This window comes from Scardinius erythrophthalmus (genome assembly GCF_964197995.2).
Source record: "Scardinius erythrophthalmus genome assembly, chromosome: 10".
Classification (NCBI taxonomy): domain Eukaryota; kingdom Metazoa; phylum Chordata; class Actinopteri; order Cypriniformes; family Leuciscidae; genus Scardinius; species Scardinius erythrophthalmus.
In genome coordinates, this window is record NC_138230.1 from 26,396,251 (window position 1) to 26,457,198 (window position 60,948).

The 60,948-nt window shown below is 39.0% G+C and overlaps 2 protein-coding genes across 6 annotated transcripts; both read right to left on the reverse strand.

The window, feature by feature from the left end:
• Positions 1–4,772: 4,772 nt before the first annotated feature.
• Positions 4,773–34,818, reverse strand: foxo6b (forkhead box O6 b). Its single transcript, XM_081377620.1, has 2 exons — positions 34,195–34,818; positions 4,773–6,610 (listed from the first exon to the last, which is right to left on the reverse strand). Exons 1-2 carry the CDS (start codon positions 34,651–34,653, stop codon positions 4,913–4,915), a joined length of 2,157 nt encoding a protein of 718 aa, XP_081233746.1. The 5' UTR covers positions 34,654–34,818; the 3' UTR covers positions 4,773–4,912.
• A 16,463-nt stretch (positions 34,819–51,281) lies between these two features.
• ppp1r8a (protein phosphatase 1, regulatory subunit 8a) lies at positions 51,282–59,952 on the reverse strand (the record flags this gene model as incomplete). 5 transcript variants are annotated; one of them, XM_081377623.1, is made up of 8 exons in its annotated part: positions 51,295–52,982; positions 54,359–54,423; positions 56,293–56,437; positions 57,943–58,160; positions 58,248–58,401; positions 58,642–58,678; positions 59,262–59,322; positions 59,898–59,952. In XM_081377623.1, 4 exons carry the CDS (start codon positions 58,087–58,089, stop codon positions 52,617–52,619), a joined length of 723 nt encoding a protein of 240 aa, XP_081233749.1. In that variant the 3' UTR covers positions 51,295–52,616. The 5 variants fall into 5 exon arrangements, with proteins under 5 accessions (XP_081233748.1, XP_081233749.1, XP_081233750.1 ...); XM_081377622.1 differs by lacking the exon at positions 58,642–58,678 and having other exon boundaries at positions 51,282–52,982; positions 59,898–59,947; XM_081377624.1 differs by lacking the exons at positions 59,262–59,322; positions 59,898–59,952 and adding an exon at positions 58,845–58,916.
• Between the last annotated feature and the right edge of the window lie 996 nt (positions 59,953–60,948).

Here is a 60,948-nt window from a genome sequence, read left to right on the forward strand (position 1 = left end):
CTTTTCTCTCTGTTTCTCTCACGACTCAGCTGTCCGTTTCTCGCTCACGCACGGTCGCCTGTGGAGGCGAGGCAGAGCCAGAGATGAGCGGAGTCAATTAGACGAGCAGCAATGTGTGTGTGTGTGTGTGTGTGTGTGTGTGTGTGTGTGTGTGTGTGTGTGTGTGTGAATCTCAGAGAAAGATGTGGAACAGTATGGCACTGCAGATGCCGGCATTCCCTCAGTGAGAATGCTTCCATAGGGACAAGGACAGCTGTGGAATAGCATCAGGGGTGTTAACGAGCCTTATCACACACACACACACACACACACACACACACACACACACACACACACACACACACACACACACACACACACACACACACACACACACACACAGAGAGACACACACACATGCATACTAATTAATGCACTTTTACATTATGGCATACACATTCTGTTTCAAAACCTAGTGAACTGCCTACATCATAAATGTGCTTCCAATATGAAGGCTGTTCCAAAAGGTAGGCAGCATAATTAGGCCTATGTCATTTTAGCCAAATTCTAAGGAAACATTACATGTATCCTTTGTGGAAAGGCAGAGTGAGGGCCTTTCATGAGGGCAGAGTAAATGAACAATGTAAATTCTAAATAAATGTATATTTTATTCTGTACTGAAAAGTATCAATATAAACAATTATGTGTAATTAAATGTAATTAAGTGTATTTTTCTCCACAATATTTGTGTTTTATGCATTTTTATGGTAATTACAGAATTGTGCTGTTAGCTTAGCAACATACTAATGTCAAAACTTTTTGTGTTGTAACCGTATTCAATTCCCATGACACACATGGAAACACACAGAATGAGTATAATTCTCACTGACCTCCACTGCATCCCAGAGGAAAAATGTTATTGCTCTTATAGTTCATGAGACTTAATTGAATTCTCAGTTATGTTTTCTCTAATATCTACTTTGCCTCAGATGTCTCTCTAAAATTACTTTTTTCACCTAAATAATAATAATAATAATAAAATAATTATCCATGAGAAATTTGTTGACATACAGTAAGAGTACAGGGATAAAATAGAGATAATTGGATAATAAAGATAATAATTAGAGAGACATAAATTAATGTAGGTGCAAAACCCATATGGTTCATATTGAAATCGAAGACTTTCGAAGACTTGGCAAATCTAAGCACAGTGAGACTTTGTTCAGATCTCTTCTAAAACTTGAGAGGAAAAAAATCTCCATTTGATGTCCGCATGAAATCCTGTTTACTTTGTTAGCACATTACCCGTGGTGAAGTTTCTTTTGTCGTTGTAATTCTTAGTCAAAATCTAAAAATTAGCTTGGGCAGAACACCATTAACCACTCCTCTCCAATTGTCAGTCTGCTGTGAACCAGATTATGATGAGGAGGTACACTAAAATCAAGCCCCGCCCCATTTATTCTCATTCAATTTCACTCGAAAATGTCACACTAGTGAAAAGTCGGTCACAACTTCCGGTTCACAGACTTTAAGTGCATTGTTGTCTAAAATAAACAACTGAGACATTAAAAATTTCTCATTTGTGATTTTTCTTTTCTTACTCATGATTCTTTACGCATTCAGGCAGAAAAAGGCATTCAGGTTTTTCCAAGTTCTCTTTTGTTTTATTTTACAGGCCACAAGATGAGCAGATACATCATTTAAAAAAAGAAATAAAACTGATATTTGCTTGTCAAAAAATATTATACAATTTTCTCAATACAGATTTTTGTACAGCATGAAACAGAAATGAACTGTAATAGAATCATGATCTTGTAATATAGATAAATGAGATACAGGAGCTCCATACCGTCATCCACAAGCCCAACTTTATATCCAATAAATATAAACTGTGCATATTATATTATGAATAGCCAGGCATTGTAAATACCAGGGCACAATTTCAAATCATTTTCATATCATATCAGGTACGTCACTGTGCTCCACACACACACACACACACACACGCACACACACACACACACTCTCACACACATATGAAGCTGAGCACTGAAGCAGACGTGGGCCAGCAATCAAAATCACAGTTGGATAACAACAGATTCCTGGCCACCTCGAAAAGAACATAAAGATGGGAATGAAAGCGGATAAAGACAGGGCTCATTGTCCTTGGCAGAAAAGAGAGACAGTGAGAAAGACGGATGGCTATCTGATCGGGCTGTGTGAGAAGCACTGTAGAGAGCCACTTGACATTTGGCCTGATTCAAACAGCTCTGCTGAGGGAAGCTACTCTGACAGGCTCTCTCTCTCATACACACACACACCATCTCTATCTTTTTCTTTCAAGCAACCTAGTGCCGTCCTTTTCAACTCACTCTCTGTCAGCTTCCTTTATCTTTTTTAACCGCCCTCTCTATTTCTCTCTCCATGTATGTTTTTCCTCATCAAAATTTAAGCAGAACAAAAAGCTGCATCCAAGTCATGTATCTGTGGAGAAAGCACCTGGCAGTACGCAACATCAATAATGATAGACAAAAGCAAATAAAGAGACAAAGAGTGGACAAAATAACCTGAAACACTAAACACAATATAAATATCGAAGACATAATAAGAGTTCTTCCACAATTTCAGTACTTGTTGGAGTTCTAAAGGAAAAGACTTCTCCAATTCTTTAATAATGAAGGAGGTGGAATCTACTCTTTGTGCTCCAGAACTTTATAAATTCAAGAATGTTCCGATTTGGTGATTGGCCATGGAGAGGGACTTTATCCTAGCAGCCATGAAACCACTTTTGAATTTGTTTAGTAGTGTGCATGGAGCAATTATAATCCTGTAATTATGAAACACTGCAGTGTGAACAGTGCTTACAGTCTAATTCGAGAAAATGCCTATTGTGGAGACTTTGTCAGAGAGGTACTGTTTCATATAGCCTTCAATTTGTGATGCTGTACTTTGTACGTTTTCTATCCTCAGAGAGCTCTGACTTGCGACCTCTGTTTGTCTTTGCGAATGCAGTTTCACTATGTTTGGCATATGCTATCATTATTTTTGATCTTGACTCCCTTGACAAAACAAAATAATTTAGCAATTTTTGACATGGATGCATCAGCAATTTACGTACGGACTATTCAGCTTTGAAAGCCTGTTAGTTGTCTCACGTTGCTTCGAAATGTCTTATATCAAAGTGCAAACTGTCAGACCTCTTTTATACCTGACATATTTTGTAATTGGCAATCAAATTAATAGACTCTCCTTTGTAGCTATATTCATACTGGTCCTATTCCATGTGGTGTTTCCATTACTTTGTCCACCCCTACCTAGTGGCCATTATAGGATATTGGAACTTGGATCATCAATGTATGCATAAATGTGCCACATATGTTTCCTTCAACCTCACCAAGCCATGGTATAATTAGAGTCTTTCCTTATGAATCCTTGGTGTTACATTACATTCAGAATGAGAAAATACACACTTGCACTTAATTACTTGAGTCTGGAGATCACTGGATAAGGGCAATATGATAGAGGAAGTCTGCAAAGAGAAGATAGCACCCATTTTTTGCTTTGCTGACTGAATTAATCAGCATGCAGTTCACTAGTGTAGGACACAAAAGCTCTGGAAGATGGTGGAATTGTCATTCTGTAAAGTTATGACCTCAAACCAGATTCTTTCTGCAACCTTGAGGTAGCGCTACCATCAAATAGTACTTAGTCAAGTTAGGCAAGCTTTAATTCATTAAGGATAAATTTCCAAATTTCAGCTCTGTATTAAATTAACACAGTTAATGAGGGTTGACAAAGATTCAATTTTGATCAATCATCATTGATTACCAAGCACAACACTGCAGACAGATAATGAAGAATGCTATTGTAGCCAAAATAAACCCAATGTATTGGCCGAAGACAGAGAAAGGCTGCCACAGAGTAGCTAGGCCGAGGTAAACCAGGAAAGAGCTCTGCACAGGATGTGCGGTAGTGTTGGATCGTTCCTTATTTCATTACAGGGAAAGCTTTATAAATTCACAGAATGGAGAGGAAGGGGGCATAGTGATAATATTTGCATTTCTCCTTTTCCCCCTTTATCTCTCTATCTCTGCCCTCCCTACCTCTTTCTAATACCCCCTCCCCCGGCCCCCCACTTACTTCAGAGTGACTTTAATCATCACTTTCGCCAAAACACATTAAGCCGTTGTGTGTCCGGGGGAAAAACAGCCCTGCGCACTCCAAGCATCACATTCTATTTGCAACAATGATGCATAGCTGGTGCATTACTTTGGAGATTAAAAAGGATATGCTGAATATCAATAGAGTGTGTCTGATGGATGACTGTCCTGGCCCACAATAAAGGGACATCCAATAGACCTCCTTGGGAGGAGGTGCGTACATTTACCAATGAAAAGCTGCTCCACACTCAGACGCTCATACACCCGCACACATTGACAAATGCACAAATGACAGCACAGACACTCAGACAGCTATAGCAACTGCTCAATCCTGTACTCATGTTTAGTAAAACAACACCAACGCTTAATTATTTATTTACTTTTTTGTTCAGGAAGGATAACAAAGTCGTTTGCATACATTAAACCGGGGCCAGCGGACAATGTGATTCCTCCCAGGTCGCGGGGTGGTCGTTACAGCATTGGAATGGATGGCGATGTAAAGTGCTTCAAAGTGATAAATTGAGCACAAACTGAAGGACATGAACCACTGAAAGGACTGTTAGGGTGCTATGACATTATTCCACAGCAGGGTAAATGGAGTTGGGGCGGGGGCATTTTAAGAGGATGGGTAGGGGATAATTCCAGAATCTGACATCACCAAAAGGGAATCTTGGTCAATTTGTTCATTCGAGTTCCCAACTTGACCTGCTGCCCTTCAGAAGGCTGTATGGTTGAATGTTTGCCTATATGTAGGTTCTCAATGCCCCCACAGTTCACCCAGGCACCCAACTCTGGCTGTTGTGTGATTGTTGAGGTCCTGCAAAAACCCCCATTCCCATCCCCATTCCCAAACCCATTCCCATGCCAACACCCTGTGATAGCGACCCATCGAAGTTAAAGTCCATTCCTTCTGTTGAGTCCATGAAGTCATTCAGGAGGATGGATTCAACATCGCAATCAAGACTGCTCTGGTGCACATCCATTTCCAGCTCAGACTGCAACCGGTTGTGAGGATCCTGGTGATGGTTAGCTTGGTGGTTGCCATGGTAATTAGGATTCTGTGAAGTGTGGTGGTAATACCCCTGCCAGGGTTCTGTCATGCCCTGATGGAGGTGGGAACCTGGGTAGGACTGATGGCGAGGATGGGGGGCTGAAGCCAAGCGACAGGGGTCTTGGGGTACATCCAAGACACTGGCAGGGTTAGGAGGCAGGGCAGTGGAAGGGAGGTGAGCTCGTGACCCATAAAGGCTGGGTGATTTGTGGTTGTAGGGTTGCAACATGTCATTGTTCACCCTGGGAGAAAGGTCTGGTTGTCTGGAGTTGCTGTGTTGCAGGTGATTGTGCAATTGGTTGGGATTGGGACTAGCATTGAGTTTGTGGTCATGAGATTGAACATAGTCATGGCCACGGTGGTGTTTGTGGTGATTGTAGTCAAGACCTGGGTGATGCTTATTATGAGCTTGATTGGGATTATGATGATGGCTTGGGTTTTGCTCGTGAGTTACTCCATGGCCATTGTGTAGGCTTTGACTGGAATTGCGATTGTGGCCATGCTCTGGATTATGATTGTGATTCTGGCTGTGATTGTGGCTCTGATTGTGGCCGTGAGAGTGCACAGCGCTGTTAGATTGTGACATAAGTGAATGGGACGCTCCTCCTTGCCCCACAACCATGTCCTTACCACAGTATTGTGGCCCTCCAGCGAGTAGACTTTCAAGGGCATTGTTCTCTGAGTATGCCCTAAGGGCACGCTGGAAGCTGGTAGGCTTGTTTTCCTGAATCGTCTGCATAGGCGTATGATGCCTAAGCATGCCCATGGATGGTTGGCCATAGACTGTTCCACAGTAGGAGGTCTCTCCTTTGGGTCCAGGGCCATAGTGATAGCCATTGCGCTTTAGCGGTAGAGGCTGAGAGTAGCCCTCTTCCAAGCTGATGGCTCCAGTTAGATCAGCTAGGTGCGGGAGCTCGACAGATGGACAATGTCCACCTGTTCCCAGGGCTGGAGATCTTGTGCTGGTGGGGCTAGGGTAGAGTCGTGGGGAGGCAGAGCAGGATAGTCCTCCTTCCTCTGGTTCATCAGGTTCTGTCTCAGCCAGAATAGGAGACAAGCATCCACTTAATGTTGAAGCAGAGGAACTTGTTCTGGAGTGGAGGTCTGTCCAGGCATCAAACTCTTCACCCCCAACTCCCATTACTCCCTTACCCGCTGGGCTTCCATGTTCCGGCGATCCTTGTATTCCAGGTCCTCCAAGCTCTCTGCCCATTCCCATAGCTCCCGCTCTCTTCTTGCTGACTCGGCCTCGGCTCTTCAGGTACTTAGTTCCGTTGTCCATGGAAACAGCTCGTCTGCGGGGTCCTTTACCCATTTTTCCACCCTCTGGGTTAAGCATCCACCAGGAACTTTTTCCTGTTCCCTCATTTTGAACACGGATGAAGCGAGTATGTAGGGAGAGGTTGTGTCTGATGGAGTTCTGTAGATATAAAACAGGAAGAAATAAGATTGAGGCATTAGTGATTTTGAATTGAGGATTGTTAGCATTGTGTGTCTTAAACTTAGAAAATTACGATATTTAAACACCCTTTTTTTTAGGCTAATGCCCCCTGGTAGATAAGAGAGACTGAGCAGGGACCCTCTGTTATATATTGTATAAACTAATGAAATGTAGTGTTACATTTTAGGCCTGACCTTTAATAACATACTGCACCATATATTTACATTCTTTTTAATAGGAATGCACCCCGATACTGTGCTTGTGTACTAGTACTCATACTCATTCAAATGCCCTGATACCATGCAGCATATACAGTACAGTGCAGAAGCAAACAGAGAGCAGAATGGATATATCAGAGAAGGATGTCTATGAAATAAATGTATTGAATTAATAGAATGTTAAACAAATTAAATATTTACTCCTATAGCTGCTGTGCACGAGCTGATAAATGAAACACTGAGTGGATTGAGGGTGCAACGGCACAGACACACATGATTGCCGAGGGTACATCCCTTAGAATGTGAATGTAAACAGAAATATAAAACTCATATGTAACAGTATATTGGATCCATGCATTCAGTCATAAAGGGTTCATTCAGTGTTTTTAATGTTAATCAAACAACAAAGGACAAATAAATCACTCACTGCTCTAAATTACTTTTGTAACTTTAATAAAGATTTGTCTATATTTAATATAAACAGTGAAGACTATGCTGTGTTATTTTATATTTGATTACTTTTTAAAAAAAAATCTGTACCTGAAAACTGCTGTTAAACCTATACCTGAAAACCTGAAAAAGCACTGTTTATTTCATTTGTACCTGTTTTCTGATTATTTTATTTGTGCTAATTGTAATTGGATGATTTGTTCTTGTTTTGTCATTGACTGTTTACTTGTCTTTAATAATGTTTTAAATGAACAGTTCTACATTGATTAGAATTTTTTTTTCTGTAGTATCAAAATTGTAATAGAGAATTGTGATGTATCACTGGTATCTAAACATTTGAACCACTTACCCAATCAGGCCAGTAGAAAAAAAACACTTTTAGCATTAAGCCCTGCTGAAACAGCTCTAAATATGCGCTGTGCTATTAAATATGTGCTATGCTATCAGATAAAATATGATAGAGCAATTATAGAATGAACAGTGAAAGTAACAAAGGCTTGTACAATACATTTTAACATGCATAATTAGAAAATAACTGAAGGAAATATATTTTTGCTAAACAAATTAAATCAACAAATATAATTCATATTTTGCTGGTTTCTCTACTTAATATATTTAAAAATCACAAATGCAGTGAGCATAGCAAAAAAATGAAAGTATCGGTATCTACCTCGTTCTGGAAAAAGTGGTAGTGGTGCATCCCTATTTATTATGATACATACATTGCAGAGCCAAAGTAATCATTGACAATGTACAGTAATTGGACATCCCCACTGCTAAAGACCCCTGAACTATGGTGTATTAAAAATATAATAAGATAAGAAATCTTTAATGATAGGCTATAAGTTTTATTTTTATTTATTTTTAAAGGTGTATTCAAAAGCATTGTTCAAATCAACAGGTATTCTCACAAGAATTATGCAAGTTCCTATAAAAACTCATTGCAGGAAGAGGTGAAACCCCTCTTGGCTGCTCAGGCAAATCAATACTGTAAGCAGACCAGCTCCTGCATGGCACACGCTTTCTCTGACTCACGCTGCAGCTAGCCAAGCCAAGTCCACACGCACATCAAACCGTAGTCAAGGTTACCCAAATGAATCACACGTGGCAACCTGATCACAGACGCCTCTATCGATTGCAGTCTTGGGGAAATATGAGGGAAAGCCAGAGAGTGAGACGAGAAAGCGAGAACAAGGCGTGATTTTGGCACACTAGCGATCCTGGAGAAGCACCAGACAAAGGAAACAAAAACCAGAGAGAGAGAAAGACTTTAGTGATACAGATGCAGCAGAGAAATGCATCTTTTTATTTGGTGTTCAACAACAATGGAGTCAAGAATGTAAATGATAGTTACTGTCTCGGATGTGAATTGGTCAATACATTGTTCCAGCAGTGCAATATAGCAACTATGATGAAACACTTGTTCACATAGCTATTGTGTATATTACTGCACAGAACTTACAGAAGCCCTTTATTAATCTCAGTTATTTCACATGACTATGTCTTCTGGATTTAATAAATACAATTTTAATGAAATTATGTGGTCTTAATTTTAATATGCAGTTTAATAAACCAATAAGACGCTCAAGGCTGTGCAATATTGTAAACGAAGTCAGTCACATTTATAAAAAGTCACAGCAAATGCTTTTCTCAAAACATTCCGCCGTGCATCATGTCTATTCATGCATTTCATATATTCACAACATAGCAAGGTCTCCCATACCTTAAAGCTTCATTATTTCAGAGTAAAGATTGCACTGTATGTTATCCACTACCTTTACACATGAATAGCAGAATTCAAAGATATTTATCTTAGTTACAAAAAACTAGATAGTTACAAAATTCTGTTGCAATCAAACGTTTTTATTGATTATGTTTCTACTGAGGTTGGAATGGATTCCTTTGAAAATAGCTATTTTTTGATTAGCTGGAGAGAATGATGCACTAGGTTTACAGGACATCATAAAGTAAGAGAAAGACATACAAAAAGAATGAGGCCAACAACTCTGAGACAGTAAAGCATCAATACTCAGAAAAGACTGGAACAGCATGTTCCTACCCATCCCTGAAAAAAGCAACAGGGCCAAATCCCTCTTCTGCTTCTCCATGTTGCATGCTCTTGTCACAGCACCCTTGTGCTCACACCATGGTCATGCCTAAAATTCATGGGACCTGGGACAATATTTATGGTTGACCCCCTTTCCCCAGATGCAATAAATAGGCTAATGAATGGGTCCCAGGATAATCTTCCATCCCTGACAATGGGTCTGGAAAGCAGCATTCAAAGAACTCAGTTCTCAGTTTCTCTTCCTTAAGCAGGAAAACCATAATCTGTCCATCAAATTCTCAACATTACCAGCAATCCATGTAATGTGTTGACATGTGTACACACAACAGAAATGTAGTGCGAGCTTCACTCCTTACAAACACACACCATATATCCCTCTTAAAGCAACATAGCCTTTTCACACCCTACTTCACTCGAATTCCCTCGTTCTCACACTCATTCATCTCTTTCCCTGTGTCCCGCATCTGTTTATCACTCTCTTTTCACTCGCTCTCCATCCCGCAACAAATCACACCACTAATTTCATTCACCTGCTCTGACTGAAGAAAAAAAAATTCAAATAAGACAAAATAAATCTACTTCCTGTCCCTCAGTCATCCACAATACAATTACGCTTCAAGTGCGTCTATCAGCCCATCTATACTCCATAATCCCCCATCACACCCCTTACGGAAAGCAGCCTCTTGTTTTCCGTAGTGATTCTGAGAACCATTACCGCTCACATGAGTGGTCAGATATCAGTCGCTGAAAAGAGCCAATTACCTTGGCAAAATTTACACTACAGCTGGATATCGACTGTAAAGCAGTCTAATCTTGGAGAGCGTGCTGTTTCAGTGTCACCTCACACCTGAGGGGCTAATTCTTCTCTCAACACCAGTGGCAGATTTGCTGCTTTTTGCGCCGCTCCCTTTCAGAGCGGTGAGAAATTGGATAAGCAAGATGTATTTACGTCCCCTCACCCCCCAGGAAGGGGCTTTATTCTCCATCGGTTATTCTGCCAAATTACACGAGCCCCCGTGCTGGTGAAAGAGCCAGATGCTTCCTGGGCCGACTTAATCAAAGCCAAATTGAAGCACGGTGTCACGAGTGGGAACTGCGTGCCGAAACGACCTGTGCGAGGTGATCTGAGCGCGACGCCCCTGACAGCTCCGGCAAAGCACGCTCTGTTGCAGGGGTAACCATGACTACTGTGGAAACGGGAAGAGAGGAGCTATGTGCGAGAAGCAGGGGGAAGAGAGAGGCAGATGCCGTTTGATGCTGCAGGTAAACTGCAAACAGCCTTTCATCTCTGACAGTCAGACGACTCGCCCAACTCGCAAGAGAGCTTCAATCATAAGCAGTCACACCGTCGCTTGAGCTGTCTCAGAGGAACAGTGATTAGCAAGTCAACTATAAGCTGCATGACTTCACAGTAGCTACCAGCACCCCGCCACTCCACAGATCAGCTCACCAAACAGCCGTCTACACATGAGCTTGTTGTAGAAAGCTTGCATTTTTTAAACATGACAACTCTCAGGCTTGAAAGGCCAAGCGTTGTCGTTTAGTCTGTGAAACGATCCACTCTTTGCCCTTAGTGGCTCCATTAAAATTGGGGAAGAGGTAGAGCATCGGGTGTTTGATGAAAGCAGATTATTCATGAAGTCACAATTACTGTGGTGGTGTGGCCTGTGGTGAGCGTTATAAATAGCAGGTCTGTGGTTGGGAATTTGACCTGGACACCTTCAAGCTCTTCTGCCTCTGAGTCATTTGCTGGCCAGCCAAGTAGCCGTCTGCTTATGACCTGCTTTTTCTCTCTGAGACACACAAACACACTCTCTGCAACTATTCTGCACACTGTCACATCTGCAACAATTAACTTAGATGACACTTTCTTACCAAAGCTTAGAAAATGTCCCAGTGGTATGCTGCAGAAATGACGACCCCTCTACCCATACCTCTGTGAGGTGTAAGACAGTGTAAGCTGGTTAGTGATGCCTCAACATCATTGGTGTATTCTGGTTCACACTTACTGTCACAACAAGTCACTTGGTTTACAGAGACTTGTAGTGACAATAAAGCTTGGAAGTCATTCATTGTAAATGATAATTAGCAATATAAAGTGAGCAACTTTATCAACTTGTAACAACTACAAATGCAGACAGGGAAGCTCACTGCCACCTGATACAGTCAAGTAATGTCTACTAGTGGCCGACAGTGACCTCCACGATTTTAATCACAAGCATTATTAACTGGTCATATACACAAATGAAGGCTGAGCTTCCAAATAGAACTTAGTGGTGGAAATGTTCAAACACAAACTCACTATACATTCACACATAACATGATATACAGACACTTTCAAATATGCCCGGCAAACCGGAAACATCTGGCAATCAGGTTTAATCCCACTCCAGCCTGCATAATCCAGAGAAATCTAGGGCTAATCCTGGTTAAATCTGGCGGCCCCTTAGCTGACTATAACCCCTGGAACGCAACAAAGTAACAGGGATTGAAGGGATCATATGTTGGCCGGGCAGGAGGTGTGTAGAGAAAGAGTGGTGAAGGGTGTAATAATTGGCATTGAGATCAAATTGAAAGTTTCATTACATAATTTAGGGTACTCATGCTTCCTTAAAGAACTGGCTCATTCCACATGTAAAAAAACTAAACTGCCTGATTGAAATGTGTGATTTCCCCTTAAATTGTCACGAACCAACATCATTTCCTGTTCTGTCTCCTCCTCTTCCCTTTTTCTTTGTTAACTGCATTGAAGAGGTAGGTTTCTGATAATCTTATTTAATCTTTATTGTAATGATTGATTTTATGTCTATATTGTCAGTCCAATTCATGTGTGCTGTATAGTGTTATTTTACTACCTGTTTTTGTCATTTGACCCTTTTTGAGTTACATTTTTGTCTTTGGCCTAAATATGTGGAAGCGAAAGCACATGGTGATGATACATAATATATATATTTTTTATTGTGAGAACAAGGGCAATTTGTGTTAATTATCAGGTATGTTTTCTCTGTTGTATTTTCTTGTTTATTGTCATTTTTCTGTAGGCTTCTCAATTTAAGTTTCATGATCCTATTTTGCCCTTTTGCATTGTTAACTGCATTCAAGAGAGAGAACAAAGGCAATTCATTAAAAGAGGCTACTTTTATTTGTGTTAATTATCGGGATTAAAAGATCCAGCGAAACTGCTGCCTGCTGTCCCGTGTCTGATTTCCAACAACCACAAAGCTACACAACGCAGAGTCAAAGTTTCATAACTGGTGTCGCCGGCTGCACATCACACTGGGTGTCACGAGCCACCGGTTACACGCAGATAGGGTAAACTTTGGTTCATTAATAACAACAAACCAACATTGGGCTTAAAATAACTTCTTACTTGTAACTGTGTAACTCATTCTGGAATATTTATAACAGAAAATAAAACAACTGACTCATTTTTTTATAGTTTCAAGCATTACTTTGTACCCTATTTTTAGAAAGGGGCAACTATTTGACATTGTTCGCAATTTAAGAATCTTTTTTTTATGTTTTTTGTTAAATTGAGGTTTATGAGCCGAGATCATTACATATTTGACCGCCTGGCGCCATTGGTCGCCTCTGCCCTCTTGTTTTCGTGTTAGGCACATCTGCCCACGACAAGTCATAAAAAAAAATGCTGCTTTTACATGGAAAGTTTAGCCTTAACAATTGCCCTGACACACCAAAAACAAAATATCATACAGCGAGAAAGAGATGGTTTCAACACTTACATTAACACAGTGGTTTGTTAGTGGTTGGATTTACACACAAAGCCTTGGAAAAAATCTGAGAGAAATTGTGTTTGTATCCAGAGAGAAAAATTGAAGTAAATACAAGAGTAATATAAGTGTTAAAGCCAAAAATAAAAAGTTTTAAAAGAGGGTGAACAAAGATGTCATATAAACCAATCTGAAAAGTAAGATCCCTAGTCAGATAATCTCCGAAAAGCACTCACTGATGAATACCCACGGTATGATCCATTCAAAGTGGATCCGAAAAAGAGCTTTCATCAAATGATGCTATGATACTGTGTTTCAGTTCACTATTCATTGATGTATGCCTTGGATTAGGGCCCTAGGATCAACTTCACTATGGGCAATGAATAAGATTTAGAAGGATCACAGTTCATTTTTCAAGGTCCCATAAATCACTAAGTGCCTAAGATTTCACTCAATTTCTGAGCAGAACAAAAGGCCACAGTTATGGTAGTGCCTACATTTCAGTCAAAAGAAAAGACAATGCTTAAGATGCTATCTTCCTCAAAGTTTTAGCGAACTATTCCATGTAGCATTTGCCAAGCGATCTGTTTCTCATTTTAAGAAGCGTTCTAATTTACTGAGCAGACTCCTCCGAGTATTCAAGGCAGTGTTCTGTTTTACATTCTGCCCAGTGTTCTATTCGACGCGGTTCGGAACGCACGGCTCGTGTGTTGGGGGATTGTTCTGTCGAGCATTCTTGTGCGCTCGCAGGACTGGAAAAGCTGTTTTCAGCCGCGTTCACCCATTATTTATTAATCCATTTCACACAGCCAGCAGTCATTATGCATGCTACTGTCAATGGGTATCTCTCTGCCTCGCATTTATTTGATAATAAGCACAAGTGGGGTAGGAGATAAAAGCGCTGACTGCATTCATTGTGCGAGCGGGAGAGAGCGAGAGAGGACTCCTGCAGGCGAGGAGACTTAAAATGAGAGTTCTGTGTGGGAACAGGGCGCGTCTGCTAAGCCTGTCTGGAGGCAATCGATGGAAATTAGCCAACGCTAAAGATGCACTTCCTGTGAGTGATGTCACGGGCGGTGCTCGGCTGTTTGGGGGAAAAGAAAGAACTCACAGGCGATTAATGGAAATGGTGAAGAGCAGAGAAAGGTGTGCGTAATGAGACTAATAATGATGCTAACAACATTATTTCTGGTTAATACAGAATGTATTTTATGTTTTAATTTGAGAGTGCTTGTGCTGTTCTCTTAGTTCACCCAAAAATTTGAATCTTTATTTCAGTGCCCACATGTTGTTCCATTAACAGCTGTTAGAAAACACCATTAGAGGTCTCCATATGACTGACATGCAACATTTAGAATCTTTTGATATATATGATCAGGGTTTGAAATGAACTTTTTCACTCACTGGCCAATATGGCTACTAAATTTTTAAGTTACCGGCCATTCAGAACTTCTACAAGCCAAAAAAAAAAAAAAAAAAAAAGATAGCAATGTCTTTTCTGTTAACCAAATGCTTTTTAATCTTCGCTATTGCTTCAGTGAAAATGAACAAGCGTGCCGTCATTTATTGTGCAGTGACGTGTATGTTCAAGTAAGCCAGATATGCGCAGATTTTGTGCAATAGGCTACGCTTTATTTAATATAACATGATGAATAAATCTGTGCAGATTTGGCTTTCACGAACTTCCCCAGCAAAGAAAGTAAACATAATAAGTAAACCACCAAATTGGCTAGTGATTTGACAGTGTTACCTGCCACAGTAGATTTTAACCCGCGTTTGGCAGGTGTTAATTTCAAACCCTGTGGATGATATATATATATTTATTCCTAAAACCCCACTGGTTCTTTGCATGTCAAAACTGATAGCGATGAGTCAGTTTAAATATGTGGAAAGTTGCATGCTACTTGAAAGCTGCAGTAGAGATTTTCCGACATGATCACTGTTTTCTACACAATGTTCTGATATGGAAAAGAGCTTTGTGACAATCCTTCGAAAATCCTTCATTGGTGGTCCATGGAAAAACGGATAGCGTAAGTGTGAGGAAATAACAGAATTTTACTTTTTGGCTGAACATTTAATGTTTTGTCTTCAAAACAACAAATTACCTAAATTACCTAAAAAACAGAGCATTGTCATCATTACAGCCAACGCGACAGAAGGCCTCTCTCACCGCTTGCTTCCCTGTGGAATGCCCGCTCACCAGAGGGACCAGGGTGGGAGGGAGGGAGGGGCTGCGTCTGGAGCTTTAGCCTAACCTGAGAGAGGTAGACTGGGCACGGAAAATGAGCCGGGGCCCCTGGGGGCCTGTAGGTGGGAGCAGCCAGCTAGTGTGCTCCATCCCCTAGGACCGAGCTCTAATTGGAGCTGTTGGGCGAGCCGGGCCAAGTTCCCTGGGAACGGGGAGAGCCTGAGGGAGGGAGGGAGAGTAGGAGGAAGTGAAGGATGGACAGATAGAGCAAAAAGAGGGGAGGGAGGTTTAAAAATAGAGCAGGCAGATTAAGGAGCATCTGAGAGCTGTGCAGGGGATCGGAAAATCCGCCCTGCATGCCAGAGCTGACCAGACCTTCGGGGCACAAAAGCCAGTTCTTCGCCATTGCGTAGCATGGGCACGGCATAGCACAACCGCCCCCTGGCATACGTTTGCCCGGTCGTCGCGTGGCACACAGCCCAGACTGGGGCAGCGCTAAGAGCAGCGTCAGCCTGAAATGATGACGGTCCCTAGCTAAGCTTTCACACAACAGGTGGAGAGTACAGACACCTGTGGGAGATCGCACAGACTCAGAAGAAACGTCTTACACCTGGGTCTTATGCACAGATGCACACTTCTTGTTGTGGTATAAGCTTTGCTGAGATAAAAACAACATAAAATCATTTTCAATCATTTAGACACAATATACAGTTATTTTATTAGTTAGTATTTGTGTCTTGTTTTCCATTAAAATGATCAAAACATCCTTAAAGCAAGATAAATTCACATGAGAAGCAAAAATTGCGTAAGATTTGAAGACTTACTTTGCTTACCCCATTGGCAATGTTTTTTCTTCCTTGTTTTAAGCACAAATCTAACCAAATGTTTTTATATACTTAAACTTAAACTTAAAAAGTTTGAAAAATGTATTAATATTATAATCTAGATTATAGTAATTGTATTTAATTTTAAGATTTTTAAAATGTTTTACTGAAAATATAAGATAAAAATGCAGATTTTTACAGTGTTGGCCTTGATGCATAATTAAAAGAACTACATTAGAATAACACAAAAATTAAATAATTAGTTTTTTGACTCGACTAAAAAGGTAAATAACAGTGAGTTAATGTATGGGGGGAAAAAAGTAGGCTACTGATTCACATTTTTTGAAGTCTTTTGTGTTGTCGCTTTCTCCGCAAGCAAAAACACAAGCATGAACAACTATGACTGACAAAGTCATCCTCTGTTCCAGGCAGAGCATGCACAATTAATTAGTAAATCATTAATTAAGTCACGCATCGATTATTTCGGTTGCAGGGCGTGGAATGAGCTGATCGCTTTAATCAAACCCCAAACAGATTGGGAAGCACCTGGTCACATGATTGTTAATTAAAACCTGCTACATTAATGCGTTTAAGATGTATCCTTTAATACTCAATTTCGTGTCAAAGGACAAAAATACACAAAACATATTTGGTGATCAGTATTAACGCCCCAAAAACATCTTGGGGACATAGCACATAAATATGCGCTCGGTTATGTACATGCATGCGCACACACGCACACACACACACACACACACTTGTGCTCTGTTAGCCTGGCACATAGGGTCCGCTCATTACAACAATGCCAAGCTACCGGTTGCTAAGGAGACCTGTGGGAGAGGGAGTGATCCTGTTGCTATGGCAGCAAGCCTGCTTCCTGCCAACTGTCTTTCCCCATGAGACCTGACCATAGTAGGCAGAGAAAGAAAGAAAGGAAGACAGGGAATTGAATGTAGGAGAGTCGGAGTGCGTGTGAGGGTGTGTTGGGGGTGTAAAAGGGGTTATGGGTATGATGTTGAAAGAGAAAGACTTTATAAAGAGCACAGCAAGCTGGGTAGCAATGGAGGAGGGGTGGCAGACAAACCACAAAACCAGAGGAGAGAATGTGCTGGGAAAATTGATAGAGTTCGAAAGAGGGAAAATAAAAGGGGCGCTTGTAAAGAGACTGAGCGAGGACGCCTTCCGGAGCGCCATTTTCAGGCGCTCTTTCCCATGAAACGGCTCGGAGGCTTACCGCACCACGTCCTATTGTGCTAGTCCGCCGGCGACTGCACAAGATGGCCGCAAAACTACCTCTAATTGTTCAAAGCGAACACTCCAGCGTGCTGAACGCCACCTCCCAGCATGCACTGTGTCGTCAAGCGATCCGGCCTCGCTCGTTAAACTAACATAAAACTCGCCTGGCTTTTGGGAACTTTCTGAAACTGAATTCCGTGTTTCCTCATTAAACGCTACGGCACTTCACAGCTCCCATTTATCAAGTCACCTGATATAAGCGACGTGTCATAACAGGTGTGTCTGATAAAAGACTTGAAAGAATACAAATTAATTATGCTGCACTGCGCAAAAGATTCATTAAACAACATATTCAGGGGAGACGCAAGAAACAACATCGCAACAAATCAACACCCCTGTAAAACGCAGCGGTGCCGCTGTGGAGACAACATCCTGAAACGAGACAGTGACAGAAAACGTGGGAAGACGAAGAGAAAAGGAGATGATATATTGATCAAGCTTTGGAGAAGAGGGTCAAATGAGGAGAGAAAGCTGAATCTGAATTTTTTTTTGACTGCTTTTAGATCACAATTGGTTCCATACTTCCTTGCTCGTCTGCCTTTGTGGGGTTTTTTGGTTCGATTACGGCTCTCATAACAGCTCTGTTTAAATGAGAGACAGAGGAGCATTGGCACATTTTCTCCCACAGATAAAGTGGGAATAAAGTTGGTTTCGGAAGGAGGGGGCTCTCGGAATTCACTCAGAGACGGTCGAATCAGGCTGTTAAAGACATCTCTCTGACTCTCATCCCTCTGTCCGGGTCTGTTTCTCATTCACAAGGAATGTGGCGTCTGTCGAGAACGGGAGTCTGGCCTTCCACATGGACAAACACGCACATATTCGTTCATTTGTTTATGCACACATTTCGAGACACGGCCATTATTGACTTGTTCATGCATGCATTATTTCCAGAGCACAACGTGTCTGCCATGCCTGATCCCCTCTGTTCCCCCAACCTCTTTATAGGGGTCATAGGATTCACTTGGGATTCTCCCATATTAGCTGTCTCTCTAATTCTACATGAAGAGCACTCTGCTGTGTGTCTGCTTATTACTTCTTCCCATTAGCTTTCCATCATTCCATCTTCAATCATTCTACCGAATGCAAAAATAGCAATTGTTTTCAAATTCATTACCCTGTCTGCCATTTGTTGGACAGCAGATTGCCCAGTCCACGATAGGTGAGCCGGTGTTGCTGTGTCGAGGCTGCATTCCCAAAAACATCAAGCGACCACTCTACCAATGGTTTCTATGATCTATGATCAACTTTGGCTTGCAATGCTATGGCTTGGAAATGCAGCCCTGGTCAGGATTCTCAAATAAACAGAGCAATGTTTTGAATGCTCCACTGACCTATTTTGAGGAAAATCATCCACCTGTATGGATGGCTTGCTTAAAGTTAGTCAATGCTTATATACAACATCCATAAACACACTTCAGCTTTGATTTCTCAGATATCTTTAATTTACAAGTTCAAGTCTCATATACTAATAGACACAAATGAGAGATATTTTCTTACATTAACTAAAAATATAGAGCTATACAATGAATTTGAATAGAAGCTCAGATCATTTGATGAGTTCATATTGAGACTTTCAATTGCAGACTTTGGTATCTTGGAAAATATGAGAAAATTTTGAGACATTTTAGAGATCTCTTCTGAAAGTCTACAGGAGACACATCTGAGATTACTTTTGAGATATCAAAGAGATCTCATTAGTGATCTAATTTCTTTCCTCTGGGTTTAGTCTCTTTCTTTGGTCTGAATCTATGGGAAAACGTAAGGTAGGTCCACATTTCTTCGAACAAAGACAGCCCAATTAAGTCAGTTTGAGTTAGGGTCTGTGCACTGAAGAGAGGGGCGGAGATATGGAGCGGCGAAGAAAGAGGCAGTCCATAAAAGCAGTCTAACGAAGGGGAAAAAGGAGGGAAAATAGAGGAAGATTGGTAAAAGAGGAGAGCTTGAGCGACTTTGTAGCCGAAGCGAAGCAACTTCTCTTTTTTTTTTAGCTCCTCAATGGGAAGACATATGAAATATTAATAACAGCTCTAGCCATCGACTTCAGAGGCCCGCGCTAAAACTTAGTGTCTAATGAGACTCAGCTCATGAATTGCTAATGAGGATGCTTGGAATGTGTGTTTTAAGTGTTTGTGTGCGTGAGCGTGTGTGTTGCGACGGGGGGGAGGGGTCATTTGGTTGTGTGTGTGCTCGGGGGTGTGTATGGGGGGTATGAGGAATGTGAAGTCTTTGGGAGACTTAACGGAGAACTTCATTAAAAAGATGAAGTCTATACACACACACATACTGAGAATATTCAACACCCTCACATGCATACACACTCGCATATCACTTAATATACGTCTCCTAAAGACCTATAGGTGAAATATGTATTGTCACCAGTGTATGAAACATATTCTCTCAGAATTGCCATACATACAGTACAATGCTGAAATTTTAAATATTTAATTAAAAAATTATGACATTACACATGTCACCTACAGTATCAAGAAATCATCCAAATGTATCTTTATTTTTTTATGTAATGGGTGTTGCGATTGACTGGGATGTTTCTTTTGAAAATGTTACAATGAAAGAAAGAAAAACACAATTGCTCCAAAGCTTCATCAAATTCATATTCAACACACTACTGCATTATCATTATTCAATAAAAACTAACCTTGTGGAGCATTACAATTTTGGGTTACACTTTATTTTAAGGTGTCCTTGTTTGAGTAATTATACATTTAAGTTCTGAGTAATATTAATTAACTACATGTACTTACTATAGGGATTAGGTTATGATATGATAGGATTAGGGTTTGGTTTAGGGTTACTTGCATGTAACTATGCATAATTTATAGTTATTATTATAGTAATTACATGCAATATGTGTAACGAGGACATTGTAAAATAAGGTGTTACCAAAATTTGAATATACAAAATGCAAATGACATTCGTACTCATTCAATTCATTGCAAGAACATAAACATCTCTTGTCTTTTACAGAAGAAAACAATCATATGCGTTTGAAATGATGGGGATGGTGAGTACATGACAGTTCTTTTCTAAATCTAAAGCTGTTCTAAAACCTTATGATAATAATGACAAACCGCTGATCGTCTCAAGCAGTCTGTGAGGTGATACCAAGCGGTGTGGACCATATGAAATAATACACAAAATATGACCTCGCTTTTGACCTCCTCCACTTATTTCAGTGAGAACACTCAGGAACAACACTATGCATGAGCATATGTCGATTATCAGTGTGTTATACTGCTTCACGCTGATTTCTGTACTCTATTTGTGGATTTTTGTGTGTGTTTTCTGGCACAATTATGCAAGTGTGTTAGCAGCATTAGCATGCACTGAGAGTCTGAACTACATGTGCTGAAGTGGTGAGGCCTGCTCTTGCACATGTGATGGAGAGATTTCGTGTCAGTGTGGGTTTATTCATATATTCTGGATAAATGTTGACTGCGTTATTCCTCTCTTCTATATGTCTTTGTGTGAGTGTGTGTGTCTTTCCGCCTGAGTGGCGCTGTCGGTGGGCATCGCTCAGATTCAGCTCTGCAGGCCGAGCAGATCATTAACAGAGACGGGAGGAGAGAGACTGCAGTGTTCAGAATGGAACGCTAGCATACTGCTTACTACATAGTATACACTTAATATTTAAAATATATATTCTATGAAACGGTAGACACTATACAGCCATAAACATTTAAAGCATTAGCTTTGTGTAAAAATGATTAACTTTTGTTGTATGATCAAAAAATAAATCAGTTAAGTTAAATCACAGCTGTTGTATTACTTCTGGCTCACTGAACACACATTGGTCACACGTATACAGTAATCTAAACATTGTAATGCATATTTATATACGGCACATTTCGGTAAATGAAGTAGGTCATCCGGGTATATACTGTAGTAGGAGTGGAAATAGTGTGTCATTCTGAACATAGGCTTTGGGCTTCTCATTATCTGTCTTGAGAGGAGAAGAACGCAGACTGGCCAACTCACTGTTCACAGTCACGCAATTACAGCTGCAAACACACAGATGTCTCTCCACATATCCATCCAATTCTCAAACCCATTTCAGTTTATGTCTTTGAGTGTCTCTCAATCACAGTTTTTCTCTGTGTCTTTTCCTCTGTATAGCTCTCACTGGCTACATTTCGAATAGCATACTAACATCTTAGTATTGCTTCAATATGCAATATGTACACTGTGCACATTATGTGAATTTTCTATATATATTTCTATATAAGATATTAATACTTTTATTTAGCAGGGACGCATTGAATTGATTAAAAGCAATAGTAAAGAATCACAAAACATTGCTACAAAAAATATATATTTCAATAAATGCTTTAATAAAAAAAAAAAAAAAAAAGTTTATTATTAGCATTTGCAAGCAGCAAAACTGTTTTCAACACTGATAATAATAATAAATGTTTCTAAAGCACCAAATCAGCAGATTAGAATGATTTCTGAAGGATCATGTGACACTGAAGACTGGTGTAATGATGCTGAAAATTCAGCTTTACCATCTCAGGAATAAATTACATTTTAAAATATATTCAAATAGAAGACTGATATTTTAAATTGTAATAATGTTTCACAATATTATTGTTTTTACTGTATTTTTGATAAACAAATGCAGCCTTGGTAAGCATACGAGACTTTTTTAATAAAATACTATTTTTATAAGAACAAAACCACTACCATTTATTCAAAAAAAATATATTTTTGTGAATTGGACTACACTGTGTACAGTATTATTTGTACTGCCATTTAGCTATAGAGTGTGAATCTATAGCTAAAGATGCTATTGTTTATGTTTCATGGCAATATTTGATAAGTATACTTTCTTTTTGTACAAAAAAAAAGTCATATTGTGAGGTTCTCAAATGAAATAGTTTGGTATTCACAGCTCAAATGGCGTAACTCAAGAAAAGAGCCTCCTAAATCTGTCTGGTTTTGACATAGATTTAAATCATTTCAAACAGTAAAAAGGACTGTTTCAAGTATATGTCTGTCTCATTTCAATTCTACCACCCCTCTTCCAACAGCCTTTTCCCTCGTTTTAATTCCCTCATGGTTTTCTCTTCCATCCTTCTTTCCTTGGCACTAGTTAATACGCAGATTAATGTCACTATTAACACACTGATGGAGTCCGATGGCAAGCCTTCAAAAACAATAAAGATGCCTAATGGAATCCAGGATCTGATGCAGTCAAAATTTGGGGTGAAGCTATAAATCAATAGGGATGATAACTTAACCAATTAAAAAAGTGTGTGAATGTGTATGTTACAGTGCTAGAAAGAAACATAAAGAAAGATTTCATTCAAACTTATTGCACACTTAGGCTATAGCATAGAGAATGAGAAAATTACAACCTCAAATTGTTCTAAGTAAAAAAAATGAAAAAAAAAAAATCCTTAAAGGTTTAATTCACCCAAAAATGAAAATTCTGTCACTTACTCACGCTCCTTTCATTTGAACACTGTATGACTTTCTTTCTTCTGTGAAACATAGAAGAAGATATTTTTAGAAATGTCAGTTGATGTTGTTTTTTCATATAATGGAAGTCTGTGGTCACCAAAACCGTTTCATTCTTCAAAATATCTGTGTTCAGCAGAAGAAAGAAGGTCATTCAGGGTTTGAATGACTGTATAAAATGATGTCAGAATTTTCATTTTTGGGTAAACTATCCTTTTAAGTGAAATGCTCAAGCTTCCTTCTATCATAATTTGAAACTAATCCTAAAGCATCCTCTAAAACTGGGTGAACTGTTCAATTTTTTCAGTCATTTACAATTGTTTCTAATCAGAAGGATATAATCTTGGGTAAAAGCCAAGGTGAACTGTTTACAAAAGACGTTCGTCACGATTTACCACATTTAGTCATCATTTTATAAAAAAACATCATCATTTTTGAAGATGTCTGACAGTCAACAAAGACAAGAGAAAGAACAGTGGATTTTACCATTGTGGGATACAGTATTCCACACACTGTGCTCTGTTGTATATTACACAGTTTGGAAAAAAAAAAATGTGTAGGTCATCTAGGTATCCCACGCACAGAGAAATGTGTCTAAAGCATCAAAAGCCAGTGTGGATAAACTGATATTCTGAAAATAAGACAACTGGAATTTCCGATTGTTCGATTCTTTTAGAATCCTTTAGGACTGGTTCCAAATAATAATAAAAATTCAGACATACATTTTTCAGAAAGAAAGAGAAATTATGAAAGATCATTAAAAGCGTGTAAAAGACAGAGAAACCAAAAAATCCAGAGAGACACTGATAGAGATGAGACTGTCGAGCAGCGAGCGAGACACGGGGAGAGGTGCTACGAGGGTTCATTCCAGGCTATGTGCCGTGTCTGAGAGTTAGCAGTGACACGGGCAGCATATTAAACGCTTGGGCCTGCATCCTGACCCATTTTCATCAAACTGACAAACTAAATACACTGTCTGCTTCATAAAAATATTCCTCTGCACACAGACGCACACGCTTATCTACCATTTAGTTATGCACATAAAATATACGAGCCAGAAAGTGAATATTGCGGAGAGAGAAACAGTTTGCATTTTCTATCCATGACTAGAAATACCTTCGAGAAACATAAAGAGAAAAGACGCCTTGATTTCAAACCAAATTGCTCTAAACAAACTTTTCCAATTCTGAATGAGACCAGCGAAATTCTGTAGAATGAAGTCCAGCTGAACATCGATAAATAGGCTACATAACTAAGATTATTCAATAAATGCTGCTCTTTTTTTTTTTTTTTTTTTTTACTTGGTCTCCTGCTTCCTGCTCTTCCCCTCTGTTAACTGCTTTTGGATACCAGACAAAACGGATATCTTCTGACAGGATCTGGTAAAGAGAGCGGATCCAACTTCTTGGTTTGTCTGGCAGGATCTAACATTTGATTAAGCAAACTATTGCATGATTGTTCATTTGAACAAACCCCTGATGCTAAGCTTTATGGTTAGCATCACTTTCCTCACACTGTTTGTGTTACAGACATGAATGATACTTCATGTAATTTAGCTCAGAAAAAAATATTTTTTTAAGTTTTCACCTGGCAAGCGAAAACACAGATGAAGAAAATGAATATAGACCTTAGGCTAGTTCACACCAATTTTCGAAATGCATTTGTCTGTTCAGATCAATGTGTAAAAAAAAAGTAAATGAAGACAAAGTAAATGAACATGCATATTCACCCTCGTTTTTAGAAAAGCGGAAATATGCCTAAAAAACAACCCTTTCTGACACCCACTTGTCACAGAGACAAGCACAAAGACATTATGGTTCCAAATTCCTCTTCTGTTATTCACTGCCTTAGCAAAATACTTTGTTTGTTACCGCCACCAAGTTGTAGTGTTATGTAACAGCAGAGGCTCTGGACATGTGACCCAAAGTGCAAATATTTTTGGTTGGCCAATTTTCTTTGCAGTGGGATGGAAATATATTAGAACACCTCTCCGTAAAAAAAGATATTATATTGCATTGACAGCTTGTGAATGTCAGAGTCAGTCTGAACAGACACATGAACAGACTTTATTTCAATTAAATTGTTTATTGCGCAAAATTTTTGCACAGAACATTCGTCTTGGTGTGAACATGGCTTTACATTGAGGACCCAAATGTTTTCTAGAAATATTATACTTGGAAAAGGCCAGTAAGTCACAAAACACTCGGATAGCAATTCGTAACTATTCATAACTATTCGTAACTATTTTATTTGGCCGAATTGGTCAAGTCACCTTTATTTATATAGCGCTTTTTACAATACAGATTGTTTCAAAGCAGCTTTACCGTGATAACAGGAAAATAATGCAACAAAGTTTGTTTCAGCTGTACAGCAGATCTAGAAGAAAATAGTGTCACAGTCCAGCTAAAGAAAGTTCAGTAATGGTTCATTTTTGTTGTAAAAAAAGCCAAATTGGTGGCTAATGAAATCTCATTTGTGCGTTTTCGTACAATCTGCAATCCGTTTTCGTACAATTCACATCGTTCAAATTCATGCGAAATTGCCACCTTGTAAAATAGTTCAGTTTTTCTGTGAGGTCAGGTTGGTCTACCCACATTTCTGCAAATTTCTGCAAATTTCTTAATTTGATCAGATATCCCATGGCCTCATTTTGTGTCAATAATGTCTACCTCATCTAAAGTTCATAATTGTGGTATAATTGGTTCAAATGTATCCATCCCTAAACGACATTAGCTGTGGTGTGGACCATATTTGATGTCGATAGTCAAAGTTTGCTCTGTGAGACTATGGTCACTCATTCACTTGAAAGTGCCTGACTGGATCTCGAGTGCACCAGTGAGTCGCACTGGCAGGCTTTCCTCTGCGCATGCATTAATCATGGCTGCTCTCCTCTCGCCCATTACAGCTCATCAATCTCAGTTTGCCCAGCGCTCCTGTGGGGGGGTGGGGAATCTTATGAAGATCTGATTAAATATGTAAGCACCTGCTAATAGCAGCACATGCCAGGCTTCAGAGTCAATTGTCTTTAATGTGTACAGGCTCTATGAAATTATCTAATAGACTGTGGTCAGGGTCAGAGGTCACGAAGGCGCCTGTCTTACTTGATTCTGATGCTAAACCACTATGGGCAGCAACACCAAGCAAAAAAATCATGCAAGGGAATCTGATTACAATATAAGGTCTGCAGCAACATTACTGTATAATCTTTCTGAAAGCACAGAAACTACAACGGAAAAGGCGCGAGCAGCCACGTGACACTCGAGGATGTGTGTGAGTGTGTGGAGGCTGGGCATGTGTGTGTGTGTGTGTGTGTGTGTGTGTGTGTGTGTGTGTGTGTGTGTGTGTGTGTGAGCAGAGCTTCATGGCTTTAATTAAGGTGGAATCAGAGCAGGATCTGTGCTGCCGTGATAACGAGCCTCATCTGAATTATTAACGAGAGCTGCACCCCCCTGGACGTGAAATCCCGTCAGACTGTCTCACACACACGCAAATAAACAATTCCAGAACATGCATATAATAATGCACAAATAATCTCTTAATACAAGACATCACATATATAATATGTATGGTCCATCAAACAGATAGATTATAACCTTCTTATGACACGATTATGACAAAAAAAAAATATATATATATATAATATATATTTATATATATATATATATATACAGTATATATGTGTGTGTGTGTGTGTGTGTGTGTGTGTGTGTGTGTGTGTGTGTGTGTGTGTGTGTGTGTGTGTGTGTGTGTGTGTGTGTGTGTGTGTGTGTGTGTGTGTGTTTCTGGTTACACTTTATTTTAAGGTGTCATTGTTACAGATTTTTAAGTACTGAATCATAGGGTTAGGGTAGGATTAGGGTTTAGATGAGGGTTAGTTGCATGTAATTATGCATAATTTACTGTTATTACTATGGTAAGTACATGTAACAAGGACACTAAAAATTTTTACCGTATATATATATATATATATATATATATATATATATATATATATTAAAGGGGTCATATAATGCCATTTTTGTACAAGCTAATATGATTCTTTAGGGTCTAAATTAAAAGTTTGTAATATACTTTAAAAATTCTCATTAGTATTGTAAGAAAACACTAATTTTACCTGGTCAAAAACAGCTCTGTTTTCACCATTTAAGTGCATATGTCTTTAAATGATAATGAGCTTTGCTCACCCCGCCCCTTTGTTCTGTGCGTACACCGTTTGAAATAACACAATAACACAATAACCATAACGCGTTGTTCATTATAAACGTGGGATTATGAATTATATTGAGAACGTCGTACATAGAAAACATGCCATAATGTACCCTGAGTGTAAACAGTCGCATTCATCGTGAAGCGTGAAAGCGATATGCAAAGATTAATATAAATATTAATATAAAGGTTAATAAAACAGTACATTCACTTCTTCTGGAGGTTCAGCAGGAACACGAGTAGTTGGTACCAATCCTTTTTTGAGGAGCAGCTTCTTAGCAAAACCAGCTTTACTGACCCTCGTTTGTAAAGCAGTCTGGTGAAATGATTCGCGCAAACATGAAAGCATTGACGTTGATCGTGGGGAACATTCCCTTCGAAAACAAACTCAGCCACTGCGTCTTCAGCGGTTCGGATTTAGGAACATCAAAATGACTGCTGTGTTCCTTATTACACCCAAGAACAGAACACCACAATCGCTTAGATGCCATTCTGCTCATAGACAGTGCTCCAGCGTATCAACAATGACCGCGACTATGATTCACGAGCGAGGGCGGGTCTGTGTTGAAACGCTGCTGTCAATCAACAATCGTGGGAGGGGCGTCCGACCGTGTGACGCCACACGGTCGAACGGCTTGATTTGAGAGAGGGGAAAACATATAAGGAGATTTAAAAAAAAAACACTGGATGGATTTTTATCATTTTATGATGGTTGTGTACAGGCACTGCCAACACACATTTCAGTACAATCAACTTGTAAAAGTGCATGTACCATTATAGGACCCCTTTAATTGTTATGTCCTGTGGTTAGGTAAGTTAATTGCCAATATTGTTACATTCCAATACAAACACTTTAAAGGCCCCATGAATTGCCTTGATGAGTGCAAGTTGGTTTTCTGTGTGGACGTATTGCAACAAAAAAAAAAACTTTTTTAAGTTTTGATAAATTGGTGTGAATTCGTATCAATTCGTACAATTTTATTCACAAAAAAGGGGTACAGGACAAAAGGTCCACCCCTAAATATAACCGTCAGTGGCCCGTAAGCAGATCATACGAAAATGTACGAATGAGATTGTATGAATTCATACGAATTCACCACCAATTTTCCAAAACATAATATAGTCAGAAGTTTACATCAGTCTGTGTTACATATTCTCTTTTGAAACAGGAGATTTCAACATGACATATCAGAGGTATTGTCCCTATTGCAAGTCAGTGAGAGGTGGTATTAAAGTTGCAACAATGAAAACAACAACAACAACAACAACAACAACAACAAAAATGTAGGACAGGGACTTCCATCAGTTATTGGATGGATTTAAAGATGGGCATGGCTTTCAAAAGGCGAGGCAGAAAAACGTGAGCTTGGTATAGGCAGACTAAATGATTAGAGAAGTCCTGCATACATCAGAGAGAAGTCGGCAGATTCAATTTGTTTAAACATTATGAGGTCAAAAAAATGAAATGAAACCTATAGTTAATGAATAATTCACAATAAGATCCATAACATGTATTTACAAAATAGATAGAGTGAATTTTTATTTTATGTCGACTTCATGTCGTATTTTTCACTTATGTCAACGCATACCTCCGGTCTTTATTCACTACCCTCCTTCTCATTAATTTATTAAAGTTAGACATCAACCTTCTTAGTATTCCTTAATCACTTCATTATAAACAAAATAACAAGAAAAAAATAATAAAATTATACAAGAAAGCCTGTTTTCCCATTCATTTTTTGTAAAAATTGTGTAGGGGTACAAAACGACCAGAGGTGTGCAACAGTGTAAGTATATATTTTTTTCTCCACAACAATAATTGAATATTTGATAACTGAATAAGTGCAATTTACCTTTATTCCCCAAGGTGGCAATGTCTGATACACAGTGATGAAGTGACGTTTCACTCATAGTTACCGCAGGTAGAAAACAAAAGAATAGGAAGTATCATCAGCAAAACTTGAAATTGATCAGAGATTTACTGCAGAGCAAGTACTGGACGCAATCAAGTATTAGTGTAAATGTCTCTTGATGGTGGATCTGGTGAAGAAGCTGTCAGCGATCAAAATATTGATTTTGGAGATGTTAAAAATGATAGTTTTGAGAATATGTTTGAGATTGAGAATATGAGCTACATGCTGAATGTACTGGGAAATGAGCTCTGATGAGAACAGTGATGATATAAATCATCTGCTCAAGCTGATCCTTCCAAAGGTAACGAAATATGCTTTATTTTATTCTCCTGTAATTGTTACTCTAATATCAGGAGAGTTTTATATTATCACAACAGGTAGAGATTCATCCATGTTAGATCTGGGTCGCTAAAGACCTGAATATGTAATAATTATTGGCAAAACATTCATGCATTCAAGAGTTAAAGAAACAGACATTCTTGTCCTATAGAGCATGTTACTGGACAAAGATTTGCATACAACATAGACGGTTTGGTCCATTTTCCTTGAAGAGAAAGATGTGTGACGTGCTAAAAGTTAATTTAGCCGTTTTTAAGAGTACACTAGCAAATACATGACATCAAACCAACAGAGCAACTAAAAGTTTTTATTTCCTTGGCTCACCCAACCAATACTTATTAGAACATCCTAAGTCATATTTCAAATTTAATTTCCACCACAATGCACGTGCCAACGCATGACATTGCCAGGTGCAGTCAAGTCGTTGCAGATAACAGGATCTTTTCACTGACTAAAATGATTTTTGATTATTTTGACTATTGGCCTAGAGTCTGATCTACTTTAAGCTTATACTGGCTGACTTAAGAACCAACTGACAAACATGGACAACAACCAGCCACAGTCGTGGTTGTAATGTGCAGAAGTGTGTAAATTTGATGGAAATCATACAACCACAACAATAGACTGAAGCAGAACTCAGTGGCAGCCAGTTCAAATAATGGTGCAAAACAATGTGAAAACGTAATCATTTACGATAATGTCTTTTGTGAAGTATTATAGATATGTGAAGTATTTATCTATAATACATTTATATTGCGACACCATTGTGTGTGTGTGTGTGTGTGTGTGTGTGTGTGTGTGTGTGTGTGTGTGTGTGTGTGTGTGTGTGTGTGTGTGTGTGTGTGTGTGTGTGTGTGTGTGTGTGTGTGAGTTGGTAATCATCACGTTGTGGGGACAGAATGTCCCCTCAAGGATGGCAATATCCGAAATCCTTGTTCGTGTGGGGAAATTTTTTGGTCCCCATGAGGAAAACGGCTTATAAATCAAAAAAGTGATGTTTTTTCGAAAATGTGAAATTGCAGAAAGTTTTCTGTGATGGGTAGGTTTAGGGGTAGGGTTAGTGTAAGGGAATAGAATATACAGTTTGTACAGTATAAAAATCATTATGTCTATGGAAAGTCCCCATAAAAAATGAAAACACTACGTGTGTGTGTGTGTGTGTGTGTGTGTGTGTGTGTGTGTGTGTGTGTGTGTGTGTGTGTGTGTGTGTGTGTGTGTGTGTGTGTGTGTGTGTGTGTGTGTGTGTGTGTGTGTGTGTGTGTGTGTGTGTGTGTGTGTGTGTGTGTGTGTGTGTGTGTGACATGCATCAGGTGTGCCTTCTAAGGATAAGAGTCATTGTGATTTTTTTCCAGATACCTCGACCTGACAACACTGATCTTGTCTCCAATAATAGCCTCTATTAATAGCTATTATAATTCATTTCAATACGTCATTTTCAACTATACTGTATGCATTTTCGTCATTATTGGTCTAGTTCTAAAGAAAATCCAGATTTCACACAGTAAATGTGGAGTTTTTACTATTCCACACTCCTCAAATCATTCTCTGGATGCTAGTCTTGCAAACTGTGTTACAGTCACTTATTCTACACAGTTTTTGTGGGAGTAACAATGACAGTGTTTCTCCAGAACTGAGGGCATCCAACTAAACCGCAGCTCTGGCCAAATAGCCTGGCACTGAGATCTGCCCTGCATCAATGCCATGCTGGCCAGAGCTGCCACAGCTGGGGTGCTCACAGAGCCCACTCAACTATTACAAAATTACTGTCACTGTTGCTCACGTCTCTCCATCTCTTTCTCGCTCTTTCTTTTCTGTGTGTGCTCATTACCTCTTCTACAGTTTACATGCCTATTCCTCTCACTTTAATGCTCAATACAAGATATAGAGCTATAATAAAAAGTTCAAATAAAAGCAAAGTTTTTTTTTTTTTTTTACTTTTAACTTAGAAATATAACTTCTGTTCCCTTTTTTCTGTCCCTTCACGCACGCACACACACATAGATGGATGGAGGGATGGATGGATGGATAGATACCTATACTTAATATCTTCAATTGATTCTCCAAGAAAGGATTGAGATTGATCAAATTGAGACGTTCACTGACTTTTACTCTTCTGCTTCTGCTTTTCAATAAAGGCTCAAATAATGGCTCAAACTGATCTATTAAGTTTCTCATCAATATCTCCCCATACTGAATGATCTGAGCCATTATCCACATTCATTTTAACTCTTACTATGTGTCAACAATTGTGTGTTTTTGTCTAGTTTTATTGTTCCTTGGGAATTTTATAGGAAAGCTCAGACAAAGTGATACTTAAATGAAATATGACTGATATCTCTGTTAAGTCTCCTGACCTTTGAAAAAGCAACTACTGAGGTATACAATTTTACTCTGGGTATTGACAGAGATACAGACAACATCTTCAAAATATTAACCGTGTCTGGAAAAACCTATAAACTGCTGTAGACACACATGCATTAACGGCGAGCTCCCATCGCATTAAATCTCAGATAAACGCAATAAATACTTGGAAGGATGAGAAAATCTGATTAGTGATTTTCTGCATCTCAACAGTCTGTAACAGGATGTGACACACTCTTACCGTACTATTACACAAGATGCTTTGCATCACCGGGCTCATCTGAAAACCTCATGTTGTACCACAGACACATAGACACACTTTCAAAGAATGTGAACATAAAAGCAAAACACTCCAACAAGGCATCCCTCCATGAACCACAAGCAATGGTCATTGGAATGAGCCATGCGTGTTCTTCTCTGCCCTCTTGTCCGCCGTACAACAGCCATAATCCAACCCGTCACAGGAAACCCAGAACTAATAATAGCAGCTAATTGATGCCAAAAACGGCGAGGCTCAATGTCCGAGCCAGAGACGTGAAACTGGCAGCCACAGAGTAGACACGCAGGATTACACAATAGCCATTAATGCTTTCAATGGCACTGACTGTATGTGACCTTTCTATGCATCATCAACTGGCCAGTGGTGGATAATCTATCTATCTATCTATCTATCTATCTATCTATCTATCTATCTATCTATCTATCTATCTATCTATCTATCTATCTATCTATCTATCATATATATATATATATATGTATGTATGTATGTATGAGAGTGCTTTACATTCTGAATATCTGTTTTCATGTTTTATACCTATTTGTGTTTATTGTTTGTGTGAGCGTACGGTCCGCATGTGTCAGAATTAAATGTGCATTAAAATCCGACGCCAACTGTTATGGGGCCAACATGTGTGAGCATGGTCTGTTTTCCACAACCTTATTTTGATTGAATCAAGTTGTTTTTCTCCATTTTGATCTCCTGCCGGCCAATCAAATCTCTCGCCTTATGGGAACATATGAGCGTCATTCAGCTGTGCATCCCTGGGCAGCACAAACAAGACGTAAAGGAATTAAACCAGATTTAATTTCAGTTTAAAAACTATAGGCTTAAGATTAGTTTAGCCCATCTCTTTGTCCCCTGTATCCAATGAGAAAACAAGGATCTAGCATGAGGTAAATATCCCATTTAGAGATATTAAAGACTGTTGTTTTGATGATGTAATAAAAGGCCTGTGTGTATCAACTATTGCACACACTTTGAAAAACAAAAACAATCTAAGATGAGATTAACTCAAACAAAAGCACGCCATCCTCTTAAACCATTAATAATGATTTTTTTGATGCATTATCCTAAAAATATTAAATATATATTTATATATAATATTAATTCTAAAATATTCCTGTTCCCTAGAACAAAAAGCATGATGTTCTTCTGGCTTTGTATTCTGTGATCTATAAGGTTTTGTTCTCAAAGGCCAAAATCTACAATAAATAGTCAATGATTGCTTGAAAGAAGTCACTTCGTGATATGATCTCTGTGATCTAAAATGTTTGCCAGAAAGCCACAAACCAAAGGGAGAAAGAGAATTCAAATTCAGCTGTGTCTGACTATTATTTTCAAAGTTAGATGTTGGTGCTGAGGGGAAAAGAGAGACAGACAGACAGAGGTCCCTGCATGAAGCATGTACATAGTGAGAGCATGCGCATAGTTCAAAATATCCAATCTGGTCTAATTAAAACCTTTGACACAACCATATGATAAAAAAAATAAATAAAAATGAACAGCTGAAACATGCAGCGTGGTTTATTCTTTTGCCAACCAATGTGGTGCAATTATGCGGTTGCATTTGCTTCACTAAATAACCCTTTTCGATTATGTAATGTTTTAATTACAATTTTACACCGCCTATTTTATTTCCCATAGTCTTTTGGATGGATGTCAGAGCTGAGAGCTGAAGAGGAGACAGCAGAGGGAGGGGGTGAAGAGGAGGAGGAGGAGGAGGAGGGTGCGTGCTGGAGATCTCAGAGCAGACAGACAGGCGTGCTAGCGTGCATGCGTGGCCGACGCGCGGGGAAGCTGACCGGACCCGTGCGTGTCCCCCAGGTGACCTGCCTTACAAATGAAGCTCGGCCCGCGCACTCGAGTCCAGCTCATCCCGATGACGGCGTCATAATCAAACTTAATGCGTCATAATCGCCATTGTTTCGTCATAAACAGAAATGCATTTTTATTTAAATATTGTGAGAGCAATGAACTCATTGAACTCTACTCCGTCTGCTCCCTCCCCATTCTACTCGATGCTCTGAAACGTTTAAAATGCATGATTATTACAAAAGAAGCAGAGATTTCCCCTTCACCACAACGTGTCAAATGCATACTTACATCTGACATAAGCGAACAGCCTTTTGTATAATGCGAGATAACTACATAACGAGCGCAGAACATGCAATTCTTACAGATATGACTTATATGATCAGGTGGGAACTGTACCTTCCAGCCGGCTGAGCTATTGCTGTCTCCTTTATCCTTGAAATAGGGCACAAATCGCACCATCCAGTCATAGATTTGCGATAAGGTGAGCCTTTTCTCGGGGGTGCTCTCAATGGCACGCGTGATCAGATCCGCGTATGACTGGTTGCCCCACGCGTTCCGTCGCGACGACTTGGATTTGCGCAGCTGGCCGGCCACATCCAGCGCGGCGCCGGACATGCACGCAGGGGCGGCCGCGATAGGGGCAGGGGCGCCGGCTGGATGCTTGAACTCCGTCGGCGCCCCTCCGCTCCGGCACGCCGGCACGTTGCGCGGCTCCACTTTCACAGGCAGCGCTCGGCTCTCCTCCTCCGGACACGGCAGCGGCCAGGTGCACGACCTCGGGCGGCAGTGCGGCTCATAGTCGGCGTCCAGTTCAACCTGATGCGCGTCTATCCCGCTGCTCTCCATCATTAACATGCTGCTTTTGCGCCTCAAAAGGCAAGGTCAAGGGGAAAACAACAATGTACCCTTAAATCCAGTAAAGATGGACTGTGTGTTATCTCTCTGTCTGTAGTCTTTTTACACCAAATGCAATACGTGAATAAAAGCAAAAGCAAAAGCAAAAGCACCGGGAGCCGTGAATAGACTGCTCATTCTTGTGTCTCTAGTCTGCTGTAGGCTAATGTACTAAACACGCAAAAGCATCCAATGCATCACGATATGCAACAGTCTGTCTGTCTTCCATATTACTGAACAATTCAGTCACACGCAAGCGGGTGTCCATATGACTGAGGTGCTGAAATCACACACCCATCACTGAAGCGTCTCGTGCATGCAAAGTCCCTTTAATCGCGCGCTCGCACCAACTGTTGATTGCTTTGACAGACGGTCTGACAGACACGCTGGGCAAAGCTTGTAAATCTATCTCATCAAGAAGGGCGAAATCAATTGACTTCCTCTGGAGTCTGGCCACAGTTTCCGTTTGTCTGGAGCTCTCCCGTCCCCTTTTTTCTCTCTCTGCAGATTTGTAAGCGGTCTCTCACGCGAGCGCAATCACTATTACTGATAGTAGACACGGCGAGAGCGCCCTAAAAATAGGGTCGCGTGAATGGAGCGGCACAATTCAGCCGCGTCTTTTCCCGGCAATAAATTTCTCCACACGTTTTCTTTTTTCTTTCCTTTTCGTTAGATAAAACATTCAGACGAACATTCCTTCCACATCGGTTCACGCCTGTTTTCGGATGACTAGACGGGGCTGTAGCGGCGGATAAATGCTGCTATCAGATAATTGGACGGCGCTTGAATCAAGTCACTCCCTCCAGAACAGGTTTATCCGGGGGACGCGCATCTTCAACCACACAACATGCATGCCTCTTTAGAAAGATTTACATTTGCAGAATACATCTCTTATGGCAAGTGAAGTCAAAACATTTAGCCTATTCTTTAAAACGAACTACTTTCTTTTTTTATAGCTAAGTAGCTAATCATATTTCAACTATACCTACACTACGTGCATTTTTAATTCAATCGCCTAGCCTATATAAATACACACAAAAATGTTGCTAGACCCAAATGGAATTCACATTACACATACTGTATAATAAACAGGTTAAGGTATCACTATACACTGTGAAAAATATGAAGACATATATTTTTACAAAATAAGTTAACCAATGCTCAACTAATTTTTTAAGTCAGTTTAATGTAATGTAAGTTGAAATGACTTAAACAACCAAGTTGATTGTACTTGAGAATTTCAGGGGACTTTTTTTTACAATACAAATGGGGACATTGGAATAGATAAAAACTATTAACTATAAGGATAAATCAATAGCATTAAATCTGTAACAAATAAATACAAGTTGAAAGTGAATAGTTGAATTTTATGGAGATCTGTGTAAAAGATATCAGTGGCAAAAAATAAATAAATCATTTGTCAGAAGTAACAATGCAATAGTCATTCGTCGTGGGATAGGAAAGGGAAACGTACTAAGTGAAATACTGAATAGATAGATATCAAGTGCTATCAATAGTTGGGCTACATACTGAAATGGCAAAAGAAGTATGAAGTTGGAATTGCTTGATAAAATCCTCACTATACAATAGCCTGAATGAATAATGTTCAAGCTGTTTATACCCTATCTCAAAATATTGAAAGGTTTTATAGGAAGAAGAAAAAACGAAATTGCAATGCATTTGGACTTGAATTTATTTACAATTGCATTTATTTGTCTGTATTTTGTCAGTGTTCATTTTCGGAAATGCAATGCAACCTGTTGCTTTGACAGGCGGAGGGATGTGACCAGAGTGCGTGAAATTACCCGCGCTCACACTGCCATGCGCGAGACCTGCACTGACCGTGAGTGCATTTAACACGGCTTTACTGCCCACATGATGAGTTCCCATGAAAAACAGTCGGGAGCAGCTATTCGTGGATGCATGTCAGTAGATAATCTCCACCCCAACATCACATTATCCATGAGACACTGAAGCGCCAAAAAAAAAAAAAAATGAGGAGGGGTGTATTTCTTTTGGATATGATGGGTCTTGGCAGGCGTTTCTCTTGTCTACGAGCAAGTGCGGTGGGCGGGACACGAGTGAGTGTGACATTCAGTGTACAGTTCGTGTGTGAATCGCTGATAAATTGACCGAGGGGATTCCGCCCACGCCGCAAGCCAGAGCGCGCGTATCAGATTCTATTGAATCTGACAGGCAGGAGGGGCTCACAGACGCGCTCCGCCAATCACCGCCCGCCTACAGACGCTGCTTTGCGATCATTGGCTGTCCTGCGACACAGGTGGGCGGTAACATTCTGCAAGTATAAAAGCCGTAACCCCCTTTTCGGGTGGAAAATCCCCCAACGGTGACGTAACGGTGGACCATTGACAGCTGGTCGTCAATGGCAACCTAATCCTCCAATGCTTTGTAGTGGAATGCTTTCATCGTGATTAAATGCTGCTTTTACAACACAAAATGTGGAAAAGAGAGCGTGAGCGAGAGGTACACGCAAAGGAAGGTAGGGATAAGAGAGAGAAATGTTGTAAATGAGAACAAACAGAGGTTTAATTCATAACACATGGGTCTGTGGTTTTGGAAAGGAGATTTTTATGCACCACAATGAAGTTGTAACAGGAATGTGGTGTGACTCCTATAGTATGGAATGAAAACACTGAGCTTGAGCCAGTTTAACAGATTTAATGGTGAATTTGTCTTTGTTGTGAAAGAGCCTGCGGGGCAAAAACATAAGACCCTATGCTGTAGGACATATAGGAGACCGGGGCTAGTTGTCACAAACGCTATATAAGATTTACTGTTAACCTTCCAATTACACAAAAATGTCAGTTTAATCTCGCTGTGGTTTTGTGTGTATATTTAAAACACCTAGTTAGAAAAAAACTTCAATTACAATTATGTGTAAATTCTGTCCATCAAGCCAACATTTCAATATCATTTTTTTTTTTGCATTGTTCAACCACATAGTGCATATGGTGTATACATTATTATTATTTATTTGTTTTTGTTATTATTATTATTTTTCAGAAAAAGCCAACTTTACAATCAATGTAAAAAAAAAAAAAAACTGCTTTCTCGGGATAAGGGCTAATTTCAAATTTAATTTTTTTCTCCCCTTTCTTAATTTTTTTTTTTTTTTTTTTTTGTGTGTTGCAAAATTGTTTTACTGACAGTTATTTGGGCAAGTTTTCACAAAAGTTAAAAAAGATTGGACGATTTTTTTTTTCCAGGCCAATAATGGTGGAAATGTTCAACAGTTCAATGCTTAAAGGGTTAGCTCACTCAGTTGTTTTTTTATTTTTTCATTATTTTCTCACCCTCATGTCATTCCAAACACTTAAGACTTTCATTCATCTTTGGAACACAAATGAAGATCTTTTTAATGAAATCTGAGAGCTTTCTGTCCCTTCATTGACTGCTACACACCTGACGCTTTGACGCTTCAAAATGTTCATAAAGAGTTTTGACTTGATTGCTTTATATGATGGCGAGATTAAAGCTCAAACGTGCTGCGTAACACAAGAATGAACCTCATGTTCTCGAAAGCCAAGTGAACATGCTTGAGCTTCCGTTTATCATAACTGATGTGTGAGTTGATGAATGTTTATGTGAATAAAAGCTTAATTAAATCTGTTCATCATATAGAAAATTTTGGACTAAACAGCTCAATTCATATGGATTCGTTTGACGATCTCTTTATGATCTTTTTGAAGCGTCAAAGTGGCATCATAGCTGTCTTCATCTGTTCTCCAAAGATAAATGAAAGTCTTACGTTTGGAACGTGAGAATTTAATAAAAGAATTTTTATTTTGGTGTGATTTTTTTTTTATACAAAAAAAAAAAAACTCCCCTGAGAAAAACTGACTGAATCTCCCCTAGTTAAAGTTCTGATAGAGCTGTGGCCTAGTGGTTATAGTGCATAGACTCTGACACATTAAGGCCATGCTCATGTGGGAGATGCAGGTTTCAATCTCATTCTCTTTCTGATTTCCCACTTCCTTTTACTCTCCACTGTCCACTGTCCACATACTCCACTGTAAAGAAAAAGCAAATGTCCTAAAGATTTCAATGTCCCAATGTGGAGTATTCTTCAGAAGGCTTTTCTGGAATCTTGTTAGAGAGGTGGAATCATTTTTTGAAGACTTTGAAGCTTTTGACTGATGCACCTTCAATCTGGCTTCTCTGGAGCACGTCAGACATTTCTTTGTAGCTGACGCATACTGCTAATTGGCTAAGGTGGCTAATCTAATGTGACCCACCTTCGCAGCTTCATTTGTAATTGTGATTTAGTTACTTAAATGTTAAACTCCTTTTTTTTCGTGTGGTAAAGAAGCTTAGACTTGATCCTCCCTCACTACAATTGATCTAAGCTTATTAGCAGGCCCACACAGAATCTGCACCTGCAGAACTCCACAGTAAAGCTCCGCAATATTTCACAGAGAAGGAACATCATTCACAAAGTCCTACAATACCCACATCAAAATTTCACAATGCTAGCAATTAGAGCGTAAAGGACTCTCAGCTCAGTTTTACACACTGTCTACAGGTGAAATGATGATTTTCAAGGATAGATACTTCCATACTTTCTGACATTGTGAGACAACTATAAGTAATAACTATTCAAAGCACTGTGAAAACCTAATTGAAAAGTATTATTATTTTTCAAATTCATCTTGGATTAGTGGATTAGTAGTATAGCCTACACTTTAAGTCCATTTGCATATTGCCACCCCAAATCTGGGGTGAATTCCATCTAGGCCTGAGTGTTAAATAATTTAGCGTTTGGTTGTTTATTTGTTTATGTAGAATACCTGTAAAAGTGCAATGTGTACAAGACAGTATACATTTTAAATATGCATCTGGAAAAAACATTTTTAAAATCGCTGATAATGTAAGAGATGTTCTTACTTTCATGATGTTAGTGAAGTTCAAATCAGGATTAATACCTTTCTTCTTGACATGACCCTGTTTCTGTCAACATTGAAGATATATGGCTGGTGAAATATTTGAATAATTATGCAAGGGGCCATTTCAAAGCTTCTTTATCTCATCACTGTCGAAAAATACATGGAATTGGAACGGTTTGCCCTGAGGCCAAATTCTTCAACGAACAAATCTTTCAGGCTACAGACCCAGGACTGAAAACTTGTGTTGATTGTGGTATCATGCTAAATTTTGATATGGTATTATATATATATATATATATATATATATAGCCTATAAATAAACTAAGATTCTTGAAAAAAAAAAAAAAAACATTTTTCTTTCTTATGTTAAAATATGGCTTGTTTAAAGACTAAAGTTGAAACCTGTAGACCACACATACTGTACAGTACACAACCTGTGATCTCAGCTAGGAGCTTTCTATCACACTATATATCTGCATACCAGATCTTCCATCTTTAATGGCTCTTCTCAACTGTTTAGTTTCTCACTATACTGACGCTTACGCACACACTCGCTGAAGTGATAGAGAATATCTTTGACAGCAAATTAAAGGAAGTAAACATGCAATTGCTGTTGGGTTTGAACCGGGCCTCAAGCATTCACATCAGAGCTATGTCAGTGAGATTACACTGTGCTGAAACCAGCGTGCTTTGCACTAAGGGGTCTGTCATACTGAAGAAAAACTAGGGCATCAAATAAATGTGCTTAAAATGATTTACAGCTAGATGTATGACTGCATTGTCCCTAACCCCACTTTCTGTTCTCTATCTCTATTTGTGTCTCTGTCACATTCCCTTTTGTACTTTTCTAATTGGTGTTTGCTGGGGCAAGCATCAGTACTACTATTGCTCATTCTTTGGATTAGTCATTTGAACAAACCTCTAGTCCCTTTGGTGTGTAGTTTGTGCTATATATATCTCAAATCCCACAGATTTACACTGAACGAGGTACCTGAGTCACGCATACACTTAAAAATTAAGGTTCTTTATTGGCATTGATGGTTCCAATAAAGGTTTTTATTTTATTTATTTTTTACATTCAATTTTGAACATAAATGTGTGTCAGCAGTGTGTGTACACAACCACCCCATAATGGTAAAAATCCACCCAGTCCTTTTTTTTAAATCCCCATGCCATAAGCAGTGTCTCATCCTAGGGCGTCATATATTGACGCTTTTGACATTTCGTCTACATCGAACGCACATGGCACCCTTTAGCGTCAATATGAGACGCAGATAGAAATGGGCCAGAAGGCGACTCCTAGCGGTCTAACCCTAACCCTACCCCAGACCTAAACCTACCCATAACCGAACAAAGCTCTGTGCGTCTCATATTGACGCTAAAGGGTGCCATGTGCGTTCGATGTAGACGAAATGTCAAAAGCGTCAGTATATGACGCCCAAGGATGAGAATGCGTTGGAATAAGCCATTTGCAGATTTTAGCATATATGATGCAGATTTTAGCATATATGATGATGTCACATTGCACAGGCCCCGCCCACGACTGCTGACAGACTCTACCCTATTACCATAGACCCCGCCCTGAGTGAACTGTCTGCCATGTTTATCGCCTTGCCAGAGCATTTAACAGCAGCATTCAAGTAAGAAATGTTTTCTTTTTCAAGCTACTAAAGTTATTCAATCAAGAGCAATGAGTGATTTTCTGTTTTTCTTTTGTTGTTTGATTCATAGTAACAGCATATAGAAGTAGGTACTGTATATTATGCTGCTTTCACTTTAATACACAGGTCTAATATACATATGTGATTCATTTACTTGCTGTTTACATTCATTGACATTACAGACTGTACAGTATTTATATGAACTTTGTGTGTTTTTGACGGTTTAAGCGCTATAAGACGTGAAAGAGAACTTAGTTTAATACTCATGAGACGCGCTGTCTGACATCCAGCTTTCTGTGCGTGTGCTTTGGATGTGTGTGATCAGAAGTTTAGACTGACATGGCTTTAAAAAACATGCAGATAATAAACTTGTATGATGAAGAAGAACTGCAATGTCACCTGATGTCTTTACTACCTTTCTGTGTCTCGAAAGTGGTAGTTGCATAGAATGTCAATGGAGGGACAGAAAGCTCTCAGATTTCGTACCCTTGGAATTATAAGGTATAGGCTAATCTATCTGCGTTCTGAGCAGTTTTGAGATATTGAGCTTTAAAGTTTTTGCATTCCATTCGACTGTGTAGAAAGAACCTTTTTATTTTCTAAATAAAAAGTTCCAAAATGTACACAACTTAAAAAACAACATCACATAATGTAAAGAAGTGGTCACAGAATAAGAATATTATGTGAATAACTAATTTTTTACAAAAATGTCAGATAGAACCTTATAATTCCAAGGGGACGAATTCCTAACGATATATGCCATTCAATTATATAATGTTATTATAGCAGCCTATTTAAAGCTACAATATGTAAGATTTTTGTAATAAAATATCCAAAAATCACTTGCACAGTGTGATATATTTCCTTCAGTTGTGTACTTACAATATCCCAAAAGTTCCCAAAGATTTTTAAATTTTAAATAATGGCTCATCCCTGTCGCCCTGTCCCACTTGTTGCCTGTCAATGACGTAATATCCACATTATCCCTGGTTTCCGCTCATACTGTCATAGTAACCATGGTGACAGATGTGGACAACTGCGTTACGTCTAACAGCACATTCACGCTGTTGCTGTTTCGTTCAAACATTATGGACCATGGCAAGCAGACTTTGGGACAAAAGGAGAACTAAAACGAGGATCAATATCAGCGTTGCGTTTTAGAGATGCCGAGAGCTCCACGTCCGTGACAAACTTCGACTTGACAGAGACGCGCAAATGTAGAGGTGAGCAAATGTACATAAAACTAATCAATGTTATATAGCTCAACATAATGAAATGTTAGAATATGATCAGTATGTTATTCAGTATGTCTACTCTAGCTTACTGCAAGTCTCATACAGATAAACTAACACATAGAATAACATTATAACTTTCACCACACTCAAATGAACTTTAGTGTGATAGTGTAGACCAAGTGAAACAGCGTAGTGTTATCTCTCTCTAAGTTTCATTTGTCTAATAAACTGACCTGTGTGAGTATTAAGCAGCACTTGCGGGTAAGTTAGGTCGGTAGAATGAAATTTCCTTAATCCTTTATATCCGCGGGACTCGCGTGTGGCGCTGATATCTGTCTCTCATTAGCAATCGCGACCTGCTTCATACCACAGTCATGTTAAAAACATCAATGTATTCACTCATCCATAAACATTAGTAGATCCTTCGGCATGACGGCAAGTTCCATAATTCCGCTTATGCGTCATCAACATACGCCTTTGTTATTGTTAGAGGTTGGCAAACCTTTTTTTATGGAAAAAATTACATATTGTAGCTTTAAGCTATTACAATCTTTTGGTACTCTAAAACCATCAGGGTGTCTTTGAGGGTTTTACTTGTTAATAATGCCATAAACGTTAACATAAAATGTAACATGCGTAACATAACTATTTAAAGCTGAAGTGCCTGTTTTCTGCACCACTATCACCAATTGGAATTGCAAAAATATTGACTTTTTCTAAAGAGGTTTCCAAACAGTTTCCCCCTGTCTGCCACTGGTCAGACAAACAAAAAAACACAACCCAAACTCATGCCATTGGTCTTGGCTGGTCAGGATTCCTGGACAGATTAATGTTCTTAAAACACCACATAGATGCAGTGTTTACACTTATCAGGGAAATCAACCTACAATTTATTACTTATAGTTATATCTGCATATTGAGCTGGGATATGAGAAATATGAGTCTTGTATCAAGTGTTTAGCATTGTTGTTGTTTTTTTCATTCTTTTCTCTTCCTTCCTGATGTGTCCTCAAGTTTCCCTTATTATTGGCTAGTTCTATGACATTTTTAATTTCAACGAACCCTCCTTCCTCTCTCTCAGCTGGCTGGTGTTTCGTTACATAAGTCACAGTTTTTAGACTGTTTGTCTGAGTGGGGCGGGAAAGTGCGGGAGAGGGGGGCGGTTGGGCGTTCCTGCCCCGGCAGAGCCGATGGCCATCCCAGGAATGCGTCTCCTCCTCACACCTGGGACACCGCCAACAATGTGGGCTCCCAATGTCACCGCATGTGAGGAAGAGAGGAGGGAGGGAAAAGCGTTTGGCTCGGGGCTACGGGAGCCTGTCCAAAGAAAGAGTGCTGGGGCTCACTCCCTCTGGGTTGGCAACACACGGTACTTTGACTAATACTTCCTGCTTGAATGCGTGAGTCGAGTCCCAATTTTCTTTTTCTTTTTTCGTTCTTAAGATGTGGAAACCACTCTGGAATATAGCCTCCAACTTTATAGGGCTCACATGCAGGATTTAGATCTGGAAGTGAACTTGAACTAGGGGAATGATATAATAAGATAGGGAATTGTGGAGATTTCGCTGGCTAAGAGAGTGATTTAATGCACAAAATCCAACACAAAGCGATTAATCTCTCTCCTCGGCTGAGGAAGGGACTTCAATGAAGTGGGATGTAGAGGCACATCCCTTACAATTCCAACTCAGTGGGTGTCACCATGATAATCTTCCCTAGTTTGCTGGCTTCACAGTCTAAGATGGGAATCTAAAAGACACAGACAACTGGGAGACAACTACACAGATACATGAACACAAGCTATGCTGGTTAGATTTTCCACATTGTTGCATTCTTTAATCTCTTAGAATGTAGTCACATTAGAGAAATTTCTCCTAGATTTTTCAGGCAAAATTTGGATTGTCAGTACTTTAGCAGTGAAGCACGGCTCATACTTTCAAAACGTAAGTGCTCACACTACTCAACAAAGTTTCTTGTCATCAGTTGTCTTGTCATAGCAGTGCACCACTACACAAAAGCTGACGAGGTGCAAGACATCTGGTTAAGAGACAGTCCCAACCAACAGCAGAAAAAAAAAAGTTTCCTCACATAAATTCACGCTAGATAATCACACAAGTGATTACGAGATTTTTCCATTTATACCATTTGGCTGGATTAGTTCACCTTCACCTTCTGATTGGTCATTCTGCACTAGTTTACTAATATTCACTATTGTCAATGGCAACACAATCTATCAGACCACAAAAGATGTTAGCCATTTCACTAGCTTCCGCAAAACTAGCCACTGATGTAAATTTCAACACTCAAAGTGACTGATATGTGAGCCTTAAAGGTGCAGTATGTAATATTGACAGCTAGCGTTTGAAAGTCCAAATTCAAAATATTTGAGAGGGTTGTTTCTTCATCCCCCTCCTCCTTAGGCTCCACGCTCACGCGGGTTGCCAGATTGAGGACACGCAACAGGACCAAGCACAATGGACAATGAGGAGACATACAAACTGTAAGTTGATGAGTTGATTTATCCGCGTTTTAATATGCTCTATGTTCATAGAGGATTTTTAGGTCAGGTATAGAATCTGCGATCTCTGACCCAGTTTGTTTGCTGGCTTCCATGGCTGCAATACGCTGTTTTGCATATACACAAACTGACAACCCAGGGTGTTGAAATACTATTGGATAAATTGGCAATGGGCGGAGTCACACAGACCAAAATAAAAACAGAAATTTCGATATGGAACTCACATTTCAAAGTCAAATAACTGGCTGTATAGCATTGTTTTTCAGAGAAACGAGTATGTGAACTTAGCACGTTTGTTAGCATATTTGCAAACATATTATGGTATTTTTTATGCTTCAGTACATTCAAAAATTACATATACAGCACCTTTAAAGGGTTAGTTCACCCAAAAATGAAAATTCTGTCAGTAATTACTCACCCTCATGTTGTTCCAACCGCGTAAGACCTTCGGTCATCTTCGGAACATAAATTAAGATATTTTTGATTAAATCTGAGAGTTGTCTCACTCCTCCATAGGATTTCAGAGGGACCGAAACTTGCCGGCCCAGAAAAGTTATTAAAGAGATCGTTAATATAGTCCAAGTGACTCCAGTGGCTCAATCTTAAGTTTATCAAGCGACAAGAATACTTTTTGTGCGCAAAAACAAACAAAAATAACGACTTTATTCCACTATTCATTTCCTTCTCTCTGGGCCTCTAGTTGGTTCACGTAGTGTTTTTGCGTAGCGCATCTGTGTTACACTTCACCACGTAGGCTCACAATTGGCCGAAGCGGGTCATGTGTGTGATGCTTGATAACGTGCAACACAGACGCGCAGCGCAAAAACACTACGAGGCCCAGAGAGAAGGAAATGAATAGTGGAATAAAGTCGTTATTTTTGTTTGTTTTTGCGCACAAAAAGTATTATCGTCGCTTGATATACTTAGGATTAAGCCACTGTAGTCACTTGGACTATATTAACGATCTCTTTAATAACTTTTCTGGGCCAGCAAGTTTCGGTCCCTCTGAAAGCCTATGGAGGAGTGAGACAACTCTCAGATTTAATCAAAAATATCTTAATTTGTGTTCCGAAGATGAACGAAGGTCTTACGCGGTTGGAACAACATAAGGGTGAGTAATTACTGACAGAATTTTCATTTTTGGGTGAACTAACCCTTTAAGGTGTTAGCGAAATTTCTGTGAAATTAAGTGGGCAAAAAAGGTCATTGTCTTCTGTGATATCTATCAGGTGGTAGGAACATTTTCCATAAAATACTTAAAAGTTTGGTTTAATGGCTCTTTACTTTTTAAGGGAATTCTATCATTACTTCTGCGGACGTAGAGTACGTGTTTCCTAGAACAAAACACAGGGACATATATGCAAATTGAACATTATAGTTAGTTGGAGTCTTGATAAATGCGTTCTGAAAAGATCTTCAGAGAGATACTGTGTGGGACACAAGTGTGACATGCTGGCAGCGCGTGCATAGTATAAGAAGCGTGTAACCTTACGAGTGCATCCTGACGGTAGTGTGTATGACATGAAGGCACAGGGCCAGCGTGAATGTCAGCAGGTGTTGTGCAGAGTTCTGCCTGGCTGCGTCAGACACTGAGTGAGTGAACAGGAGATGACAGGCCTTCACCGGCCCCTTCAGTCAACCTGTCACGCGAGGTCACCTGCAGCCCCGGGCGCTCATCACTCATACACACATAGTTACAGAGATTCGTAGAGATTCGCACGAGGACTTGAGAATATTAAAGGGTTGTTTCAACCTAATGTCTGTATGTTGGAAAAATGCCGATTACCACAGACGATAATTTAGATTTCAGGTGTGCTTCATCACTATAAGGAAACACTTAAATGGTTCATCTGATCAACACACTGTTACAAAAGTAGAAATATTTGTAATACATTGTAACTGATTTTACTCTCCTAATACAGGACTGTTGACTGTTGTTGACATTGTCCCCAGGCCATGTGATGAAGGGGTCCCCTCTACAGTAGGAGTTTTCAAACTTTTGATGCCTTGGAACCCAAAATATTGTGATCCCCTTGTGAGGACTGCTATATATTTTAATCTACAATGATCCATTTATACTGTGTGAGAAAAATAAAGTGTGTTAAAGGGGTCATCACATGCAAAATTCACTTTGCATATAAATGTGTCTTTGCAGTGTGTGGACACAACCACCATACAATGAAAAAACTCTAAAAGTCTGAACACTCTCAATAATCAAGCTGTTTGGATTTTCTGAGCAATATGATGTCATATTGCTCATGCTCCGCCCACGACCACTGACTGACTGTCCCATATTAGCATATTTCCACCCTCAGCTATTTGTATACTGTCCACCAAGGCAGCAATTTACATGTCTTGTGTCGACACGCCCCACGGAAGAGAGGGGTGGGGTGAGCAGTTGCTCATTATCATTTAAAGAGACATGAACCGAAACAGATCACTGTGAACAGAGCTGTTTTTGAGGAGGTAAAAAGGGTGTTGTTTGACACAACCATGAAGACCCTAAAGAATCATACCAGCTTGTGGAAAATGGGCATCCGATGACAAGATAACATGTTTATTGCAAATTAAAATAATTAGCTTTGATACTGTTGCAGTAGTGAATGCCAACGCAATTCTTAAAATATTATCTGGAAATTTTTCATTTTATTACAGTAAATTGACAGTGTATCTTTTCTCTGCCCACTTATTTTTAACGTAAGAGCGAGCACAGACATTTTTAGCGCAACATACATACGTTTCGCCAAATTGGTGGCTAATTCGAATGAATTTGGACACTCTCTTTCATACAATTACGATCTGCTTACGCTTCACATCCCGGTGTTGTCTGATGAGAGTGTCAATTAGATGAGTATGTGAATACGATATGCGCTGCGAGCGTTCCACTCAATAACACAATAAACACAACAAAAGTGACTATGAGAAAACAGCAGTTAAGAAAGCATCTGATCATAGCGATGTAGATATATTTGCACAAGCTCTGCAATCAAGTCATGTTTATGTATAGCACTTATACAATTGATTGTTTTAAAGCAAGCAACTTTACAGTATTAAACATAAACAGTGTCAGTGTTGCTTTCAATTAGAATTAGAATTACAACTTCAATATAACACAGCTCTCCAGTGTGTTCATGTTATTACTTGCGTCTAACCTCAACGGACTGAACACAATAAACTAACCGGATTTCCATGTCAAAGAAGGTGGAGACTCACCTACCTGTTACATAATCGCCACACACCAATGTTCGAAGGTGTTTACAAGCCAAAGAAAACTTTCCAGAAAAGTTCCCTTGAGCTGGTATGTAAACACATTCGATCACCTTTATAATCATTAATCGTAAACACTGGTTTGCAGCACTAACAGTTTTACCATTGCAGCACTTGCTCTTCTTCCAGTTATTTACATATTGAATCAGAAGTCTTGCACATTAACAGGAAATAGCTTACCTCTGCGTTGAAAAATAAGGAGGTTAGTAGGCTATATTATCACAGATTTTCAAATTGAATATTTTGCATATTTATTCAATTCATTATATATTTTTTATTTATTAAAAAAAGTTTTTGTTTGAAATACTTTAACTAATTAACATTCACAGCCCTACAAATACTTTCATTTTTCTTTTCTTTTCTTTTCTTTTCTTTTCTTTTCTTTTCTTTTCTTTTCTTTTCTCTTGGTATTTGGTACCCTCTGCTCTCAGATGCACTGAACTGTAATTTCCCACCCCCTAACACAGACACACACATAGTCTCCCATAGTATTTTTTCCCGTACAATGGAAGTCAATGGTGCCCAACAACTGTTTAGTTAAAAACATTCTTCAAAATATCTTCCTTTGTGTTCAGCAGAACAAAGAAATGTATACATGTTTGGAACAACGTGAGGCGGGTGAGTAAATGATGACAGATTTTTCATTTTGGGGTGAACCTTTAAGTAGCCTAAATTCCACATAGCCTATAACGTGACTGCAGCATATGTCCCATAATAACCAGTTCCTTCATACAAAGTAGACCCATCTTAAAATGAAGATTTAGACAAGTAACAAGTTATTATAGTGACAAATAATCCATGACATTACATTTTTCTTTCTTCTACACACTGAGGGACGAGTTTAAAATACTATAATTTTCTGTAAATCAACAGACGCGTGACCAGGCTACATGATGCGTAGCTATCTGTACCAAACCCACATTAGCGAGATTTCTCCATAACACAATATGTAATTTAATAGTAGCCTACAGCTGTATTTCATCGTTTATAGCTGTATTTTTCCCACCTGTTGTCGCAGCAGTGTGGTAGCCTATACTACATAAAGTCAGAGCTGGAAGTGGACTCAACTTTAACATCAGTGTTACTGGCAATCTGTTCCTGTTTTATTCTCATAAAATGGTGGTCACGGGTTAACAGCGAGAATGGAAAGGGAAAAAAAATGAAGAAAAAAAAAAACCCAGCACGAATTATAGAGAGGAAAGAAACAGAGGGGAGTTCATAGGGTCGTATATCATTAAGCAATTGAGAAAGTTAATTAGGCAGCTCTGATAATTATTGCCATGGCAACCTGAGCGCACTCATGCACATTTGATTAATGAGGTGCCATTTATCCGCGCCAGTGAGACAGTACAGTCATAGAGGAGCGCGCGAGACCCCTAGTGGGACACAAAGACACTCTGCCGAAACAATGACAGGGCAGCTGAGACCTTGAACGCGGGAACTAAGAGCGATATTGTGTGCGAATTTAGCAATAAAAGAAATGCAATATCCTTCCATATGAAGAACCTAAATGCTAATTAGAGTGCATATGAATCTTTTTTCATTAATTATATTCTTCTTCTTTTTAGCCTACTTTCTTTTTTGTTAATATTAAAGGAAAATTGCAGTTTGAATGAATGGATTTAGCTTGTCAAAACCCTGAAAAGATCTTTCCCATTTGCAGCTTTTTCACATCTTGGCATTGGCTGTAGCCTACATGCATTTGTGTGTTGAATGTGAAGCCCACAGACAGCTTTGTCACACATTACCCTCTAGTGGACAAACTTCATTACTTATCCTCTCTACATTGAAGGCTTTTGTGGATTTCAAACAATGGAAAACTGTTCATCACTCATCATCCCGAAGAGTGTCAAATTACTCAATAATTGCGAAAATTGCAAAGTAGGCTATTTAATACCTTGAACAAGTCTGCAATTACATTCTCTAAGTGATCAGAGGTTTATGATTTTTGATTAGGATAGGAAAAAATCCCAGAGATTTCTACCATCAGATTAGAGATTTCTAATCAGAATATACAGACCCGGTTTGACTTGGGACAGTTTTCTACACCACCCACACCCATTGTACAATGTTGGTGAATTTCTTAAAGCTGCTATATGTAATATTTTCATTTAGTAATTGTTCTTTTTAAATATAATTTGCTAATGAGTGAACAGCTTGTAACGAAACAAAAAAACCCCACCATCCTCGACTTCCTAGGTTGTCTATTAAGACGTTTTTGCCTAGAAAATCAAAAGTATGTGCATGAGCTCCTGAGAACCTCTTTCATTCTGACACACGAAACTTATACAATGTTCAGGATAATGCCGAAAGAGCTATTCTGTACGTAATGTTGTGTCATGCAAATAAAGGGGATAGTCTCACATAGCTATACCTAGTATCAAATTTATAGTAACTATCATTTTAATTTCCTAATCTGTCGGAATGATGCCAGTAAATCGCAGAGCTTGTGCAAACATATCCACATGGCTATAATCAGATGCTTTCTTGACTGCTGCTTTCTTTTAAAGGAATAGTTCACCCAAAATGTTTAATTATGTCATCATTTAGGCTACTCACCCTCAACTTGTTCCAAACCTGTACGTGTTTCTTTCTTCTGCTGAACACAAAATAAAAAATACGGGTAACCAAACAGTTGATGTTTTCATTGACTTCTATAGTATAGAAAAAAATACTATGGAAGTCAATGGGGCCCATCAACTGTTCGGTTACCGACATTCTTCAAAATATCTTCTTTTGTGTTCATGTTTAGAACAACTTGAGGATGAGTAAATGATGACAGAATTTTCTTTTCTTTTTTTTTCCACTGGGCCGGTTGCATAAACTCGGTGGTCATCAACTTTTTTTTGAAGTCAGTTACTTAAAAATGCAAATTGGTCTAATTTGACATCAAAAAGTAAGACTGATTGCTACATAGCTAACTGTTAGTTGGTCATACTAGATGACAAGGGTTTCTGAATTCTACATAGAGTCTCTTGAAGAAGAAGGAGAAAAGAACCCACCTATTATCAAAGCATGTTAAGGGCGAGGAATACTGTTTATTAGACAAATAATCCAACAATCTTTTCATGTTTAGTCTTTTTCATCTGTGCTTTTCACTCAAGTGCATCACATTCAGATATAAAAAATATATATAAAAACGTTAAACAAAAGTTCACATTACAAGGCAACTCCCAGCGTTTAGACACAAATCGTCTGTTCTCTCTTTGTCAGTTTGATGTTGAGTTTGTATTTCTCTCTATAAGTCAATGCTCAGTATTCTGAACCATTTCATAAAAAAATGTCCTATTTGTAATACAATCTGCCTCATGATAACAGTGAAATAGATTAAACACTTTGCTCAAACGGACAGACTTAATTCCTATAGCTTTACATTTCATAATGTAACATTTGGTTTGTACGTCAAATACGTTCAGTTGCAAATTCTGTGGCATGTTTGCGCAGGGAATAAGCTCTTATAGGCTTTAAAAAAAAAAAAAAAGCTAAATGTATGTATTAAATACATGTCAGTAAAACGCAGTGTACTCATATCTACTGAATCTGGTCCAAACTTTCCTACTCTAGTCGGTCGACATTTCTCTCAGGAAAGCCTGAAACAATCAACCTGTGAGTTTGGAATAAATTAGATTTCTTTAAATGTTTTTGAAAGAAATTTCTTATGCTCAGCAAGACACTAAATTTAATTGATCAAATACACTAAACGTAGTTATAATTGTAATAATATTTCACAGTACTGTTACTATTTTCAATGTATTTTTGATCAAATAAATGCCTTGGTAAGCATAAGAGACTTCTTTCAAAAGTAGTTTTAAAACAACCTAATCATTCCAAACTTTTAACTGGTCGTGTTGTACGTTGACATGTTGGCCAGGATTACCATTAAGCCTAAAAAAAAAAACATGTCTGGGTTATTAAATTTAGCATTAAGTAAATGAAATTTACAAAATGTCATAATTAAACATTTTCTCCAAACATCCTCACTAATGTGTTTAAACATCATGTTGTACTTCCATTTTGATAAATTATATACAATTTAATTGAAAGGAATTTTTTTCCCTTCCAATTGTGGGTTGGAATTATAACTAAATATTTCTTTGTGACATTCCCTCTTCCCAACAGATCCAATCAGAGTTTATAGTGTCAACTTCAGACGCCAGACCATGATTAACCCTCATATTAATGCCTCAACCAGTCACAGGTAGAATTATGTATTTGAAGTATGTATCAGAAATGTTGCAAGTATAAAGTTTGGAACCAATAACTTCAAATGAAATCCAAGATGTAATCTTCAAATCTGTCATTTGTTGGTTGTGTTTATCCTGTTGAGTAGCGAAACGGCATGTTAAATCAGCAGGGAGGGGGTGGGCTTTTTGCCAGGCCACGCCTCCTTGGCATATTTTTTCTTGCGCGGCTCGTTGAGTGGCTCGGCCGAATAGGGTCCAGGAGCAGGGGTGGGGTTTAACATAGCGGGGGGCTGCACTGTTGTGGGCGAGATATCCACCTCTGGCGCGGGGTTGGGGAAGGGCAAAGGCATCCCACCCATGATGGCAGATGCCCCTCCTCCCTGACCTCCGCCCCCTTGTCCGCCTGCCTCGTGACTGGTGGGTGGCAGGTCGCCGTAGAGCCCAGCACTGAGGGGGAAGTTCTGTAACCGACGTGCTACGCTTTCGTCCAATCCCAGCGTGCTGTGGCTTTCCAGTTTCTTTTTCTGCGGTAAAGAAAAAAAAAAAAAATCTTTAAAGGGGTGGTTGATTATGATTTCACTTTTTTAATTGTAGTTAGCTCCTGTAATGTTGCTGCAAAGTTACGACGCTCAAAGCTCAAAGGAAAGGGAGGTATTTTCTTTTACAGTAATCGCTTTTTAAGGACTACAACAAACGGCTGGTGACTACAATGAGCTTCTTCGTGGGTTGGTGACATCAGTAACCCTAAAATTTACATAAACCCCACCTCGGGGTGCGCGATTTAAGGCCCTTTCACACCGGATGCTTAACGAAAAAGCGAATAGTTCGTGTGCGAATAGTTCGTGTCAAAACCCATCACATGAGCTGCGTAAACACGGTCTCTATCTCTATCTTTGACGATTAGCCTTCTATCCTAAATGCAGTTTAGCCTTCTAGCCAACACAGCACAGGACTATACAACGACGAAAACTATCACACAACATACTCACAGTCGTGATAACCGAGTTGGTTGGCAATGCTACGCCACACAATCATTGTCCTTGTAGTATGCGATTGGCTGAAGCCTTTTCTGTCGCCGCAAAATTAAAAAAATAAAATAAATCGGCACCGAAGCGGAAAAAATAAAAGTCGTTTTTTCGCCGCAGCACATTCGCGTTCGGTGTGGAAGTGCTCATTACACAAACAGCTGATCAAAAAATAAAACCATCGCGTGAATTATTTGTGCGTCAAAATCGCGTCCAGTGTGAAAGGACCTTTATAGATGACAGTTAACTCCACATCAGCTACATAAATTCATCAACTAACCATTCCGAAATGTCCTGTTTCATTCTACATGTTGTCACTTCTTGAGTCTCTCCATCTTTGTATAATGAACATAAAAGGCTAAACGTTTTGAAATATTCAGGGCTTCTGTGTGAGGTAATCGGAGCTGCTAACACACAGGAGCTCTTGAAGCTCCGCCCTCTGTGTCGGGAGCAGCAGCTCATTTGCATTTAAAGGGACGCATACAAAAAAAGGTGCAAAAAAATATCTGTGGGGTATTTTGAGCTAAAACGTCACATACACACTCTGGGGGCATCAGAGACTTATTTAACATCTTCTGAAAGGGGCATTATAGGACCCCTTTAACAGCCCTAAGTAGCATGAAAAGAAAAGAAAAGAAGCTATTGCAAGGAAAGACAAAGGCCTAAAGGCATCCAAAGATATGAGATAGATATGACGAGTCAGACTATGAGGAAGCCTTTTAGAAGCCATTACTCCCGCATTATGCAATTTCCTGATTGCGAGCCATGCAACAAACAACTTAAATTGAATTGAGAGAACGGCTGTTCGCAAATCCATTAAAATCAATGATGACAAGCTAAAACAACGACGCAAACCAGCAGGCCAATGAATGTACCTTAATAGGAACAACAGCTGTCTGCACCATGTTTCTGAAGCGTCCTACAGAAGGGTCCACATCCTCTGTGGAAAGAGAAGAGCTTTTTAACAAAAGACCCAACATGAACAAAGAATGAGAGAAGAGAGCATATAAAGACTTATATAAAATCATATAAAGTCTCATATAAAGTCATTCCAAAAAAAATGAAATAAAGTCGAAATATTTTGCTAATAAAGTCGAAATAACGAGTCTTCCATAGAAGCTTTCAACAAAAGGAAATTCTACGGATACTAATCTACCAACATGGCATTACCATTTGTCTTAGGATTTTACAAAATGTACTGCACCGTAATAGACTTTACAGGCAAAAAAACAAACACTTTTCAGACTGGATGTAGCCAGCTTTATATCTGAGGAAACCACGGGATCCGGCCAAATGATTGGATACAGAATGATGCACTTAAAATGTATCCAGAAAGGATTTACAGTGAAGAGGGAGACAGTACGGTTATTGTTAAGTATTCTCGACCCAGATGGCGTTGCCTATAGACGATGAAGACTCCGCCGGAGGAGGTACCGAATCCCGTGATTTTCTCAGATATAAAGCTGGCTCCCTCCATCCAGTCTGAAAAGTGTTTTCGCCTGGCGCAGTATATTTTGTAAAATCCTAAGACAAATCAAAAGTCAAGTCACCTTCATTTATATAGCACTTTTAACAATATAGATTGTTTGAGGGGTTTTTTTTAGGTAGATTAGCACCTGTAGAATTTAATTTTATTGAAAGCCCAAATAAAAGTAAAAAGCTACTATTATGTTTAGATCCATGCCCGAGGCAGTTCGACTTCACAAGCGCATTTCTTAAAAAAAAAAAAAAAACCTTTTACGAAAGACTGTATTCTCGTAATTTTGACTATTATATATACTTTATTAATATTACGACTTTATCTTCGTAATGTTTCGACTTTCATCTCGAAATATTTTTACTTTACTCTCAGAATACTCTCGAAATGCTATGTGTATTCTCGTCATTGTCAAATTATTATTTATTTTTTTTACATTGCGGTTCAGGGGTTCCATAGTGGTGGACAGTAATTTAGTATTTTTTACTTTGTTACTGTGCTTAAGTACATTCTGCAAGTATCTGTACTTTATAGGAGAAATTTTATGTTGAGAAACTTTTACTTTACTACATTCTAAAGCAACATATACTTTTTACTCCTACATTTCAAAAACATGTCGTGATGAACGAGAGTCTTTCAGGTTTGGAACGACATGATCAGGTCGGAGTGAGTTTCTAGTTAACAATTCATTGAATTCACATCAGACTAAAAACGAAGAACCCGATATAGTGCCCACACGACTATTGGCGCAAAAAGTAAGTTACTAATGCAAAATTTTAAGATTTATTGTAAATGAAAATTATATTTAGTTCAGTTTGTGAACTAAATTTGCTGAAAAATGGCGAGCTGATTAAGCCCACTGTATGCAGTGTTAGAATGTGGACATGTCCACATTTGTGTATTAATGTCTGAATGGGGTGGGTTTTAGGAAAAACTAAACATAACATTAACGCAAATGAATGTTCATGCATCTTTCCTGCTTCCGCAGTGCTTTCAAATGATATACAACTAGTGTTTGCATAGCACTCTTCTTAAAATGAAAAATTAAAATTCTTCTTAAAAAAAAACACATTTGGCCCTCTGTGATTATTATTTTATTAATAAACATGTTATCAAGATACCTTGATAGAAAGTTCAAAAGAACAGCATTTATTTAAAATATTTCTTTTCTTTTTTTCCTAAAATTATAAATGTCTTTGTCACTTTAGCTCAATTTAATGCATTCTTGTTGAATAAAAGTATCAATTTCTTTCCTTAAATTCTTACTGAGCCCAAACTTTTGAACAGCAATCTACATTTATATTTATATTCTATGAGTAGTTGTTTGTGTACCTGGGTTTATGATCTCCTCTTCTTCACTAAAAGACACTCGTGAGCTTCTCCTTTTCCTCTTGGGTCTCTGGATCTCCAGGTTTCCTTCCTCAATGGTGAGTGTAGAAATGCGTTTGTTATGAGCCGTGTTGAATTCAGTCAGGTTCTGGGGGGGGGGGGGGGGGGGGGGGGGGCATTCAGAAAACTAGGAATTAACCACATGAAATTCCAGTGACACTTCTATATTTTGCATCAAGCGTGTTACATACGGGATTTCACGTAAGCACATTTAACATGCAATGACAAATATCTGATTAAACTGACACACGTTTGATTCATTTGCATGAATATATCTGCAACATCAGTATAGACATGTTGTATTTTGAATGTACAATACATACATTAGACCTGCATACATTGAGAATAAATGAATTTGAATTTGAAACATTGAATTTGAAAAGAATTAATCATTCTAGAATAATTGGGGTGACACGCAGTCCGTACATTTTATACCTGCAAACTCTGGAAAGGTGAAAAAGGTGACATTTTTCCTAATTTTTTTTTTTAGAATAAGCAATTGAAACAAAATTACCTCCATTTGCCCTTATCAGCCATGGCCTCCTAATAATCCCCCTCCATTTAATTGAATTGTAAGATATGACCTTGCAATTCTGTTTAGTTTATATCAGAAACAAGCTGCGTTAGTCTGGTTTCACAGCCAACTTGATTCTATTCAACCCAGGTGCACCTTACATGATCACAAAAGTGAACACTGCATGATAGAAAACAGGATACGGGTCAATATATTGTATTTTTTATCAATTTGCTACTATTAAGTATAGCAGAGTGAATGACACTTGCGTTTACCGAATGTGCATTGCATGAAAGCGGCTTTCTGCTGCTTGCAAACCGACTATTTTAACGAGAGAGCGGACTACGAGGCGTTCATTTGCTGCTCTGATTGCACTCACTATGCACAAATACACTGCGCACTCACTCTCGCTTGCATCCAAGGTAAATCATCAGCACTTTTAACAATTACCGGATGTCACTAAGGATTGTGGGATTTGTAGTTTGTTCGATACCTCATGCATTTAATGGGTTCATTGGGCTGACCTGCATAGGTTACTGATTCCATTGTTTTTAGGGGCCCAAGGACCAAAGGTACTGATAATCTTCTTCTTCTTCTATCTGTATTCTGCCAGTAGGTGGCGCTATAAAGGAAATGTACATTTTGGATCGAACTTTTGAACCATATAGGTTAGAAACTAAATTATTTTAAGAGAGACAGAATCCTCGAGTCATATCTCCGAGTTTATTTCCACCTATTTTCGTCATCATTGACTAAAATGTACGTGCATTTACTTTACTTGCTTAGCAAGTATTCGCCTGAGTTCGAGTTGCATTCACATTTATGCGAATCGCGCCACAGTTCCTGTGCAACCGAAAACAGACCACCTCCAACAGGCGTATTCTACAGATATTCGTTTACACTGGTGCGCTCCCGGGTCTGTGTGACAGCTTTCACATTACTAGTTTTTCATGCCCCGTCTCGAACTAAAGTGCCAGTGTGAAAACACCCAAAAAGTAATTAATAACAGTCTGACCACTAAAGAGCATCATTTACCATGAGGTCAGCTGTATGTGACTCATTCACACAGACACACACACCTCCAGCTCTGTCTCTTCCTCTGGCAGTCCCAGCAATCCCTTCAGCTCCTCATCCTCCACTCCTTTACTGTCTCCTGCAGCCGAGCCGCTCTGTGTCTGAGGCTTCTCTCTCAGCGTGTACACTCGTGTGGACGCCCCAAACGACATGGTCGAGTCGATGGGCACCTGCTGAGGTTTGTTGGGCTCAAGGCGAATTCTGCCCAGAAATGTGCCATGGGCTAAAAAAGGATAAATCAAGATAAGATGAAAGGTAAACAATTCTGTTGAGAATGTTACATTTGTGTCTTCTGCGGAGCTGCACTCACTGCTGTTGAGGTCGATGAGAAAGACCCTCTTAAGGTGTCTGTGGTAGACCAGCGCCGCATGGACACGCGAGCATGACTGGTGGTCTATTGTAAAATCACATTGGTCGGGGTTCCTCCCAAACAGATAGAACTTCTTCTCATCAATAATCAACTTCTGCAGATGACAAGAAGGATATATAGTCTGGGTTATTAAGACATATAACAATATGACACCAACAATATTCAAATGAGTTTGACACAAAAGTATTAATACCATTATTATGGGGTCAACGTTCATTTATCTTCAAATAAAAGTTCAAATTGATAGTACAGCCAATTTCAGAGACGGCTGATAGTTAACCCAAAAATGTAAAAAAAAAAAAAAAAAAAAGAAAATCTGTCATCATTTACTCACCTTCCTGTCATTCCAAACCAGATTTACTTACTTTCTTCTGTGGAACACAAAATAAGATATTTTGAAGCATGTTGGTAACCAAACAGTTTTCTCAAAATGTCTTCTTCTTTTATGTTTCACAGAAAAAAAAGTGATTTATACAGTTTTGACAACATGAAGGTGAGTAAATGATGACAGAATTTTCATTTTTGGAAGAACTAAACCTTTAAGCCAGGGGTGCCCAATCCTGTTCCTGGAGATCTACCTTCCTGCAAAGTTCAGCTCCAACCCTGATCAAACACAACTGAAGTAGCTCATTTAGATCCTCAGGAGCACTTGATAATTACAGACAGGTGTTTGATCAGGGTTAGATCTGAACTCTGCGGGTAGGTAGATCTCCAGGATAAGGATTGGGCACCCATACTTTAAGCAGAAGTTTAACAAAATTTTCACCATTGAATTTCCATGACTTTTCCAAAAGTGTGTGACAACTACACATTTCCATGCTTGTTGGAACCTTGTTTATTTTCCAAAACTTACTGACTCAGCAGAAAACATTTATATGTGAAAACAAGCCCACCACGTCAAAGTTCAAGGGTCATAATAATAATTTCCATTATACTCAATTAAAACAGTCGTACCTCTACTAATTTGTCTCCTTTAACCACGTCCAGATGGAGTCCAGGTGGAGGTTTTCCTGCCCTGAGGTTAAATTTAATTTAATAAACAATCAATGGGACAAAATTCATTCATTCTCTAATCTCTTAGAACTTTCATATTAACAGTTTAATTTATATATGCTCAATGCACAATGCATGAGTGCATTTTATTAGTAAGATTAATGTACTATATATCAAAAATGCTATATATTTGCTATATAAATACTATATATTTATACTATATATATAAAAATTATAATATCAAAGTAGAATAAGGGCAGATTAATCTGCTTGATGCGACCTATGAACTTTATTCAACACTAAACACCGGAATCGCCCGTGCATCACTAGATCACATCCCTGGATTTATATATACCATAAATCAGACATAAAAGAGAGATCAAATATTTTAATAGGCTATATTTTAATGCATTCATGCTGAGTGGTTTGATATGCTGCTGTGTATTGAGTTACTGTCCGCGCCTGTATGATCATATAGGAGTGAGTTGCATTGTTTTTATTTATGCAATCATAATTTACTCATCCGCTCCACAAACATGCATGCATGCATGTTTTTATTTTAATTTCAATAACGATGTAATTAGTTTCTCATCTCACCATGACGGGCAGTCAAAGGCAGCTGTGTTTGTGCTTGCATTCACCGCCATTTTGCACAGTCGCGGGGAATACTGGGTAATTACCGAATGTCGCTAAGGATTGTGGGATTTGTAGTTCGTTCGATACCTTTTGCAGTTAATGGGCTCATTGGGCTGACCTTCATAGGTTACCGATTCCATTGTTTTTAGGGACCCAAGCACCGAAGGTAGGCTACTGATAATCTTCTTCTGCTTCCTGTATTCTGCCAGTAGGTGGGGCTTTACATTAAATAAGGCAATTTACATTTTTGGATCAGAACTTTGGAACCATGAGGGCTAGAAACAAAATTATTGTAGGCCTACAGCCAGAATCCTTGAGCCATTCCTTCTATTTTATTTCTGCCAACAAAACGTTCACGCCATTCTGAATGTTCCTAAAAATCAGTTCAACAGTTCAAAACTCCTCCATGGCCGTTGGTCCGATCTTCACCAAAATAGGCACACAGATGCAGCAGCTGCAGCTTGGGACGGTGCCGGCAAAAATGTATCAAAAATATTTTGATTTGTTGAAGCATTGCAAAGTTATTTAACTGCCAAGGAAATGCCCATTTTTACGAGCTGACCTACAGCTGCTGAATGCAATGTCCAAGCTTAATTAAACTTGACACACAATCCACATTTCACAGACAAGGTTTAAGACTATAGTCCCTGACTAAAATGCATGTTTGAGCTGTTTTAACTGAAACAAATTGCACTGACATATCTTAAAATATATCAGTGCCTTTTTTTGTCTCAAGATGCACACCATATGTTTAAAAGCTACCTAAATGCCCTAATTGATCTAAGGCCTAATCCTGACTTAATCTAAGCCCTGTCTGTGAAACTGGGCCAAAGACACAAAAAAACGATACTAAAAAACCATGGCCGCCAGCAGCCAATCAAATTTCAGCTGCTAATAACATCACATGAAAGGGCCTTTACATTTGCCAAAATAGAACTTTGTTGTTGCTGTTGTTATTAAACAACAAACAAGCAAGCCCAGTCCAGGTGAGAAAAAGTAATGAAAAAGTAAC

Excerpts from the sequence above, each read along its gene's own strand:
- foxo6b (XM_081377620.1), bottom strand. The coding sequence starts at position 34,653 with ATGTTAATGATGGAGAGCAGCGGGATAGACGCGCATCAGGTTGAACTG. Across the intron at positions 6,611-34,194 it reads ATAGCTCAGCCGGCTGGAAG|AACTCCATCAGACACAACCT; the intron begins GTACAGTTCCCA and ends TTATATCTACAG.